Source organism: Protopterus annectens, chromosome 11.part0 (genome assembly GCF_019279795.1).
Source record: "Protopterus annectens isolate FY-2018-M chromosome 11.part0, PAN1.0, whole genome shotgun sequence".
Taxonomy (NCBI): Eukaryota; Metazoa; Chordata; order Ceratodontiformes; family Protopteridae; genus Protopterus; species Protopterus annectens.
Window position 1 is genome coordinate 1012464218 of NC_056745.1, and position 72089 is coordinate 1012536306.

Here is a 72089-nt window from a genome sequence, read left to right on the forward strand (position 1 = left end):
TTAATTCTCTTTCACAATATATTTTTTTGGGGTGAATTGAAGATTGCAACAGTTAACACATTCTGATTGATTACACGAGGGCGTCAGTTGGACTTATCATCCAAGTTCTTGTTGAAAGTATATTTAATGGACATATAAAGAGGAAAAAGTATAACCCCCTGTGTTACTGTTAATTGTGATGTTGTTGTCCTTACCTTTTGCTTAACTTCTTCCATGACCATCCGGCATATGGAGCATACCATCAACTGCACATGGTAAACCAAACATTTTTATGTCAGTAACTAAACAGAACAAGCTTGGATATGTGGCCAGCAAACCTAGGCGGTAAATAAAGGATACATTATCCCAAATAAACATTTGAAGGTGTTCCAGACATGAAAAACACTTTATTAAGACATCAGTTGGTTAAGTGCTTTCTTCCCTAAAATCCAGAACTTCTTCAGAACAATTTTAACAACCAGTATACCAAATAAATAACATAATAAAAACATGTGACTTGAAGCTTAGTTAAAAAAAATTGAACATTAAAGGTGCATTCACTTAAAATTAGAAAACCTTCCTAAGAACAATTTCAAGGAGTTAATAAATAAAACAAAATATCAAAATAGTTTAAAATATTTAAAACAGTCAGACACACAAAAAATTACAAATCTTGCTCTCTAGTTTTTAAAATGGGTACAACAGAAATTTGTTCATTCAAACCTGGTGGCATTGTTGCATTTAATTTTAATTACAACAAAAAAACAGGCTTAAATAGTGGGAAGTATACTTGCTGTGTTCAATTCAAGTCAGTCACAAAAGGTAACCAAATGTTCCACAAAAAGAAACGAAGCTGTAACCTACAAACCGCTTTACTTTGCGAACTCTTAATCCAATAAAAAAGAGTCAAAATCACCATAGAGTGTTCATTCAAACCTACTCATCCACTGGGCAATAGCTTGTAGAAAAAACACGCAGCCAGCATGTAAAAATAAATCCAAGCGTCCAGTAGAAACCACGTTTATTAAAATAATTAGAACACAGGGCTAGCGCTTTCAACGAATCTTCATCAGGCCACTAACAAACAAACATACTAGCATCCCTTTTATAGCAAAATGCTAGAGTCAACTACTGATGTCACATCCTGTTTGGACATACTGAAGTGACTTCAGTCAGTGATTCGTTGAAAGCGCTAGCCCTGTGTTCTAATTATTTTAATAAACGTGGTTTCTACTGGACGCTTGGATTTATTTTTACATGCTGGCTGCCCAGTGGATGAGTAGGTTCGAATGAACACTCTATGGTGATTTTGACTCTTTATGGATTAAGAGTTCATAAAGCGGTTTGTAGGTTACAGCTTCGTTTCTTTTTGTGGAACATTTGGTTACCTTTTGTGACTGACTTGAATTGAACACAGCAAGTATACTTCTCACTATTTAAGCCTGGTTTTTTGTTGTATTTTATAAGTCTTGTTTATTATCAGGCTAACAGAGTGTAGTGAGCATTATTCTTTGTTTTTAAACTACATTTAATTTTAATTGCCAATACAGATCACGTTTCTCTATTCGCAACTCCCACCAGTCTACCCTATGATTTGTAGGGATAATATCTAAAATCCTAAACTTAAATTTACATGATCCTACAAAATGTCTTGTGCATTTATAAAGTGCATTATTTGAGTTCTGTTTAAGAATGGCGTATTGGTATTCATATATTCTTTTTCTTAATTACCTCCCTGTTTTAACCACATAAAAAATTGACATTTATCACAAATTGTTATGTGAACTATTCCTTTAGTTGCACAATTATCATTTTTAATTGGATAAAAAAGGGAATATTTGTAGTTCCAAAACTGAACATTCCAAAATAAAAGAACACTGTTGACAAGCTCTGCACTTAGTTGTACCTTTAGAACTCAAGGCCACTGGTCGTATAGGGTGTTCAGAAAGAAACTTCAAATTCCTACTCATCTTAAAAACAAAACAAGGACTTTCACCTAGAGCCACTGACAAATCTGGGTTTGGTCTAAAAATCACCCAGTTCTTAGAAATAATTTCCTTAATTTCTCTTGAGCCAAAACTGAATGGAACTATCATATTATTTGCAAAAACCTCATCTCTAATTTCCCCCAGGGTAGACTGGACCTTGTCCAACTCATTCCCTAACAGTAGCTTGTATCTTGTACCCCATCCATTCAGTATTTCCTCAGTTACCCTACAAATCAAGTAATTCGGATACCCCCTTTTCTAAAACATCTAGACAATTTTAGCTATTTCAACCTTAAGGTTGTGGATATTGGAAAACATTCTGGCTGCTCAAACCATCTGCCCTTTAGAATATTCTTTTTAGTGTGTTGTGGATGATTACTCTGGTAATCAAGATAGCTATTTCAAAATGTTTCTTTCCTAAAAATCTTTGATCTAAAACACCTGTTACACTCATATTTGTATAAGGTAACATCTAAATAATCAATACTTTTATCTGAAAGTGTCCCCGTAAACATAAAGAACGGGGAGATATTATTCAAAAATTCCAAAAAAGAATCTATCGCTTGTGGTGTTTCCTTCTGTAGAATAAAGATATCATCCAGGTAATTAAAGTATGCCAAACATTTATCCCTAAACAGAGTTGAGAATGTATTTTGTCTCCCATGCATATATTAGCATAAATAGGGGCACAGCTTGTTCCCATTGCCACCTCTTCTATCTCTTTAAAGAATTCAGCTTCAATAGTAAATAAATTATCTAAAATGATCTCCATTACTTCCATAATAAAGTTCACCGTTGTAATATCAAGTGTAGTCAGAGTCCTAATAGCTTCAGAGAATAGTAATAAACCTTCCTGATGAGGTATGGAAATAAATATGTCAAATACATCTATAGTTGTAAAACTACAATTTGAATTAAACCATTCTTGTTTAATTTTAGAAAGAAAATCCCAAGAATCCTTTGAACAATGGTCTATAAAACTAATAGTGTTCTTCAAAATCGTGTCAGTAAACACCCCCAATGGATAAGTGGAGCTGTTATGTGCAGCCACTATAACATGGTGAGGTGGTTGGTAGATATTTTTGTGTACTTTTGAAATTCCAAAAGCTACTGGAATAAAGGGTTGGTCATTTTTTTTTTTTAATAGAACTAATCTTCAGAAATAGCGCCTTGCAATAGGGCATCTTCTAAAAATAACTGTATTTTCCTATACTATGAAAACTTCATCTCTAGATGCTGTCCTGTATTTGTTGGGGTCATTAAATATATTAAATATCTGTCCTATGTAATCAACTTTGTCCACTAAAACCACCCCACCACCTTTATCTGATTTCATGAATCTAAGGTTTTCATTGGATCTTAGTTGTTTTAATATTGATTTTTCTTGCATATTCAGGTTATGGTACTTACACTTGTAATTATTAGTTAACTTAAACATTTCTGAGGTGCAAAATCTTTCAAATATTTCAATAGTAGGATGCATTGGGGGGTAAATAAACTTGTTTTTCTAAATGTAATTTTATTGTTTAAATGGATGGGGTAACTAGGTGCTTGATTTTGAAATAAGACCTGTAAATTACATTTTCTTGTAAATAGTCTTAACTCAGTAGCAACATCCGTGAACTTCACATCAAAAGCAGGGATGAATTTAAATCCTTTTTTTAAAGAGATAAATGTGTTTCATTAATATTTAAATCTGTGTAATTAAAAATGTGGAAACCTTGAAGTGGCAGCATTTTACCATCAAAAGCAGAAGAAATGTTGTCATAGATAAAACTATTACCTAATATATTGACCAACTCTAATTCCTGTTCCTGTAATTGTTTTTCCTATTCTGAGTCCTCACTTTGTTCTGTGCCCCCCTTGGGGTGTGAGCCTGGGGTAAAAAATTATTATTCTGTTAGTTTCTATTCCAAATCCTTTCTGGTCTATGTAGTAGTGGGTACTGTTCATGATATTGTTGCCCCTTTTGAATATTCCCTTCCCTCTGATATTGTTCTACTTCATAATTGTCTACTGTCCCTTGAAAACCTCCTACCACCATTTTGTAATATGACGTTTTGTTTCATAGGGAGGAAAAGAATAGGCTTTTGGTACTGGATACACTGTCCTATTCAAGTATTCATTCTTGTCCCTATCTATTTTTTTTTCTTTTTCCATTCTAAATTTTGGTTCACCTGCTGTTCAACCGTATTCAAATACTTTCATTTCTGTATACATTAGACTCAAAAAGCAGGTCTTCCAAAATCTCATTGTTCAAAATGTTCACTTCCTGTAAATGCTTTTTAATGTTAGAGCTATTAGTTCTGATAACAAAATGTAACAACCCTAACTGTCAAACATGTCTAATAACTCATTAATTTCACTCTCATTAATTACAAGTCCATCGGGGAATTTAAACATTCATAAACTTTTGGGTACACATTTTCGTTTAATGCATTCCTTTAAGTAGAGCTTATCACATTGTAAGTTCCATACCTTTTGGAGTTTGTGTTCAAGTTCAAAATGCTTCTTTTGGCATGTTTTGGGTACTTGGTGTCTATGTTGTCTGCGTCCATTGTCCGGAAACATTAAATCCTTATTGAGCCAGTCTTGGAGGTTGAAATTATTAAGTCAATTGGAGTCCTGGACTGACTCATTTTACCTATCTTGTTGGGAAAAAAACAGAAAAAGGTATATTTTTAGAAAAATCCCCTTGATTCCAAACTCCATCCCTGGGAACTGTGGGATATCATCTCTCGTCCGGAGCAAGGAATTCTGGGTTTTGTAGTTTATTCAAAACAGAGTTTATCTCCGTAACCTGTTGGGTTAGAAGGGCTATTATTTGAATAAGATTTTGTTCTGAGTTTGTATTAGATTATTCATTTATACTATTCCAAACCAGAGCAGCAGTAGTCCCAAGGTGTAGAGAACATGCATTGGTGGAGTCTTCTATCTGCTATAATCTCTTTCCCAAGTGGACAAACCAAAAAATCTCCAGGTAATGATCCAAATAACACCAACTAGTTGCTGCCACAAAAACACCAAAAGACTAATAAAACCCAAACCAGTGCAACCAAGCTCAATGGGGACACATTCAGATAATACTGTTGGTTATTTAGATGTCACTTTATACAAAGATGAGTGTAACAGGTGTTTTGTATTAAATATTTTTAGGAAAGATACATTTTTAAATAGCTATCTTGATTACCAGAGTAGCCCTCCACAATACAGTAAATAGAATATTCTGAAAGGGTTGATGGTTCAAGTGGCCAGAATGTGTTCCAGTATCCACAATCTTAAGCATGAAATAGGTAATATTGCCCAGATGCTTTTGGAAATGGGGTATCCCAATGACTTGATTCATAGGGTAACTGAGGAAACACTGACTGTATGGGATACAAGATACAAGCCACTGTTAGGGAACGAGTTGGACAAGATCCAGTCTACCCTGGGGGAAATTAGAGATGAAGTTTTTACAAATGATACGGGGCTTCCATTCAGTTTGGGAAATTAAGAAAATTAGTTGTAAAAACTGTGTGATTTTTAAAACAAACCCAGATTTTTTATTGGATCTAGGTGAAAGTTCTCATTTTGCCTTTAAGATGGGTAGGAATTTGAAGTTTGTTTTTGAACACCCTATGCCACCAGCACCCTAGAATTCTAAAGGTGCGACTAAGTGCAGGGCTTGTCAACAGTGCTCTTTTATTTTGGAATGTTCAGTTTTGGAACTACAAAATATACCCTTTGTTATCCACTTAAAAATGCTAATTGTGCCACTAAAGGAAAAGTTTACATAGCAATTTGTGATAAATGTCAATTTTTTTATGTGTGTAAAACAGAGAGGTAATTAAGAAAAATAATATATGAACACCAGTAAGCCATTCTTCAAGAGAACTCAGATAATGCACTTTATAAACACATAAGAAGTTGTGTAGGGTCATGTAAATTTAAATTTAAGTTTTTAGACATTATCCCTAGAAATCATATGGGAGGCTGGTGGTAGCTGCAAATAGAGAGCCATGAGCTGGATTGTCAATTAAAATTAAATGCAACAATGCTGTCAGGTTTGAATGAACACATTTCTGTTGTACCCATTTTAAAAACTAGAGCACAAGATTTGTAATTTTTTTGTGTGTCTAAATGTTTTAAATATTTTAAACAATTTTGATATTTTGTTTTATTTATTAACTCCTTGAAATTGTTCTTAGGAAGGTTTTCTAATTTTTAGTGAATGCACCTTTAATGTTTAATTTGTTAACTAAGCTTCAAGTCACATGTTTTATTATGTTATTTATTTGGTATACTGGTTTTTAAAATTGTTCTGAAGAAGTCCCTGATTTTAGGGGTGAAAGCGCTTAAACAATTGATGTCTTAATGAAATGTTTTTTTGTGTCTGGGACACTTTTGGATGTTTATTTGGGATAATGTATCCTTTATTTGCCTCATTGGTTTGCTGGCCACATATCCAAGCTCATTCTGTTTAGTTACTGGTTTCTGTTGAGCTTGATTGCACTGGTTTGGATTTTAGTTTTATGTCAGTACTGAGGAGTAATTCAAAGAAATATTTTAGTGTGCGATGTTGATGTCAGGACTGTTGTATGTATTGCTCTACTGTCTAATAGCAGCACCACTGTTATTTTGTTAGCATATATTGGACTATAGTAGTGTATGTAATAATAGTCCCTGTGTCTGTTGCTAATTATCCCAGGTGATCATGACAGTGGAAGTGTGGGACTTTTACCACCTGATGTCAGAGTATCAGCACACTCTGATGAGGTTGGTGGCCAAACAGAGGCACAGTCAGGGTGGGTGAAGAGGTTAAATCTGGCACTGAGGTTGACATAGAGCCACCCCCTGAAATTCCATCAGACACAGCCAGTAGGCCTATGCCTACCCATTCCAGTGAGCCTTCAGATATTGGACAGATAGAGGGTGAAACAATTAATCATGAAAGTGTGGTTACTGCAGCTTCAGTGCCTGTTGACTCTGGCATTAGTCAAAGTGTGGTCAAGGTGCCCCTCAGGAGGGTTGTTAGGGTTGCTTGGTGGAGGCCTACTGTCCATTCTTCACCTGATCCAGGATTCTCTTCCCATGCCAATCACCATACATTTAGGGCCATCATGGAGGCACAGACAAGTTCCCATAGGTCCTCCAGAGAAATGCTTAGGGATGTAGATGTGGCACAGGTTGACATGCGTGACTGCCTCCACTCTATTGCTGATTCAATGGTTTGGAATAATGACACATTAGAATGAGTGGTGTCTGTGATGGAACATGTCCTGGGAAGAGGACGGCAACCTCATGGGTGTATGTCACCACATCATCATCTGCTATTAGCCAATGTTGCCATGCCTGATCACGCTCCCATAGTGGCAGTATTTCCACTGCTCCATCAGTGGTTGAGCTGTCCACACCCACATGTGGCAGGGCATGGTGTCATGGTTCTGGGTGTCCTCATGAAGGGAGCTCATCCAGCAGACATCAGTCATGTTCAGATAGCAGCAGTGCATCTGACCATGTGTGTGGATCTGCCAGTGCAACTCCTGGCAGAGCCAGTTCTCATGGTTGGTATGATAATGATGAACAGCCACCTCTATCATGCAAAGTTCACACCTGTCCAACATACCAAGATGTGGAGTTAGTACAGAGCTTGGCTGTGTTCATGCAATCACACACCATTTTCCCCTGGAGGACCCATACAGACACACACACAATAGTTACATGGTTCAGCCGTGAAGCTTAAAATTCATTTTGTTTCACTAGCCATTTGCTGCTTTATCCAAATGTCTCCCTGCTCTCTTTCTTACTCACACACACTCATCAACCTTTTGTGTCAGCCTAGGCTTCCTGCCCACCCCCCACAATACCCTCTGCAAGTAATGATAACTGTGTCATATCCCTGTTGTGCAACTTTTGAATTCAGGAATGCATACGCTTTGTGTCTGATGCTCATGGTGCATAGCTGACTTAGTGCTTAGTATATTTGCATTTGTGATGTTGTAAAGGTAATTGTACCATTGACTTATATTGGTTTTAGAAAGTTAGACAGTTGATAGCATCAACATTTTTAATAATTATCCAGTACAAATGCATGTTGCTAAACTGAGGGCATGCAGTAGCCATCAGTACTTTTGAGAGGTATGACTGTGTGAATCTTTGAGGCCTGTGGCCTACTACTTAATAATCTACACATGTAAGTCAAATAAGTCTCTGCTGTCACATGTGTACACACGATAAACTTGTAAAATCCACGAAAAGAACAAAGGTGAAGAGCAGGAACACGATGAGAGATAGCTTAAAATAAGTCAATGTTTTTATTAAATCCAAATAAAATGTAAGCGCTTTCGGCCAGAGCAATCTCCAGCCTTCATCAGACAAACAGCATAGGAGTGTATGACAAAACCTTATATATTATTGTAAGATTTACTGTACCAATCAACATAAAGTGCATTTCTTAATACATTGTTACCATAGGAACATTAAAGCGGAAATGCATTTACTGAAGAATTTTTTTTTAAAAATGTGTTATTTATATCCACTATACAAATGATAAAGCATTAAGCCCAATCTTGAACCATTACGTGGATGTACCATATACTAATCTATAAAAATTAAATACAATATACAAAAGCAGAAAAACAGATACTAATTACTCCTTTAAAAAATATATATACAAATTAAACTACTAAATGAGTTGATATTACCCCTGGGATAAGAATGAGAGAAAGCGGATTCCCTCCCAAGTGTACGTCCGTTAATCTATATTGTTACAACGGACCCATATCATACATAAGACTTAAGAAAGTCCATATTAAAATGACTAAATTACAATTCATTAGTTGTGTCATCGGTTATATGATAACCACTTGAGCACGCACTTTATGGACAAGTTGTCATTGATACCTGGTGTGAGGTGTGCCCTAGTCCGAACTTGCCACATGAGTTTGTCAATCTCTAGTTTAATTTGCCAAGAACCACCTCTAACTTCAGGCATCCTTTGATGCACAATAACAAAATTGAAAGTATGCCCTATGCATTCCATTGTGTGCTTGGCTAGTGCGTTATTAACGTCATGCCTACTTACAGCGTACATGTGTTCATATATCCTGGTCTTCAATTTGCGCTCCGTCTTACCAATGTAAAATGCTTTACATTGGTTGCAGAGAGCAACATAAACAACTGATTTGGATTCACAGTTGAAAAAATTATTCACCTTATAAGTTCTATTATTGATAGTGAATTGTGGTCCTACCTTAATGAACTTACATTGGGCACATGCACCACATTTGTGCATGCCATGTAGTCGGTTCGAAATAAACCTACTAGGTGGTCTTTCTAGGATAGCTTTAAGATTTTGACCTCTCCTGTAGGTTAGTTTGGGTCTTATACCCAAAATATTTGAAAGTGTGTTATCATGATTAATGACATCCCAATTTTTGTTAATAATTTCCTTGATTTTTTGAAAATCCAAGGAGAAAGTATGTATGAAAGACACAGTATAGTTGTCTTTTTTCAAACGGTCGTTGCTGGGTGGGCTTGATGTATTTGAAATTTCAGTGGTTCCAAAAGTCGCTTCTGCTGTAGTGCTGCTGGGAAGAAGGGGTATGAAGTAGCCTTCCCTACGTTTGTTAGATACTTCTAGTATAATGTTGTTAACTAAGCTTAAAGGATAACCCCTTGTCAAGAACATGTTCTTGAGTTTGTTGCATTCTGCACGAAAATCGTGGTCATCAGTTACCATGCGTGCTGCCCTTACTATCTGGCCCTTAATGACCGATCTTTTTTGATAGTACGGGTGGTTACTAGAAAAGTGCAACAAACTGTTTGAGTATGTCGGCTTTCTATAAACAATACTTTTTAGTCTACTCTTATGTATGTCCTTTACTAACATGACATCCAGGTAATTTATCTCGGTGTCTGCTACATTGAAGGTAAACTGTAGAAAATCGGTCATGCTAGTCATCCTTTCAATGAATAGTGGAATAAGCTCTTTCTGACCCTTCCAAATACAAAAAATGTCATCTTGGTACCTTGTGTACTAAGAGACATATTGCTGAAAAAAACTATCCTTGAATAGGTATTCGGCTTCCCAGAAAGCTAAAACAGCATTTGCGAATGAACCCCCGCAGGGTGAACCCATGGCGACACCTGATGTTTGAAGGTAGAAAGTGTTCTCAAACATAAAGAAGTTGTTAGTTAAAACCAACTCCAAAAGTGTCTCACTTAAATAAATGATGTTATCTTCTACCTTCTTAGCAACCATGAATTCCCTAACCCAACTAAGGCCAGTTTCCTGCGGTATGACCGTGTAAATATCTTTTATGTCTATAGTGAGAAACGTCATGTCCACACTATATTCCACCTTACTAATATCTTTCAGGAAGGACCAGGAATCCTTACAAATGTGTGCCTCCTGTTGTAAGAGAGGCTTGATAATACTATCTACATATCTAGCACATGCGTAAGTAGCTGAACCCCTCCCATCGATAATCGGCCTGAATGGTGGTGCATGTAATCGTTTATGTAGTTTCGGTGTACCAAAAAATGTTGGAATTTTTGGGGCTGGCATCTGTAAGTATTTGTATGTATTTAAGTCAATAACACCTTCCAGTAGGAGGCCATGCAAAGTGTTGTTAATCATTCTGTAAGCTTTCTTAAGTCTTATGTATGATATGGGTCCGTTGTAACAATATAGATTAACGGACGTACACTTGGGAGGGAATCCGCTTTCTCTCATTCTTATCCCAGGGGTAATATCAACTCATTTAGTAGTTTAATTTGTATATATATTTTTTAAAGGAGTAATTAGTATCTGTTTTTCTGCTTTTGTATATTGTATTTAATTTTTATAGATTAGTATATGGTACATCCACGTAATGGTTCAAGATTGGGCTTAATGCTTTATCATTTGTACAGTGGATATAAATAACACATTTTTAAAAAAATTTCTTCAGTAAATGCATTTCCGCTTTAATGTTCCTATGGTAACAATGTATTAAGAAATGCACTTTATGTTGATTGGTACAGTAAATCTTACAATAATATATAAGGTTTTGTCATACACTCCTATGCTGTTTGTCTGATGAAGGCTGGAGATTGCTCTGGCCGAAAGCGCTTACATTTTATTTGGATTTAATAAAATCATTGACTTATTTTAAGCTATCTCTCATCGTGTTCCTGCTCTTCACCTTTGTTCTTTTCGTGGATTTTACAAGTTTATCGTGTGTACACAGTGTTTGGAGATGTCGAGCGGATCCGGAGAAGCTTCACCAGTTCTATTCACGCAGCAGAATCGAGTGGAAGAAACAGCAGAAAGCCCTAATGGTAATTTAACAACCCTGGTGGAATTACTTTTGGGCAGGGTTGATGCATTAACTCAGAAGGTAGACGCGATGTCGGTTTCACCTTCACTGCAGAGAGGCGGAGTTTTTACCACGCCAATTGTACGGCAGCAAGGTAACAGTAGTGATTCTGGGATTCCTAACGCACAACAACCTCCTATATCGGAGGGGACGGTTCCTGTATCTACATCGGAAGAGCGTCTACCAACAACTGGGGCAGAATTACAGCGTCCTTTACTAGTAACGGCTGATTCGCAGCGTCCACTTTTGGGAGCTGCAACAACTCGATCAGGTATTTTTCCTGGTAACTCTGGCAACGTAGTAAACGATAATAACAACGAAGTTAATTTTAATAATCAAGGGTTTCCTACAATGGCAAATTTCCTTGTCAACAATAACTTTTTTAGTCAGGGGTTCAGCGTGCGCGCTGAGCCGCCCATTACTTCGGGGTTTGAAAGCAACGCCTTAAGTGAAAAAATTGAAGAGTTTGATAACAAGCTCTTCAAGTGCAAGAAGCTACAGTTAGAAGTGGCATACCTTAATGAATGTGTGAAGAACAAAATAGTCCCTAAAGGACTAAGCCAATGGCGTTTCCCGTCAGGCCTGGTGGAGAATTCCCTTTTCCACCAGGAATTGTTAGATCTATTCGACCGACAGGGTACGGAGTTCTTACAAGCCCTTATTGCCTTCTACTCTAGAGACATTGCATCTTTGTCATTGGAGTTAGAAGCGTTGGAAAAGTTTATCACAACTGATAGTGGTTTCTTTCGTTTTAAATATGATTATTGTCGCATTTTTCCTAGCATTGAGGCTAGTATGGAAAAATTATTGCTTGCAAAGAAAAAGAAACTCACTAGGGACTTAACTGACTATGCAAACAAATGTGCTTATCCTAGGCCTCCTCGGACAGTACAAGTATTACACAATGAAAGTAATAATCACATCAATCATGTTGGCACAAATAACCAGGGCAATAATGAAAACAACAGTTCTTCTGGGCAGAGACAAAATACCAGAAGAAGCCCAAGATTTAACAACAATAATGTAGGTGGCAATAACTTCGAGCAGAACAATGCACCAGTTAATACTCCTAGTGATGGTGTTGCTATAATTAATACTAACCAGTACGAGGGCCAGGATTTTCACCAGGCCAACAATACCAGAACCACCAATCGTATCAGAGCTCAGACAGTGAACAACGCGAGGAACAACAGACGGGGGAGGAAGAGATAATACAGCTCCCCAATTTCGGTTGTGAACCAAAGATCCTGGTCAGCTCTGATAGTGACTTTAAAGTATATAACTATACACTCATTGACATTCATCAAGACATAGTTAATTTTTTTTGCTAAGGACTTATCGTTTGTCCCTGGGCAGCATATGGACATAGGTAGAATGCTCATAGATTTAAAAATATATGTTAGAAAACTCAATCTTAGTTCTCTACTTGGTAATGAGAGTTCAACACTTGATACACTAAGGGTCTCTAGCACATACAACCCTCCACTTCACCCCATTCTGGCAGTTTTGAAAAAATATGTGAGATTGATCTTTGGGCAATCAAGAATCATGTCATTTATACAACCCAAAGACATTCTAACAACATTTCCATGCTGGAATGGGATTTTCTCCATTTATTGAGGGATTGTAACATACGCGTAATGAAACCTGACAAGGGGGACGGTGTGGTTTTGATGGACCATCATAAATACGTGGAATACATGATGGGGCATCTCAGTACACCTGTTTATAGAGAGGTAACTCTCAATGAAATATACGGTGCTTACAGAATGATTAACAACACTTTGCATGACCTCCTACTGGAAGGTGTTATTGACTTAAATACATACAAATACTTACAGATGCCAGCCCCAAAAATTCCAACATTTTTTGGTACACCGAAACTACATAAACGATTACATGCACCACCATTCAGGCCGATTATCGATGGGAGGGGTTCAGCTACTTACGCATGTGCTAGATATGTAGATAGTATTATCAAGCCTCTCTTACAACAGGAGGCACACATTTGTAAGGATTCCTGGTCCTTCCTGAAAGATATTAGTAAGGTGGAATATAGTGTGGACATGACGTTTCTCACTATAGACATAAAAGATCTTTACACGGTCATACCGCAGGAAACTGGCCTTAGTTGGGTTAGGGAATTCATGGTTGCTAAGAAGGTAGAAGATAACATCATTTATTTAAGTGAGACACTTTTGGAGTTGGTTTTAACTAACAACTTCTTTATGTTTGAGAACACTTTCTACCTTCAAACATCAGGTGTCGCCATGGGTTCACCCTGTGGGGGTTCATTCGCAAATGCTGTTTTAGCTTTCTGGGAAGCCGAATACCTATTCAAGGATAGTTTTTTTCAGCAATATGTCTCTTGGTACACAAGGTACCAAGATGACATTTTTTGTATTTGGAAGGGTCAGAAAGAGCTTATTCCACTATTCATTGAAAGGATGACTAGCATGACCGATTTTCTACAGTTTACCTTCAATGTAGCAGACACCGAGATAAATTACCTGGATGTCATGTTAGTAAAGGACATACATAAGAGTAGACTAAAAAGTATTATTTATAGAAAGCCGACATACTCAAACAGTTTGTTGCATTTTTCTAGTAACCACCCGTACTATCAAAAAAGATCGGTCATTAAGGGCCAGATAGTAAGGGCAGCACGCATGGTAACTGATGACCACGATTTTCGTGCAGAATGCAACAAACTCAAGAACATGTTCTTGACAAGGGGTTATCCTTTAAGCTTAGTTAACAACATTATACTAGAAGTATCTAACAAACGTAGGGAAGGCTACTTCATACTTCTTCTTCCCAGCAGCACTACAGCAGAAGCGACTTTTGGAACCACTGAAATTTCAAATACATCAAGCCCACCCAGCAACGACCGTTTGAAAAAAGACAACTATACTGTGTCTTTCATACATACTTTCTCCTTGGATTTTCAAAAAATCAAGGAAATTATTAACAAAAATTGGGATGTCATTAATCATGATAACACACTTTCAAATATTTTGGGTATAAGACCCAAACTAACCTACAGGAGAGGTCAAAATCTTAAAGCTATCCTAGAAAGACCACCTAGTAGGTTTATTTCGAACCGACTACATGGCATGCACAAATGTGGTGCATGTGCCCAATGTAAGTTCATTAAGGTAGGACCACAATTCACTATCAATAATAGAACTTATAAGGTGAATAATTTTTTCAACTGTGAATCCAAATCAGTTGTTTATGTTGCTCTCTGCAACCAATGTAAAGCATTTTACATTGGTAAGATGGAGCGCAAATTGAAGACCAGGATATATGAACACATGTACGCTGTAAGTAGGCATGACGTTAATAACGCACTAGCCAAGCACACAATGGAATGCATAGGGCATACTTTCAATTTTGTTATTGTGCATCAAAGGATGCCTGAAGTTAGAGGTGGTCCTTGGCAAATTTAACTAGAGATTGACGAACTCATGTGGCAAGTTCGGACTAGGGCACACCTCACACCAGGTATCAATGACAACTTGTCCATAAAGTGTGTGCTCAAGTGGTTATCACATAACCGATGACACAACTAATGAATTGTAATTTAGTCATTTTATTATGGACTTTCTTAAGTCTTATGTATGACATGGGTCCGTTGTAACAATATAGATTAACGGACGTACACTTGGGAGGGAATCCGCCTTCTCTCATTCTTATCCCAGGGGTAATATCAACTCATTTAGTAGTTTAATTTGTATATATATATTTTTAAAGGAGTAATTAGTATCTGTTTTTCTGCTTTTGTATATTGTATTTAATTTTTATAGATTAGTATATGGTACATCCACGTAATGGTTCAAGATTGGGCTTAATGCTTTATCATTTGTACAGTGGATATAAATAACACATTTTTAAAAAAATTTCTTCAGTAAATGCATTTCTGCTTTAATGTTCCTATGGTAACAATGTATTATGAAATGCACTTTATGTTGATTGGTACAGTAAATCTTACAATAATATATAAGGTTTTGTCATACACTCCTATGCTGTTTGTCTGATGAAGGCTGGAGATTGCTCTGGCCGAAAGCGCTTACATTTTATTTGGATTTAATAAAATCATTGACTTATTTTAAGCTATCTCTCATCGTGTTCCTGCTCTTCACCTTTGTTCTTCTCTGCTGTCACATGTTAAAGTTATTTCTTCACAAATCTCCTACCTTTTCCTTGTTTATACTACCAAGTAACAACATGCAGGGATATGACAGCCATTCATATTATTACACAATGCACTCCAGGTTCAACACTTAGCTTGTACATCTAGCAGTTGCAACAGTTTTAGTTCAGGGCTGACTCTGTCTGATGTTAGCAGTAAACAGACAGTCCATGGGTAGGTAAAGGTTGTAAGAGTTGCCTGACATCAGTGTTACTATATGTACATGTATAGTAGGAAGCTTTTAGGCCAATAGGTGGTGAGTGAGCATGCTATACATTGTCTATTAGCCAATGCAATGGCATATTGTGCATGCCTACATCTGCCTTCATTAACAGCAGTTGCTGCTTCCCCCTCTGATTCCTCAGCTGCATGTGGTAGTGGTGACCTTGTCATTGGTAGTTGAATGTGTGCCCTTGTTGATCCTGCTGAACCTGTTTTCTCATGATGATGTTGTGTAGCATGGCACATACTGTGATATTTCACTTCATGTCCATGGATTGTACAGCAGGGATCCCTCAGATGTATCTAGGCACCTGACCCTCAACTTCAGCAGCCCAAGCACATGCTATATGATATTTTTGTGTGAGTGTATGCCTCATTATGGTGTTCTTTGGCAGGTGTGCATGCATTTCTGATGGGTGTCATCAGCCACGGTTTCAGTGCATAACCTGCATCCCCCAGTAAATGACCCTATGGGATAGCTCCCCTAGTGAACATCTGATACAGCTGGGAGGAGCACCAAATAAGTGAGTCATTGTAACTGCCTGGCTTGCCAGCACACACATAGAAGATGATTCCCTTGGCATTACACATGACTTGGAAATTAATAGAGTGGAATCCCTTTCTATTAATGTAGAGCCTTCCCTGTTCCCCAGGTGGTACCATAATTTCTACATGTATGTAATCTATGGTACCCAGTACTTCAAAGTAGTGTGCTACAGGGCAAGAACTCTTACATATTTCTGGCCCTGCCCTCAAGAATATGGGGAAATATATGTGGTCACTGGCATGTTGTAGCATAGCATTCAGAAATTGATGGAGGATCTTGGATGCTGATGCCTGTGACATTGTAAACTCCTTTCCACGGAAACACAACATCAATGGGACCAGACGGTGTCCCGGGCTGTGTCCTACATGAACTCCAAGAAGAGCTAAACCCAAACATAAAACTACTGTTCAATCTCAGCCTTACTACAGGATATGTACCCAAAGAGTGGCGTACAGCAACAGTGGTCCCTCTCCAAAAGGTGGTGCCTCAACGGATCCTGGAAACTATCACCCAATAAGCCTGACTAGCTTGGTCTGCAAAGCTATGGAAAGGATCATCATGGACCTCATAAATAAAGATATTGGGGACCTACAGACACTGGATCCTACCCAGTTCGGCTTTGTTAAGGGTAGATCCTGCCTCTTAAACCTGGTCGATTTCTTTGAAACAGTCACCAAGGCTATTGACGAGGGGAAGGTGGTCCACACAGCCTACCTGGACCTTGCAAAGGCCTTTGATACAATACCCCACTCGGGCATTATAGATAAGCTCACCAGCTTAAATATAAACCCCTATGTCACTAGATGGGTTGCAAACTGGCTCAAGGACAGAACACACATGGTTAGAATTGCTGGAGTCATGTCAGACTCCAAACCAGTTACAAGTGGCATCCCACAAGGCTCAGTCCAGGGACCTCTCTTGTTCGGTATATATTTCTCGGAGGTACAGGCCAACATGGAAGGACTGTGGCTAACCAAGTTCGCAGATGACTGAAAACTGGGTGCCATAATCGACTCTCCAGCCGACACAAGCATCCTCCAAAAGGGCCTCATATAAATGGACAGCTGGTGCCAGAGCCATGGGCTCAAGCTAAACGCCAAAAAATGTATAGTCATCCCATTTGGCAAAAACAAAGTGCCCACAAATTACCACATAGGTGGTAATCCATTAAGTACAGAAGAATTAATTAGGGACCTGGGGACCCAAGTTGATAGCAATCTCTCATTTGACAACCACGTGGCCAAAGTGGTTAGAAAAACATTTTATATAGCCCACCTAATCATGAAGGGATTCACATCTAGATCAGGGGAGGTCATTGAGCCTCTTTACTCATCCCTCATCAGGCCCATAATTGAGTACAATGCCCCTTTTGGGATGTACCTTACCAGACACCTGCAGCAACTGGAAAGACCCCAAAAGTACCTCACCAAGAGGATCAAAGGGCTCAAACAGATGCCATATGCTGCCCAGTTAAAGAAACTCCAGCTCTACTCAGTGGCATACCGCCTGCTCAGAGGCGATCTGTGCCTGATGTATAAAGCCATGTCCAACCTGGAATTAATGGACATGCTGCACCTCAGAAAATCCAAATCCCATCGAGCTACGCATTCAAGAGACTTGAACCTCAGCACTGAAATAAATAGGACATGCTGGAGGGACAGATTCATAACCCAGAGGCTCCCTTCACTCTGGAATAAAATCCCAGTCCAGGTTAGGCAGAGTCCCTCATTGACTCTCTTCAAGAGGAACCTTGATGAGTGGATGGGAGATCGTAGGTTTACCCCGGGTATCACTTCTGTGTCACTGATAGACAGAGACACAGTATACTAACCTCGAAAAAGGGCATAGCAAAATTAATTTAAAATGGGTGGCGAAAGCCAAACACACTCTGGCTATGCTTATAAATGCCCTAGGGCAGATAGCCTAGTATGAACCTACGAATTTATGAACCTATAAGTAAAAAAAAAAAAAACTATAAACTAGGCATTATTGATTAGCCATAAGGTGAAAGAAACAGTCCAGTAGTATTGATTCCTAAGTCAGATGGTCCCATAAGATTTTGTATTGCCTTTTGTAAACCAAATGACATAGACAAATTGGACATTTATGTACTGCCCAGAATGGATGACCTCAATGAGATGCTAAGCAAAAATTTGTTTTTCACTACCCTACATTTATCCAGTGGGAAATGATAGATTTCACTCACTCAGCCGAAGAGAAGACAGTATTCCCCATCCATGAAGGTCCTTTTTATTTTATTATACTGTCTTACCATTTGGACTTCACTGAGCTCCTACAACTTTTAAAATGCTTATGCACAGTGTCCTGAAATCTCACAGCAAGTACTTTGTTGTATACCTTAATAACATAGTAATATATGTCGATGATGGAGGGTCATATTTATACAAAGAGCAACCTGTACAACTCTTTAAGACAGGCAAGACTTACACGTAATTCTGCCCAAAATAAGCTTTGTATATACGTAACCAGATACTTAGTGTATTTGACTGCAAAAGGGATAATTAGACCGCAAACAGGCAAAATTGATGCTGTTAAACCTGAAGTAGAACCGGTATTATCTGATAGGTGAAAGCATTTTAGAAATATCAAACTCAAAGTCATGCACAACTTTGTTCCTATAGTCAGTCCTCTGCCAAACATTGCAAAACATAAGGCACCTATTCAGATAAGGTGCACCACAGAAATAGATAAGACTTTTAACCATCTGAAAACTGTCTTATGATCACAGCTAGGCTTGGTGTCCTTGAATGTACTAAACATTTTGTTGTGTGCACCAATGCATTTGAAGTCAGGTTAGGAGCTGTGTTATGTCAGAAAGTGGTTGGTGAAGATCATCCAATCTGCTAGTAAGCAGAAAAGTAAGTATGCCTGAAACAAGATACAGTAACCTCTTTGTGATGTTACTTTTTAGGATGCAATGTTTACTCTGCTAACTGAATATGAACAATTATAGTGGTTGTACAAGCTACTGGATGTTAACATCAACTTAGGTACGTGGACTTTTGTCATTATAGATATTCCATTCTATTATCAGACATAGTGCTGGCAAGAACAGATATAATGCAGATGAGTTATGTCTGTCCTATAATCCATCCCATATAGAACTGTTGGTTTTCTGCTGGAAATGAGGTCATTATAGCAGAGTGGCTATTGAAGATGTTAGATTTGCTGTTTTGAGATGTTATGTATACATCACATACTATTATAGAAACTAGTGTTGATATTTGTAAAAAACACAATATGGTATTAAAGCATGTGACAGCATAGTTAATGTAGATCATCTGTGATATGGTTAAAAAAGGGCTGAAACCCTATAGCTTTAGAGACATTTGCCTCTTATAGCAAAAGAGATTTTAAACCCAAGAGTGGACACTTGAGAAACTGAGCAGAAGAAGGTGTGGAGTACTGGAGATCTACCTATGGATTTAAATATGGAACACAAGGACATTAGTTGTGGATTAATCCAACTAGTAGGAGCCAGACTATGGGTGCATATAAGGTGAACTGACCTGAGCCTCTAAGCCCAGGCTGTGAATTGTAATGAATCTTATATTGCATGTTAAGACTTTAAATGACCTTGCACCATACTTAGTTAGAAACAGTGTAAAGCAAAATAACTGTGCTCATTAAACCAATATTTAGTACTTATCCACAAATCTAAACATCTTATTTCTCTTAACCAACATATATAAATGCATGCTTGCTGAAATGTACCAAACATCCATGTTGTCTATCAGAACATGGAAGAAATGAAACTATGTCAGAATTATGCTAGAATGAGTCAATGATAAACTGAACTGAAGGAAATGCAGTTTGAAGGGTGACAGGCTAGCTATGTGAAAGACTGGTGATTGATTACTAAAGCTTTACTTGCTAGCTTTCATGGAACAACAAATTTCCTATAAAATGGGGATTTCCCCTTTAATCATTGTGGTGCAATCTCAAAGTTAGTTAATGAAATTAGTGTGTGTGTGTTTGTGTGTGTGTGTGTGTGTGTGTGTGTGTGTGTGTGTGTGTGTGTGTGTGTGTGTGTGTTACTTTTGCACTGTGAGTTTTTACTCCCAGTTAATTACATTTGGGATGTTGCACTCATTTGTGAACATACTTCAGTGAAGGAATTTCAAATGAGTATAGGATTTTTAAGGGATCCCACAAAGAATAGAACATACAATCTATTCAAATAGTCTTCTTGACTGGCTTAAAAAATATGCCATTGTTTTTGAAATGTTGCAAAGAAACACGTGTCTTTGGGGTCAAGTAGGGAGGATAAATTTACCCTGGTAGTCTATTAGAGTATGTAAGCAATACATTGAAGTGTTAAATCCCATTCAGGTACCATTTTTATAGCTGCTATCTTTCTTAAGGTAAATTATGGTTCTGAGAAGAAAGGTTTCTCCTTGGTGTCCACTGCCAGCTACTGGTTTGCCTAGACAATGTGACATAAGAAAGACAGCTGGAAAAATGTACTGAGCATGCCTGAAAGTCAGGAATGATGTTATCATGCTGATTTAGTTTCATTTTTAATTAGATAACTGAGACTGGACCAGTAAAAAACAAGACATAATACAATGATCTGAAAATACAGATATAAAGCTTTTATGCTAATACAACATTAATTACATATATTCGATTCTATATGATTAACCGTCTTGGTCTGATGAGTCATGGTATTCATTTGTTACAAGATATTCTTGCCTTAATGAATGTCTCTATGGACATTTTTTCTACAATAGAAGTGTTACACAATCTTGAAATGAATATTTTAATTTTACTATTTTCCACTAACCTACCATTATTAATAGTGCTAGTGATCCTATTTTCTTATGTTGATATGGATTTAAGCATATTAGAGAACTTAGCCACATATATACTAGCTGTCTTCCATTAGTTTTGAAGTACTGAGCATGGTACATGCAAGTCTATGATATAAGATTTGTTGAGTTATTTGAATATGTATGCTATAGAGTGGTATCACATGACAAGTGCACTGATTTTAATTATGTCAATGCACTTAGGCTTCTGAATGCATACAAAAGAATAAAAACATGCATCCTGAACTCATACACAAGAATAAAAAAGAGATATACATTTTCCAAACAAGGAACTTTGAAATCTTTACTTGCATTTGTTTTCTTTACAGGCTTTAAGCTTATGAATTAAGTAAGAGTCAATATCTTGATAAACCATCTATTATACAAGTTATCTAAACCTTTACTAAGAAATAAGCATAACTATCATTATTAGTAGTATTATAATCAGTCAACACAATAGGCATTTTTATTGTCAACCATATCTTCTGGTTATATTTAATAAACTAACACTTGTCAGAAGCTCCTGTAGCCACTAAATGGGAAGATAATTAGTCATGCTTGAGTATTTTGGAATCTATAGTTATCAAAGATAATAATATATTTATTTTTTAAGAAAGCAAAACTACATGTTTTCTATCTTGTCTTTAATGCAGTATCATTCTTCATTACAGCTAACAATGATTTTCAACTAGTTTACAATCTATTTTCTTATGTTTTTTTAGATTTTATAGCTACATCATTTTGACACCATTATTAGGGTCAGTGAACATCTTAGATTATGGTTGCACTAATCAGGTATATTGTATGATTTTTCACTTATATGCAAGCTACTATATTAGACTTTTCAGTTTATTTAAATGAAGTTTTTGTATATATAATGGTTTCCTGATCTTAACTTAAGTCATTTCAACTAGTTCAAAAAGCCAGTGAGATTGGATGTTGCTATCACTTTGTGACAGCTGGGCATAGGTTATTCTGTCTACATTACCCAAGAAAGGATTTTTCCTCGGCTCAGGCTACATATGGAGGACATGACAGAAAGTGTGAGGGACTGCTCAGCATAATAAAGTGTCAGAAACCTACTCTGACTATAAAGACATCTCTGACCATAAAGGCATTGGAAGTCAGCATGATATTAGTGTTAATTTTATTTCTTTAAAACAAGTGAGAGTTCTATCCTGATCAGAAGGGTGAGAATATTTCAAAAGCTTAGGAGTAAAAGAAGTGATACTGTATATTTGCAAGAAATGCAACCTTAGTGCAGGGTTTAGCACAAAATTAATGACAAATGTATGTAATAATCCCTGCAGAACATGATATAAGATGGTATAAAAAGGAGTAGTCATTGTATTTAAGAGAAAAATTGTCTTCTTCACAATTAGTGGAAATAGTAGAAGGGTCATCAGGACAGGGAGATGCAATTTTCATCAAAGGATGGTAACTATTCTATATACCACCAAAAGGGAGAACTGGGAGATTTGATTTTCACCACACTAACTGAAAAGTGAGAAAAAGAACCCTGTACAAACTAAATTAAGCTGTTTTACATGGGGACTTTAAATTGACCCATAGTACATCCCTGCATATGATGCACAAAAGAAGGGAACACTCTCTGAAGGTTTAATATGTTGTTTTATATTTGTTATATATTTTTAAATAAGTGAGAGTGGACAGATTATCTAGAAGTATAAACATCCAACTAAGAGACGGCACTCCATCGGAAAAATTGTCAAACAACAGTAACATTTATTTGACTCTGATGAAAGGCATACAGCTTAAAGAGATTTAATCAGCTGATATTCTAGAAACTATATCAAAGGCTGTATCATATCACACATATCCATCTGCTTTTAAAGTAGTCTCATCTTCACCTTAAAGGTCACTCTGACACAAAGCTTCACACCCCATCCATCTGCTTCTGTTTCTCCCTAGTCATCTCACCCCCCACTTTAGTTACACTTCCTCTCTTTGTCTCTTGCTTGGAGTAAAATAACCTAACAACAATTGTGACAATGTAAAGTATTACCATCTATGCCAGAGAGAACAGGACAGTGCATGTTTAACATATGCCAGCATAGTTAGCTGGAGTTTTGCAAATAATTTTGTGTCATTTGACTATCACACTGACTTTTACAGTTGCTTGTGCTAAAAATGCATTAACAGTGTAATTATAACTGATTAAATGTTTATGTTTAAACAAAGATTTCTGGAAGGGAAGAGTCGAGAGTTTTTTTTAATTGTTCTGTAGCTGTCAAATACTGCAACAGATCTCAGTAAAGCTGTGAATGTGTATTGTACCAGAGTCAGGTGATCAAATGCGATGCCATTTTATAACCAGCACTGAGAGGATGGAACTCACACAACAGCTTGTTTTGTTTTTTTTTTTTCTTTTGGAACCTGATATATAAAAGATATATGACAGTTATCACAGTCAGCTAGTTGAGTTAGTTGAGCTCAAATCAGTTAGTTGGAAGCTCATCACCTTGCCTTGTGCAAGTAAGAATCCTAGCATCTAATCTTGCCTTGATGTATTAAGTTAGCTAGGGAACAGTTATTCCTTAGATAGTCAAGAAATACAATGAGATCAGTTAAGTAGTGTTTTTTCTGCATCTTTTTCAATCTGTCCAAATGTGTTATTTTTATTTTTTTTGGGATTGAAACTCTGATGTTCATTGTACGTTGATATTTAGTATTCTCATGTTTTCTATATTATTATTTATTATTAAATATTTGTATACCTTTCATTGTGGCTGGTCTTTTAGAGAATATTTTTAATGTCTTGAGAGTACCTGTGCTTGTTTTATTGACACCTTGGCCACTGCAAAAAGTCTGGCTGCTTTGGTTACCCTCTACCATTTATGTTAGTATTGATTTTACTCAGTATAATTGGATACCCTCGTAAGAGCCTGGCAGTGGTTGACTGGCAGCAGTGAGTTTACATTATAGTCTGGGCAGAAGGGGTACAGCTAGTAAATCTGCACCAGCCTTTCCCCGGAGTGTGTGTGTGTGTGTGTGTGTGTGTGTGTGTGTGTGTGTGTGTGTGTGTGTGTGTGTGTGTGTGTGTGTGTGTGAAAATCAAATACCCAGGTGTGGGTGTGTAAGCTCTTGGAACTGGGACACATTGCTCCAAAATGAATCTTGTTTGGGATCTGGAGAAACAGAGTCCAGTTCCAGTGGATCATGTCCCCTGTGTGCTCTTGGGGAAAATTGTGCTTGATGCAGAGGGTTGCATTTGAAAATACTATGTAACTCCCTTCCTGTTTTTAGTGACTGTCTCTCACTGGTGATAGTATTGAGGACTGAGATTCCTTTCTTACTGTCCAGTAGTAAAGAGAGGCCATCACAGCAATTATTGACAGTGCTGCAGCTGCAGTGGCAGGATTTGTTGCATGATGGGTTTAATCAAATAGTGTTTAAGGTAATTGGAAGGCCTTTATGTCATGCCACCTGGAAACCAGGCCTGTGGTTCTAGTCAGTCATGTTTAAGTGTAAAATTTATTTGGTGTTTAAGTGTTAAATTCTCACTCAGGCTATAAACAACTTTTGTGATATGCTGGTTATCAGTTACACATTGGTCACTCCCACAAGCATGTCTAATGTCTTTTATTCAAGAAAGTGGCTAAGAGTCAGAGATTTTTGTCATCAGTAGGTACAAGTTTCTCTTCATAGGAGGTGTGAAGAGAAATCCACAGTTTGCAAAAGGTAACAATATAAGTGTAGAGAAGCAAACTGCCATTGTTAAAACAATTCAAAATAGACAAAGACAAAATACAGTGTTGAAGGAGATAATGAATGTAACAGTGTCAGACAAAGTAATTTGTAAAACAAAATTTAGTGCATAATTGTCTTAATCCTTTTTAATGTAAAGACTTTAGCTAGTTTTGGTCAAAGCAGCAAAATCTGTGTCATGTATAAGACTGCACCTGTATGAGTCTTTTGTTAAACAATGCAAATGTTAAAAAGGGCACACTCATCCCATATATAATGCAGTGCCTGTTTTTCACACAGAAAGAGAAGTTGTGAAATGTAAAGATCACCAGACAAGTTGCTGTCTTGGTAGCCAATTCTCTATCAATTAAGAGAAGTCCCCCTCCTCTCTGGTTCAAGACTGAGCTGTATTTACCAGATAAGGCAGGAGTACAGAACAACATAGTTTCAGTTCATAAGGGGGAGCAAGCATTTCACAGAATTTCCTCTTTGCCATTATCAAGCAGTGAACCATAAAATGTCTCAAAAAGGGGTTTTGTTCATATCCCTATACGGCTTTGGTCTTAGGTTATAACCAACATTTAAGATGGAAGGAGCTGAGGAAATGGAAACTGTGGAGGTTGAGAGACAGAGGGCTATATTTATTTACCATGGGTGACCTGGTCTTCTCAGATTGTTTGGAACTGGACTATTTTGCCTCTTTAAGGTCATAATATAATTTTCTGAACTGATTCCTGAAGGTCTTCAATTACAACAGGTAAATAATTTTCTTTAGGAATCTGACTAGGACCTACATACTGACCAGAGCAGATCTATAAACTGCACATTCTAAACTACAATACACCAACCACAGTTTCTCACTCTCTGAACCACACTTTTGGGAATGATCCCCAGCATCCTAAAAAGAAACATGATCATACCTAGCATTCAGAACAACACTGAAGGAACATTTCCAAGAAGTCACATTACCTCTTTTCTCAGCAATTCATTCTTCACCTAACTGAACAATTTGTTATACTTTTTACCAATTTACTTTAGCAATCACAGAATTAACCTGTCTAAATTCCTCTATCTCAGTGTTCTACCCTTTTCTGTTACCTACCTCAGGATACGTACCCAAGGAGTGGCGCACGGCGACTGTGGTCCCACTTCATAAGGGCGGTGCCTCCACCGACCCTGGAAATTACCACCCCATTAGCTTGACAAGCCTTATCTGCAAAGTCATGGAGAGGATCATAATGGAACTCATAAATAAAGACATAGGGAACTTGCAGACTTTCGATCCAACCCAGTTTGGCTTTGTCAAAGGCAGATCCTGCCTCTTAAACTTGGTTGACTTTTTCGAGACAGTCACCAAGGCCATTGATGAGGGAAAGGCAGTCCATACAGCCTACCTCGACCTGGCAAAGGCCTTTGACACAATACCCCACTCAGGTATCATCGAAAAACTCATCAGCTTGAATGTAAACCCATACATCACAAGATGGGTTGCAAACTGGCTAAGTGACAGAACCCACAGGGTCAGAGTTGCTGGAGCCATGTCAGACTCAAAGCCTGTCACTAGTGGTGTCCCACAGGGCTCAGTCCTGGGTCCACTCTTGTTCGGCATCTACTTTTCTGAAGTACAAGCAAACACAGGAGGGTTATGGCTGACAAGGTTTGCAGATGACTGCAAACTGGGCGCCATAGTCGAAAACACATCTGACACAGATATCCTTCAGAAGGGCCTCACAGAAACAGATAACTGGTGCCAGAGCCATGGCCTAAAGTTAAACACCAAGAAATGCATAGTCATACCTTTCGGGAAAAACAAGGTTACCCCTAGCTACCATATAGGTGGCAATCCACTGAGCACAGAAGTCATCAGGGATCTGGGGACCCAGGTTGACAGTAGCCTTTCGTTTGACACTCATGTTGCTAAAGTAGTTAGGAAAACCTTCTATATTGCCCACCTGATCATGAAGGGATTCACATCTAGATCAAGGGAGGTCATCATCCCCCTGTACTCATCACTCATTAGACCTATGATTGAGTACAATGCCCCGTTCGGAATGTATCTGACCTGACACCTGCTGCAGCTTGAAAGGCCCCAAAAGTTCCTCACCAAAAGGATAAAGGGTCTCAAAAATATGTCTTGTGCTGCCCGACTGAAAGAACTCCAGCTCTATTCAGTCTCATACCGCTTGCTCAGAGGTGACCTGTGCCTGACATATAAGGCCATGTCAAACCCAGATTTGATGAATATGCTTCACCTCAAAAAATCTAGATCCCTCAGAACCACAAGGGCAAGAGACTTAAACCTCGACACGGTTATAAATAGAACGTGCTGGAGGGACAGATTCATCACCCAGAGACTCCCTATGCTGTGGAACAAAATCCTGGTACATGTGAGGCAGAGCACCTTGATGGCCTTGTTCAAGAGGAATCTTGACCAATGGATGAGAGATCGCAGATATACCCCAGGGATTACTTCAGTGTCACTGCTTGACAGAGGCACAGCAAAATAATAGGCATAGTTTTTATTCAAACTAAAGGGGTGGCGAAAGCCACATAACTATGGGCTAGGCTTATAAATGCCCTTGGGCAGATAGCCTAGTATGAACCTATGAACCTATGAACCTACCATTCTCTATTCAACCTCATCTGCATGGATCTTCACTTTTATTCCCAGTGTATAGTTGCCCTTCTCATCTTCCCCTCCTTATTTTTTTCATTTTCCCTTTCTCTCCTCATTCAGCCCCCACCATCATCTTCTCCTCCTTCACTCAACACATTTTTTATTACCCTTACAGAAACTATCACTTCTGTACCTTCTTCTTCTTATATTCTGCTCGTCCTTCAATCAGTCGTCCAACACATTTCCATCACCCCTCCTCACTTATCTACTCACACTTTCATTTCCTTCCTACTCCTTCTTTCAACCTTTATTACTCTTACTTTTTGTCTCTATTCTGTAAATATTATTAATTGTGTAGCTTACTTTGTGTATTGATTACCTTGCTCCAAGTGTAAATGATTATTGAGTAGTAATATTACCTGGTTCTTATTCTCAAAGCAAATTTCATATCACTGTGACTGCAAAATATTACTCCGGTTCATTTCCGAACATGTCTCCACTATCTCCTAGCATATCATCTAACCATCTTTTCCATAGACTTCGCAGACCTACCTCTCCACTGCTATCCACTACAATACCAATACTTCTGGAGATTTGGAAATCTGTATCAATCTGTATCTACTGTAAATGCATTGCAGCCATCTGTCATTTTTCTTAAATGTTAAAAATATTCTCAGATATTCAGAACTGAACAAGTCACTATTTTAGTCCCATTAATGGCATGATTGTGCAATGTATTAGACTCCAGTAAATTAGATCTCACTGTACAGCTACAGTGGTACTAACCCACTAGCCTGCAGCAAGTACAGTGGTCTTACATGTGTGTGTGTGTGTGTGAATGTTTGCATGTATACGTGTGTATCTATATACATATGTGTGTGCATGTATGTATCTGTGCATGAGTGTGTATGCGTGTGTGAATGTCTGGTTGCATGTGTGAGTGATCATGGGTGTCATATATATGCATGTCAGTGTGTCTGAACATGCTTTTGCAAATGTATTGCATGGGCTGGTAGGGAAATACTAGTCTGATTAGGTCTAACATCATGGTGTTAAATTCAGAAACATAATAATGAGCCACTAATGAGATGTTGCTCATGGTAGCTTTGTCTCTGAATTACAGTTAATCACAGTTATGCTATTGGGCACTGTGGGGTTATCCACAGAGTGCTGACACCGATAATTTTTTTTTTAATCCTGATGACAAACCAAACAATGTGCTGATGTTAAATTGATGTATAATTACTACTTACATAAATTTAAATGTATAATTGCCAGTTGTCACTTTGACTGCTTGCTTTCTCAGTTTGTAAATGTGGGCTGAAACTGAAAGTGGTCCAAGTAGATTTGTGTTCTACCCCACTTAACAAAAAAAAATGAATGCTGATATACACACACACACACACACACACACACACACACACTTCTATATGTGTGTCTGTGTGTGTGTGTGTGTGTGTGTGTGTGTGTGTGTGTATATATATATATATATATATATATATATATATATTTGTAAGTTGTGAAATTATTTAATTGTTCCATTTTTTTATTATTTTTACTACTGTTTTTTTTCTGTTTGAGAGTACGGTTTCTGTTATTCTTCTTTTGTGGTTCACAATGACACTAGGTGTGCTCTATCCTAGGAAACAAATATGAATGAATGAATGAATGAGTGAATGAATGAATGAATGAATGAATGAATGAATGAATGAATGATTACTGTTTATGTGATGTTCTGGAATGGGAGAGTCATGTGACAGTTAGCATGTTGCAGCATCTGCAGAGGAACTAGTTATGTAAAAATTGGTTAAGGTCAAAGGATTCACAGAAATTGTTAGGATCCCGGTACACTTCCAAGCTTCGTCTTTCTTTTTTGACTGTCTCTTGTTGGCTGTATGGTCTCCAATGGTGGCTCAGATGGCTAGTGAACATGCAGATAAATGGGTAACTGCAACTAGTAGGTAGTAGTTTAAGGTGAGTATTGTTTGTTTATGCATTGCAGATTCTTGATAAATTTGCAGAGGTTTGCTCAGAAATGCCAGAAACATTTCATTCTGATTACTTTGGCAAACCCTTAAGTAGAGAAAGGCATGGGATCTTCTTGAACACAGTACATTACTCTTTAGGGAAGACATTAAGCCATGATATTGGATAATCGTAGGCCACTGTTTCAAGTGAGGTTAAAAGTGTCATGAGTAAAATCAGTCATTTAGTAAGGAGCTATGGTAATTCCCAAAACGGGTATTGCTTCCAACTGGAATGTTCTCTCTCCACTTAGCCACATCTTGATGTCTTTTGAATTACTATAACAGAAGGCATGCCATATTGATTTTGTTATGGTCTTGGTAAATCCTTAAAGAGAAATCCAGTAAACACTCATCTTTATTGAATTGCCACTCCACATGCAATGTTTAGAATTATTTATATTTTTTCTCAGTGCACATAAACAACTTTTATCTGGTAGTCCATTGTCAGGGAAACTTATTTATTTTTCTGTGAAGAAAAATGGATACTTATTTTGTATATAATTTCTAGCTTGTAAAGTATCAGGCATTTATGTGGAAAGGAAACATTTAATAAAGTTATGCTGGCAAATAAAATTTTCCATCAGCTTTTTATATGAACTCTTTCAGACTGAAGAGTAATCTAACCCTGCTACTTCCATCTCAGACCACCTCACCCATTTAAAGGCACTTTTATTTGGCAGACTGAATGCTACTATATGCCTGAACCATATACTGCCTTGCTGGATTGTTCTCCAGCCTCTACCACATTAGTTTCATGGGGGATTCAGAATGCTTCTTTCTTCAAGAAAGAATATGCCAGTATAGACCTTTCACTCCCACTCTTCTCTGCCATATTATCCGGTATAGAATTAAAGGTTAGTAATCAATCCCAGATCATTTGAGTCACAATCAAGGCTTTATCTCTCTATGCAACAAAGCCAACATCTATATATAATGCGTATTACTTTAAGGAACACCCTACCCAAGTGAAAATCATCTCATCTCATCTCACCTCAATGTATACTTTAATAAATGGTGTAAAATTATTCATGGGGAAATGTTGAAAAAAAGGGTTTCATGTCAATGGCACACTTGTGTTCTCTCAGCCACTGGTAGTTTAAGAAATCAAAGCTAACTTTGCTAATTACCCGTCTTGTTAATTACTTGTAAGGATCCATCTCGGGCAGTACAAAGATTGCACCATAAGACACAAGACTATGAAATAATTTCTGCATATTGGCAGTTAGCCTTGCTAGCCATTCTGGCAGTTAAGCACTTTGTTGTTGGCACCATGGTATTTCCTCTACAAATGGCTGAACGATCTCATGGCTGTGTTTGTATGCTTTTTTCATATGAAAAATTAACTTATCATCTTCGTACATGGCTGAGCCACTGATTCGGTGCTCAGTAGCCACTGTCAGTAATGATGTATAAATTTAGAGAACTTGCATCACTTATTTTTCCAGTTTCAAGTACTCAAGGTTTGATTCAGAGACAGTCCTATATTAGTGTGCACCTCAAATTGCATTAGCTTTTTACATTGCTTTTTGTTACTCGGGATCATTTGTAAATAAAAATGATTTGCAATTGAAGTTTGCTGTTTTGGAAATGCTTTGGTCTAGATCAATAGGAGTGAAATTTAACATTCTGTTATGTTTCTCCCACACAGCAGTACAATATATATATTTTTTTACTTTATTTTTCCTTAAAGTCATTAAAGGTTGCAGTTCCTGATGTCTGGGCAATAAAAATGAGTATTTGCAGAACGTTAAATAATTGTATGTCACATTAATGAAAGCGCAAAAACAACTTGCAATAAGTATTAATTTAAATAAATAATTTAATGTGCTTTCTTGAACACTGCAAAACATAAGAAAGCTCCTGATAACAGTATACATAGCTCAACAGACCCCATGGAACAGAGTGTGTCTCTATAATATACAAAAATGTGAAATGTAAAGATATTAATCTGAGTAAAATAATATTCTAGGAAATTCTGGAAAAATTAGGAGATAGTCTGACTGTTTCAAAGAAAATCTTTGGGCAATATGCCTCTTAAGCTGTTAAAGCACACTATGATAAAATTTCTATAAATGCTACAGTTCAGAGACATAATGACACAGAGTGATGTATTATTTGATTTAATAAATAAATAATTAAATGGAGAGAAATGCCCCTGGAACACACTGGTGGTGGTGTAAAGGACAGATCCAGAAGTTAGAAAAATAATAACATTATAACAATACAAGTAAATGAATTATTGACAATAATGTTGCCATTCAATATATCATCATTCCAAAGATTAGACAAAAGCCACAGTATCAGTCTCAGACGGGGGCTGAGAACATGAAAATAGTTGTCATACAATGTGAGGATATGCACAGCCAGTGGACAAAGTAAGTGGGAAGCATCTCTAGCCACGTTTTATGCTATCTGAAAAATATTTAGCACCTCTAAAATCTTAAGGGGTGATACATTATCATTATCCAAGGGGAAATCTACAATATAAAAACTGCTAGCTTCTAGCTACCTTCATCACTGGCACGCATCTACAACTGAAGAAAGCTGAGGTACAAAGATGATACTACAAATGAAGCTGTCTGTTTTTCTCCATAGAAAAGGGTTAGCATTAGACAGATATAGTCCAGGTTTATATATCAATGCAAACATAAGGTTATTTATTGGAATTACTGTGTAATGATAATCTCATTTATACTAGGTTGAAAAAAATGAACAGCACACTAGGTATGAATCTGTAGTACGTCTCGGCCATGTGGTTTGATAACCTTCAGAAACAGCATAAGCAGAACCCAAGTAATTACTTTGGTACACATTTGTTCTTCAGACTTGAAAAACAAGAACTATTATATAAAAGTATGATTTCAGTTTGGCAGCATGTCTTTCCTTTGGATCTTTTTAGTGTTATTTTACACATTTGTTGATTAGGCAACCCCACTGCACATAATTTTCCCCTTTCAAGAGTGACTGGGGAGCACTTTCTGGTTAACTGACTTGTTCAGAATCACAGATTAGATAAGTGAAGGGAGGATAAATCAAGCAGTGTACTCTAGGCACAGAAATCACCTCTTTAACTGATTAGAGGTTAAGTCCTTTGTACAAATTGCTGTTCTTCAACCAAATGTTTCAAGAAGACTAACGAGCTGAGCCTACAGAGGTTAACTGAATGATCGTATACACAGTGCTTTTTGTATTATGCATCCAGTCCTATGGGTGTTATAACCCCACTTTACTTGACCCTAATCAGACCATTGATAGAGTACAATGCTCCTTTCTGCTTGTATCTTACCAGACAGCAGCAACTAGAGAGACCACAGAGGTTTCTCACTAAGACAAAACAGGGCCTCCAAACCATGACCTAAGTGAATACACTGAAAGCCCTGTCACTGTACTCTGTATCATACAGGTTATTGAGAGGTGACTTGTGCCTAGCCTACGGGACAGCCTCTGACCCCAACCTGATGGAAATGCTACACATCTGCAAATCAAATGGCACTAGAGTCACTCACTTTAGGAATGTCAACCTTACCAGTGACATTAACAGAACATGCTGGAGAGACAGGTATGTCTCCCAGAGATTCCCACTGCTCTGGAATAAACCTTCAATTCATGTGAAGCAGAGCTCCCCAATGACTCTATTCAAGTGCAACCTGGACAAATGGATGGGTGACTGCAAATTCATCATGGAGATGGCACCCATGTCCCTCATGGACAGGAGTAGTTGGTGCTGATCTGTAAACTAGGCCTATCTAACCAAGGACAATTGGGGCAACCCAGGATTAACATAGCTAGGTTTATAAAGGATATAGGGCCTAGTAACTTCATATGAAACTATGAATCTATGACAAATGAACCTTATAGTTGAACAAAGCATTTTGTTTATCTACAGGGCAGGTATAACGTGAAACATTTGCACTGTAAGTAAGATTATCCACACTCATGTTTATTCAGTACTCATGAAATGTGAGGAAGCTTATCAATGGGAAGGTCAATGCAGACCATCCCTAGCCTCTATACTGTGCCTCATATGTGAATGCAGTAAGAATGATTGGTTTTTGCAACCAGCTTACATTAATGCCTTGTTGTTTATTCAGTCTGTGCTACAATATTTGATGTACTAGATTTTCTGCTATCACTCATTTCTTTCCTTTTATATTTATTTATTTTATATATGTGTGTATGTAACAATTTATTGCCTTTTGAATGATACAACACACAGAGGTCGCAACACCTGCACCTCCTTATTATATTATATCTGAATCCTTATCAAAACATTTTTTAGTCTTGCCCATCATAATCATTCAGCACTGAATCTTGCAGTACTTATATGGAGAACCAGTTACAGCAAGACATAAAAGTGTTTTTTTAATGAGTTACTCCAAAATTTCTTTGTCATCTCAGTTTGAAATGGATATGTTACTTTGCCTCTACATGGAATCTGGTTTTCTAAAGTGAAACACAAGGATTTACACTCATTTTAGTTTCTTATAATCTTGCAATAATAGTTAAAATATCTCATGCATCCTGCCTGAGCACATCTTTGGACATTCTATCAAGCATTATTATTTTATACAAAGATCAGCCTTAGACATTATTTTCTGACAGTATCATTCTTTTAGAAACCCTCAGCCTGTTCATCTGATTACCTGATATAATCTTTTCCAAGGTGTTGATTCAAGTCTTTTATTAATCTCTGTACTATGAATACTGAGCACAATAATTACTGGTACACATTTCTTTTTATTATCCATCTCCATCTGTTTTACTATCTCTTCTTTCATTTGTTTTAGCTTTTGCTTCATCTGTTTTTATTGGACCGAACAATGACTATTGCTCTTTTGAGTTTTGCTATTACTTGCCTTTGTTTATTAATTGCATATAGCTGCTTGCATTTATTCTGCAGTGAACTTGTACTTTATAAATTAGACCATTTTCTCCCCCTCCCCCCAATAATTGTAAAGACTGGAGTTATATTTAGCTTCTATTTTACAGTCCCTAAACAATGTTTGTTAGCTCCATGGTGGAGAGTTCAGAGAAGCCAAAGTGATATAAGAGACGTAAAAATGTTCAGTTCTAATTCCATTATACATGACTAAGACAAACATCAAAAATTGCTTACTACCACCAAAGTCATTTCACTTAAAACAAAGCTTTTATTAACTATACATTGAAAAGTCCATTGTCTCACAACAAAATAGCCTTCTGGGGTTAAAATAGTTAGAAACACATAAATCATAGTTAAAATACATTAGGAAGAGTCTCAGATGTTTCAACAATTGAGTTAGTAATCAATGGAATGACAATTGCATTTTGAAGAAGAAAAATCTTCCCTAAATCAATAGAGAAACACTTTCCATTTGACCTGCTAAGTCAAGCCTGAAGGTAGCTGCATCCCATATTTTATAATATATGCAATGATTCTTTATACCTGTGCTGTTCTTTGAGGTAAGCAACTCGTTCATTCTGACACATTCAGTAAAAAAGTAGATGATGGTATTCAAACAGGAACACACTAAGCAACAGTACCAAACTGCAAGCAGTAAAGGTAACTGCAGAATGAATGCATTGAATCCAGGAAACTAGAATGTGACTACAGAAATGTCTGAGTATGTAAATGAAAATGCGCATAATATACAGCTATAAAAAGAATACAGAATTAAGGCAAGGAAGACAAACATCATAGTTGTAGTATTAGGAGATGTGCTACTAAAGAGAAGAGATAAGTACTTGGAGGCAGGTAATAAATGCAACAGGATGTTTTCCTGGTCACCAGTAGCTGAGAGAAAAGATGTAGGACTGTTCTGGATAAACTAACCAAAAACACAAAGAAGTGGATCATAATTATGCAAGAAATATGTCTAGTATTTTAAACAAGCTAGATTGAATAAAGTAATTAAAAAATTGGAAGGCTGAGAGGACATCATTAAACCTTTTAGCTTTGTCAGTATTGCTTGTTTTGTATAGTGAATCATTAACTGTAAGGATATCGAGAACAAGCATAAATCCATAAGAAATATGCAAAAAAACTGAATTAGTTGCTTTAGCAGACATTGCATGATTTAACTCAAAAAGATTTTTCTAGTTCATAGGTTCATAGGTAGGTACTAGGCTATCAGCCCTGGGGCCTCTACAAGCCTATCCAAAAAGGTACCCTGGCTTTTGTCACCAAAGAAAATTATTTTCCTGTGCCACTGTCGAGCAGAGCCACAGAGGTGATCCCTGGGGGTGAATTTCCTATTTCCCATCCAATCATCAATATTTTAGTGATAAGTGTTTCAAATTTTACTTCTCATGTGCGGTCTTATGATAGCCTAAAACATATTTTCTTTCTGTAGTTTCTAGAATGCTCCTGGGAATGCATTCTTATCACCTCTGTATGATTCTGTGGAGGTAGCACAGCAATTGTCAAATGGTACAATTGAAGACAAGTGAATCCTATTGTGTAACCCCATTCCTTTCTCATGACAGCTTCTGATTAGTCCCTCCACATTGCTGCCAATTACTGAGTACAGTAGTCAGGGATTTTGGGGTCTTTAGGTAGAAAGCTGATGCCATCATCATCATCATCACCATCATCATCATCATCATCAGAATCATCATCATCATCATCATCATCATCATCATCATCATTCCAGAAAAAAGACAAAGTCCATTTGAGCCTCCCAGTAGAGCCAGAATGTTTGAAGCTTTATTTTATCTGAATGCTGATTCCAAGATTTAATTTAAGGTGCAAATGATTTTGAAGAAGTATACATGGAGAAGAGAAACCTTATCTGTCAGACCAGAGAGGCCCCTGTCCCACCATGCCCCAACAAAAGGCATCCCACGGTAAACCAATGACTCTTGATGGCAACTACTTCTCTAATTCTCCAGAGAACATATGTTCATGCATTTTAAGAGACTTCAGCTTGCAGTTCAGATCATATTTATCCTTAAAAAGAGTAGACAAATAGAATTTAATTTTCTCCCTATAGCAGGCATCTCCATTTCTAGCCTCAATCAAATGTCTAAAGGGTCATGCTCCTTGCAAATTTTCCAGCTCAAAATGCTTGTACAGCAGTCAAGAAGTATTTGCCAAAGGCATGGTCTAATTGCCAAGTTTCATATTAACAAGGTGGTACCCTGACTACCTCACTTTGATCTTACTTCTACATGTCAGACACCTATAAGTTTGTGGGACCAGCAGGTACAGCTGATCAAGTGCTGTTACCATGTTTTTTGTTTTGTTTTTTGAGGATGGGCAGGATTCAACCCAGTGATCTTTATTAGCCCATGAATGTAAGGAAACAATTTCTGAAGTATATATTCATTGTTACGAATACATATAACAGTTGCTTCTGACTATGGCTCAGTTAGTGATGTCAGTGTTGTAAGGAGATGTAAGAATGTGGTCATACAAGCTAAATTAAACTATACTCCCTCTTGTGCTGCAGTCTCCTTGATTTGTTCCCACCAAGTCAGCTTACTTTAAAGTGAAAAATCATATGGTATTTATTGTAGAAATCACACAACCATCTATATTGTATAACGCTTTATAGTTGTCATCATTGTAGTTGCTTTCCAATGTAACCTTTCCCAGAACTTGAGAAAATTTTTGCACGGGTTTTAAACTAATATTAAAAATAAGACAACTGTCCAATGTTACTGACTGTCAGTCAGGTCAGCTGCCCTCAGTTTTTTGTGATCCTCATGACAGTAAGTGTGAGCTTTTAGTTCAGTTTTGACTGAGTTGATATGCTTTGACTATCATTGTGTTTTAATTACTTCATTTTATCCCTGACATTTGTCATTCCTCATACCCACACTTAGAGCATGGATATTATGTGAGGCATGCTCCTGTATTTTCCTCAATTAAAATTACATACTGTAAGCACATTTTTGAAGTTGCTGTAGAAGAATGCAGAGTGCCTTTCTACACTGGTGCAGTAATTGTGCATATGGACTTTCTACAATCTACTTCATAATTTACTATTTATTTTTCTCTTCTATCACTTTCCAGTAAGTTACAGACAATAGTTCTATGGCATTATGTCCTGTGTTGATGTATTTATTTACTTTTTTACCTTGAGCAGTGTTATGGTCCCTTCAAGATATTGTTGTTGTGTACAAGCATGTACTGATTAGCTCCTGATGGTTCTGAATGGAAGCAGGAAAGACAGTTGTGTATTGTAGATGTTTATCATTCTCACTGCTGCAGTAGCCTATGGCTATATGGATTATATCCTGATAAGCATGCCACAGCCAGCTTAAAAAGCATACAAAATAAGGGGGATGGAGGGAGTGCCACTTCACTAGTGTGGAATTCAAACATAAACTGTTGTGGTAAATGAAACTTATACAACTGTACTTTCTATGTTTACATACCAGCAGTCACAGGAAGTATTTTCTTTTTTGTCAATTTTATTGTTCAGAAACTGCTTGAATAACAGGATGCATTTTGTAAGCTAACAATTACAGTATATTGTCCCCAGTCTCTCCCCCGGTATATAACTTTAGTCACTTGTTTCAGCTACACATTGTGCTGCAACCTCTGATGCCCTCACTTCAGACCCAGGTGCACTCAAGGAGATTCTATGTCCTGCTTTTTATGTAGGAAAAACAAATAGAATGCTTAAAGATCGTATTCTAGACCACCTAAGAGATATTAGTAATAATAAACCATCAAATGCTCTAGACAATCATGTTATGTCCAATGGCCGTTCTCATTCCTTTAAGTTCTTTGTTCTACAACACATTCATAGAAAACCCACAGGTGGTGACATTGAGAATATCACAGGGGGACATGAACAGAAGTGGATTTTGAAACTTAATGATGAAAAGTATCCTGGTTTGAATGCTACTACTTCCTTGGTCCCTTTTTTAAAGGCTAGACATCTCAAGCACTAAGATTAGCTAAGTTCTTTCAAAATTAGTCTAATGTATTTAACTATTAGTTTCCAAGTATTCTATTTAACTTTTTCCTGCCTAGTATTTTTCCATGTTTTATAATGATTTTATAAGTTTTTTAAGTGCTTTCTCATGTATAGTATTTGATTCTTTCTTGTACAATGTTTTTAAGCAATGCTTTTTTTAGTTTGAGCATGAGGCTTAATTGTTTTTCACTGCTACTTAATCACTGTGTGATTTTTCTTGATTAATTGGCATTTTAGAATATCTATTTAAACTTGTGCATTTTTTACTGTGGTATCTGATGAAGCAACTTCGGTTGTGAAAGCGCTTACCACTTTGTACTTTGCTGTGATTAAACGTTTTGCTGTGTGTTATCTTGGTGCATTTTTTACTTTTTACCTTTCATTTGGATTTATTTCTGCACCAAGGTTTTACCCAACATGGTTTCTTTGGTTTTCTGTTTTTGGTTTTGTTCGGTGAAGGGACACACAGCTCCATAGAAGATACTACAACTGAGCAGTCTGTGAGTGGACAACATCACCATTTCCTAAGGATTCTAGACATTCCTGTGAATCCATTGTTGAATACTGTTATACAAGCTGGTATGGATGAAACTTTTTCTAATCAACAACGTTTACCAGAATTTTTTCAGCAATATAAGAATCTAGAAAATATGATGTATAAATACAAGAGACTGCAATGGCAGAGGTTACATCTTCAAGCTTCATTGGAAGCCAAAATTATTCCATGAGGCTTAAGAATTCTGAATATGCCCACCTATGGTGATACATATCCAGTCCTGCTACGTAAATGGCAAGAATTAAATTTACAATTTAGTTCTCAATATATGGAACTTTTAATAGACTTTTTTCACCTATTGAAGCTGACTTAAAAGCACAGATTATTGATCTTGAAACAAAAATCACTGACAGTTTTTCTTGTGATATTACATTCAACAAAATGAGTCAACTACAGGATAATATAGTAGATTATGAGAAGAAACTACAGTCTGTTAAGTTATCTAAACTTAATAGAGATAAAACCGACTTTGCAAGAAACAATGTCTTTTCTTGGCCGAAAGAAGTTAAAACTACATCTGTTCAAAGTAATGGTCCCTTTAATGCAAATACTGCATCGCAGGGAAACACGACTGGCTCCTCTGGTCCTGTTTCCGGTTCTATGAATGATCGGGGAGTTATGGCGCCCGTATCTACAAATGCTACAGAAGTTGAGCCAGGTTTGCAAATTCCTGTTACTGCCACTTCGGCAGTTCCTACTACTACAGACGATCGGGGAGTTGTGGCACCCGTATCTACAAACGCTATGCAAGCAGAACCAGGTATGCAACCTTCTTTTACTGCTTTTAGCAGTTTGGAGACTTCCTTTACCACTGACAAGTTTATTAATGATGTGCGTCCCACTTACGCATCAGCAGTAATGCTTTCAACTTCAAATGCATCTGTAGTTAATAATACTCAAGGGCAAGAACTAAACAAGGAAACAAGTGTTTTTTTAGACAAGACAAAGAAGGGGGACTACTCTTTGAGAACAGCCCTGCCGTACAGAGCTCGGTTGAAGAGCTTTACACACAACGGCAAGATATTCAAGAGCCAGCACATGGATGTGATAGCTCATCAATCCAAAAAGAGACGCACGTAGTCTCAGACTTAGTTATAAATATTTCTTCTTTTGTGTTAAATAGTGAACAGCTTAGTGTTCTTAATAAAGGTTTATCCTTTATTCCTGCAAGGAGGGCCGACCCAGCAGAAATGTTGAAGGACTTAAGACTACTTGGCAGAAGTCTTTCTCTGAAGTGTTTGTTTCCTACAGATACTACTGCAGGTAATAAACGACATAATATATACAGAAAACCTAGTACCTTTGTTCCAGCTTTACCAACAGGTATTCAACGATTCATAGATGTATGTGAAATTGCTTTTAGAGAATTAAACAACTCAACTGATACTAGTATGTCATTTTATAACTTGACAGTAGATGAACACAGAGCCCTGCAAGAATTACAAAATATACATTCACTAGTCATTAAGCAGGCAGATAAAGGAGGCGGTATAGTGTTAATGGACAAGGATTTATATGTCACACAAATGGAGAAACTTTTACTTGATACACATACGTATCAATGCATTTCTAAGTCTACTGTTAACGCTATTATAGATAAAGTTTCTTTTTTAATTTTTGATTTACTAATCACAAATTTAATAGATGATTCACTTTTTAAGTATTTTAATGTGTATACACCTCTTGTTCCCAGGGTATATGGCCTACCTAAAATACACAAAAATTTGTTATCTCCACCCATGCGTCCTATTGTTTCAGGCACTGGGTGGTATACTGAACCTCTCTCTATTTATGTAGAGGGATGTTTACATGGTTTATTGGCAAACTGCCATACAATATTGAAGGATACAAAGATGTTTTTACAAAGGCTCTATGACAGAATGGAAAGTGTTGATGTTAATGAGAATTTTGTCCTTGTTACATTAGACATTGAATCCTTATTCACTAGTATACCTAACACCTGGGGTGTTGACAGCGCTAGGGATTTTCTTTATGTGAATAAGTGTTTCACCAACACTAAGATACAGTTGATGTGTAGTCCCTTAGAGATTATCCTAGAGAACAACATTGTTATGTTCCAGGAGCAATTATTTTTGCAGAAAGTTGGCTTGGCCATGGGCACTGCCTGTGCAAATAGCTACGCCAACTTGGCTTTGGTCAGCTGGGAAGAGCAAAATGTGTTGTCAAATAATAATCCATTCTTTGGACAAATACTTTGGTACGTCCGCTTTGTGGATGACGTGTTTATGCTGTGGAGAGGCTCTGGTATTGATTTGGCACAGTTTGTGGAATATTCATAGGTTCATAGGTTCATACTAGGCTATCTGCCCTAGGGCATTTATAAGCCTAGCCAGAGTTGTGTGGCTTTCACCACCCCTTAGGCTGAAGAATACTATACCCATTAGTTTGCCGTGCCTCTGTCCAGCAGTGATACAGAGATGATCCCCGGGATAAACCTACGATCTCCCATCCACTGGTCAAGATTCCTCTTGAACAGAGCCAGTGAGGTGCTCTGTCTCACATGGACCGGGATTCTGTTCCACAGCATAGGGAGTCTCTGGGTGATGAATCTGTCCCTCCAGCATGTCCTATTTATATCCATGTTGAGGTTTAAGTCTCTTGCTCTTGTGGCTCTGGTGGATTTGGATTTTTTGAGGTGGAGCATGTCCATTAATTCCGGGTTGGACATGGCCTTGTATGTCAGGCACAGGTCACCTCTGAGCAGACGGTATGCGACTGAATAGAGCTGGAGTTTCTTCAGTCGGGCAGCATATGGCATATTTTTGAGCCCCTTTATCCTTTTGGTGAGGAACTTTTGGGGTCTTTCCAATTGCTGCAGGTGTCGGGTAAGATACATTCCGAATGGGGCATTGTACTCAATCATTGGTCTGATAAGTGAAGAGTACAGGGGAACAATGACCTCCCTTGATCTGGATGTGAATCCCTTCATAATCAGGTGGGCAATGTAGAAGATCCTCCTAACCACTTTGGCAATGTGAGTGTCAAAAGAAAGGCTACTGTCAACTTGGGTCCCCAGGTCCCTGATAACCTCTTCTGTGATTAATGGATTGCCACTTATGTGGTAACTTGGGGTTACCTTGTTTTTACCAAAGGGTATGACTATACATTTTTTGGCGTTTAGCTTAAGGCCATGGCTCTGGCACTAGTTATCCATTTCTATGAGACCTCTCTGAAGGATATCTGTGTCTGATGGATTTTCAACTATGGCGCCCAGTTTGCAGTCATCTGCAAACTTTGTCAGCCACAATCCTCCTATGTTTGCCTGCACTTCTGAAAAGTAGATGCTGAACAAGAGGGGGCCCAGGACTGAGCCCTGTGGGACACAGCTTGTGACTGGCTTGGAGTCTGACATGGCAAAAGCAACTCTAACCCTGTGGGTTCTGTCCTTGAGCCAGTTTGCAACCCATCTTGTGACATATGGGTTTACATTTAAGCTAGTGAGGTTTTCTATGATACCCGAGTGGGGTATTGTGTTGAAAGCTTTTGCAAGGTCAAGGTAGGCTGTGTGAACTGCCTTACCCTCATCAATGGCCTTGTTGACTGTTTCAAAAAAGTCGACCAAGTTCAAGAGGCATGATCTGCCCTTGACAAAGCTGAATTGGGTAGGATCCAATGTCTGTAGGTCCCCTATGTCTTTATTTATGAGTTCCATTATGATCCTCTCCATAGCTTTGCAGACCAGGCTTGTTAAGCTTATGGGGCGGTAATTACCAGGGTCCGTAGAAGCACCGCCTTTGTGGAGTGGGACCACAGTTGCCGTACGCCACTCTTTGGGTATGTATCCTGTGGTAAGGCTAAGATTAAACAGCAGCCTTATGTGTGGGTTTAGTTCCTCACTGAGTTCATGTAGCACACAGCCGGGGACACCATCCGGTCCCATTAATGCTGTGTTTTTAGCTTTAGAGAGAGCAGCTCTCACCTGGGCATTTGAGATGATTGGGAGGCTACACTCTGCTGGGATAGATATTTCTCCTTTTGAGGGGGAGGGAGGGGAGAAATTTTCACTGAACCTGTCTGCCAGTATGTTTGCAACGTCTGTGGGTTCAGTGATTTTTGTATCATTTTGGACTAATTCTGAGCATATCTGGGAGTTTCCACCCAGATTTCTAACATAGCTAAAGAAGGCCTTATGATTGTCTTTTGAGTCCTTGGCAATTTTTCTCTCAAACTTGGCCTTGGATGATTTTATGAGTGATCATAGTTTTTTACTAGTATTGATTAGAGATGTCTTCCCTTTTAGGGATTTTGCTCTATCTTGTAGTAGCTTTCTCCTCTTGTTGTAAAGTTTGTTTATGGCTGGGGTCCACCAGATCGGGCGCTTGCCTTTGGTGGAAAGGGTCTTGATTTTATTTGGGATTGCTTGATCCATGCAATCCTGGAGGTGCTCGTAGAAAGCATTTGTAAGGGATTCAGCAGCGTGGGTTGTGGTTTCCAATGGCTCAAGGGCCTTGAAGGATACCACACCAGTCTTAAGAAGTGTGAAGTTGGCTTTTGAGAAGTTCTTCACTGTGGTCTTTTTTGTTGGGGGTGGGGGCGGGATGTGGATCTCCAGTGAGATTAGTTTATGGTCTGATCTCACCAATGAGGGATATACTTCCGGTGTGGAGCATTTTGTCCCCATGTTTGTGATGATCAGGTCTAGTATATTTTCACCTCTTGTGGGAATGGTGACAAGTTGTTCCATAGCATTTGAGTTTATGAACTCCAGGAATCTTTGGGCTAGGGTATTGGGGCTTGAGTAATGTTCCCAGTCTATGTTTGGGTAGTTGAAGTCACCCAATATGATGGCTTTTGGAGAGACATTTATACTCTCCAGTGTCTTCAGGAAGGCTGTGTGGGGTTCCTGAGTTTGAGAGGGTGGCCTGTAACATGCTACAAACTGTAGAGCAGTTTTGCCTATGGTTAATTGCACCTGAATGGTCTCTGATGCTTCGTGAGTTGCCACCAGCCTGGAGGTGTGGGTATCCTTGATGAATATGGATACACCCCCTCCTTTTGTGGTACGGTCCGGGTTTTGGGGCCAGAACGCATGATATGAGGTGAAACCTGATAGTGCCAGGGTGCTTTCAGGAGCCTTGAACCAGGTTTCAGTCACAGCACAGACATCGATGTTCTCCATACTGAGGAGGGCTTCGAGGGTGTGCATCTTGAGATTTAGACTTCTGGCATTGAGCAGCATTACCCTTAGTTTTTTTTCCATTATTGTTTTCTAGGACGGTGGGTTTAGAATTTGAGCCTTGTCTAAAAAAGGCACTATGGGGGTGGCAAGAGCCTTTGCCAATATCCAGAAACCCAGGGGTGACAGGTGCAAGCCGTCCCTTGTGAAGCAGCGTGGCTTGTCAAGCATGTCATTCCAGGCAGACAGACATTGGATCCCCTTAGAATGACACCAGAAATTAAGCCAATTATTAAAACTGATCATTTTGTCTCTGTATTGTGGCATCATACTGCTCAGGGTCAGGGTCATACCAGCCTGGGCTACATAATCTGAGAGCTCCTTTATGTCTCTTTTCATGTAGTCCAGGGAGGTACGTCTCAGGTCATTCACACTGGCATGGACAATGACTGAGTCATACTTGTACTTGCTGTGGAGTGACCTGAGTGCTTGTGTTATGTGGCAGATTCTAGCACCTGACAGGCAGCTTACTGTGACCCTCTCCTTGTTCAGTCTGGTGAGTGGGACATCAGTGTGTCTGACTATGGAGTCACCTATGACAAGTGTGTCTGGCATTGTGTTTGGCCTTAAGGGCTGTGACTGATTTGCACACTGACTTTGTGATCTATGTGTTGCTTGTGTTATGTCATGAGGTGGCAGTTGTTTGGGTGTCTGCTTTGGAGGCCTCTGCTGTTTTGGTAGATTTTTGATCAGTGCCTCTGAGTATGTCTTTGTGTGTTTATGTGTTTGATTTGTAGTTGTGATAGTTCTATGTGAGACTGGGTTTATGGTGTGTGTGGTTACCTTCTCCTCCTGTCTGGTTTTGCCAGTCCTGAGTTGAGAGAGCTCAGCCTCCAGTTTGGCTATATAGTTGCATCTCTCGCATGTATTTGTGTTTTGTGGGAGGAGGAGAGGGTTGTCTGTGTACATGAGGCAATTGTAACATTGCCTCAATATTCCCAGATTCACCAGCTGAGCAGGAAAGGACGCTAGCAACTGACCCTTTGACATGCTAGAAGAAATGAAAAAGTTTGTAACTGAGTCAGAAAGGACCTATAGGGAAGTGGGTACTCAAGGGGGTTTTAAGCTAGTGAAGTACTTTGTATAATATAGAAGTGCTTTACCTGACTAAAAAATGCTTTAGGAACAAGTGCTGAGCTTTACAGATAGAGAATAGACTGTTTATTCAACTACTGATTTTTTAAGGTTCACTTACCATAGTCCCAACACTGACATCAGTTTCCTTGATGTGCAGATTAGTAAATCTGTTTTAAATAGTCTTTGCAGCAATATTTATTTTAAACCCACTAGAAAAAATACTCTTTTGTACAAATCTAGTATGCACCCTAGACACATTTCTAGGAACGTGCTCAAGGGTCAGTTTTTTAGAACACTGCGACTGCATAGCAGAGATGAAGATGCAGTAGATGCCTTATCTAATTTAAAAACAGAATTTTTACATAGGGGATACTCACTTGCAGACATTGAACAGACTATCTCTAATGCCTGGAAGCTGAGAAGCACTAGATGTAAACCTTATTTTAATGCTGGTGATGCTGTTGACAATACAAGATATACTAACAGAACTAGTAATGATTTTAGAGTGGTGTTTCAGTTTTCCAGTAACATCAATCAATACTTAGATGTAGTCAAAAAGCATTGGTATTTGCTACAAGAAGTGCCTGGACTGGTAGACAAGGTCGGACATTCTCTTATTTTTAGTTTTAGAAATAATAAATCCCTTAAACAACATCTATGTCATGGTGAATTATCTAGAACTATTATTAGATCCAATGAGCATGGTACTTTTCCATGCAGGAATTGCAGTGCTTGTCAATTTATATATAGCAAAAATAAATATGTACATCCTACTAGGAAATTTTCTTTGTACACTAATCAATACACTGATTGCAGATCTACAGATGTGGTCTATTATTGTTTTTGTGTACAATGTCCTGCTTTTTATGTAGGAAAAACAAATAGAATGCTTAAAGATTGTATTCTAGACCACCTAAGAGATATTAGTAATAATAAACCATCAAATGCTCTAGCCAATCATGTTATGTCCAATGGCCGTTCTCATTCCTTTAAGTTCTTTGTTCTACAACATATTCATAGAAACCCCAGAGGTGGTGACATTGAGAATATCACAGGGGGACATGAACAGAAGTGGATTTTGAAACTTAATGCTGAAAAGTATCCTGGTTTGAATGCTACTACTTCCTTGGTCCCTTTTTTAAAGGCTAGACATCTCAAGCACTAAGATTAGCTAAGTTCTTTCAAAATATGTCTAATGTATTTAAGTATTAGTTTCCAAGTATTCTATTTAACTTTTTCCTGCCTAGTATTTTTCCATGTTTTATAATGATTTTATAAGTTTTTTAAGTGCTTTCTCATGTATAGTATTTGATTCTTTCTTGTACAATGTTTTTAAGCAATGTTTTTAAGCAATGCTTTTTTAGTTTGAGCATGAGGCTTTATTGTTTTTCACTGCTACTTAATCATTGTGTGATTTTTATTGATTAATCGGCATTTTAGAATCTCTATTTAAACCTGTGCATTTTTTACTGTGGTGTCTGATGAAGCAACTTCGGTTGTGAAAGCGCTTACCACTTTGTACTTTGCTGTGATTAAACATTTTGCTGTGTGTTATCTTGGTGCATTTTTTACTTTTTACCTTTCATTTGGATTTATTTCTGCACCAAGGTTTTACCCAACACGGTTTCTTTGGTTTTCAGATTCTATTCCGGTGGAAATTAGGGTATGTGTAAAATTAAGAATATGAGCTACTGGTGCATTCCAGATACCCACAAGGGCTATACTAGGGGTGTCACAGGCCTCAGCCTCCAGAATATTGCAGCAGTATCTTAATGCTGTGCTAGAATATACAAGGGATTACATCTATTTTCCTCACATCCCAGAGGAGAGAGCAAGAACAATGCAAGAATTTTATGCTGTAGCACAGGTCCCTGAAGTTCTGAGGGCCACAGACTGCACTCCCATAGAAATAAAAGCCCTGCCTGGTGAACAGGAAAGGACATACATCAACAGGAAGTGGTTCCACTCAGTCAACTGCCAGGTTGTCAGTAATGCCCAAGGGATCATCCACAGGGAGAGCAAAGACCATTACCACACATTCCTGGACCACAGGCAGGGCCAACACCTTCAGCACATATGCACAAGGATTCTGAAGGAGAACCTTTGGCTGCAGAGGGTGCTGGCAGACATAAGCATACATAATATGCCCTCAATCTGGCTAAGAGGCAAAGGATAGTAGACACACTCACCATATAAGAGGCAAAGGATAGCACACACACTCACCAGCTAAGGAATATACAAAGCAGGCTAAGCACATACAAAACAGTAAAACTGATGGCAGCCAATGCCCACAAACTTTACTTCCTCATATCATGGCTATGTACTGATAGCCTCAGAAAGACACAGCCTCAAAGGATATGAGTTATACCTGAAGTTATGTCAAGGTAAGTGTGGAACCGGTAGTATAAAAACAAATGTGTAGGAAGATAAAAATAACTTATATACCTGCATACTGTTAATCATAAATGTATTCAAGCAGAACCTGTATAAGGTGTCAAACAGTGGCATTATTACCTTATATGACTAATATGTGCAGTATACAGCTATGCATTGTTCACAATAACCTGCATCAAACTGGTCACTTACTCACTGTATATAAACCAGTCAACATGACAATTATATCAACAGATTCACAAGTAGAGTAAGAAGCATGAATGCAGTATCACTGATTTGAATGCATGGCTTACAATACAAACTGAATAATCATGTACAAAACATCCCAAATTTTCTTATGTAGTACAGATGCATAAAATAAACATTGTGAGAAAAACTCACTTAGCTATCCACTCTGTTCATCAGAAGTATATGCAACCACAAGTCAAAACAAAATGAACAAAGGGCATGGCGCAGTCATCATCATTTGCACAGGGTCAGGGTGAGGTGCAGGACAACAAGCCTGAAACCAAAGTAGTGAATGTGGGCAAGTAAGAAACACAGAACATTTCTCACGGCCAGTAGCAGGAGATGTATCACAATCATCATTAAGGTTTGCTTAGCCTGAGCATGTGTGAGTTGGTATGGGCACTTTTTATGAAGTGTGTGTGTGTGTGTGTGTGTGTGTGTGTGTGTGTGTGTGTGTGTGTGTGTGTGTGTATGTGTGTGTGTGTCTCTGCATGAACACAATCAAGCTCTGTGCTAGTATTATGTCTTGGAATGATGGACAGGTCTGAACCATGCATGGTAAAGTTGTACATTCAAGGTCATCACTTCTGACCATGAGAACTACCTCTGCAAGGAGTTACACTGCCACTTCCATGTCCCTGGTTTGAAGTGGGGGTACTACCTGAATGTGATCAATGTCTGCTGGATGAGCTCCCTTCATGACTCTATATAGGACCTGCAACTCTGTGGCCAATCACTTCTGGAAGTGGACACCTCAATCATTGAAGGAACAGAGGAAGTAGTGCCACTATGGGAGCTGTATCTGGAATGGCCACATTGGCTAACATCAGAGGATGTTGTGGCTTTATGGATACATGGATGCTGCCCCCCCCCCCACAGAAGATGTTCCCTTCACAGACACTGTTCAATTTAGTATCTCAGTCATCCTATACAAGGAGTCCCCCACAAGGTTGTGGTAGTCACGCACTTCAAAATGTGCCACATTTAGGATTTTCACTATCTCTTTTGATGCTCTGGTAGAATGCGCCTGTGCCTCTATGATGGCCCTATACATATGTCTTCTGGCACATAATGACACACCAGTATCAGGAGGAGGGTGGACAGTTTGCCTCCACTGAGCACTTCTAGCAACTTTCTTGTGTGATGCCACATCCCCATGATGGCTATGGGCAGATTCAACCAGATCTGCAACCAGAACAACTACACTACCCCAATCAACTGTGTCACCCTCAGCCTGTGCTATATCTGGGGGCTGAGTGGAATGGGTATGTGTAGGCATATTTACTGTGTAAAAAATATGGTCAGAGGATATGTGAGCCAGAACTTGTGTCAGACTGAACCTCTATACCCCATGACTGTGCATCTATATCGCCACTATCATCATCAGAGAATACCAATACTCTGACATCAGGTGGTACAAATTCTACACTAAAACTGTCAATATCACTTGTAATAATAAGCAACAAACACAAGAATGCTAGAAACAGGGACTAGAAATTATCCAAACTTTGTTCTAAATGCTCATATTAAACAATTTCAGGTGCTAAAAGAATGCAAAAATTACTCTTCTCTCAGACTTCTATCTAACTAATTGGTATTATTAAGCAAAGAAACGTTGTGCTTACCATGTGCAGGTGGTGTAGCAGATGGAAATTCTGATGACCCTGGCAAAGAAGAAGGCAGTGGAAAGAAGACTAATAAGCATCACAATGCAAATGACACAAAGACAAGAGATTAATGCTCTGCATATCTTCCAATTAAGAAGTATCTCAGAATCAATCAGGCTAACTCTCTACTCCACAATCTCTGTTGGACTGTGCCTTTTCTAAGCAACATATCTTGATGTTTCCAGATATACCAGAAATATATAAGAATTAACACATAAAGTAGTCTAGAATGGCAAACAATACCTTATATATAGCATATCTGAATGTTATTCTTGGGACACATCAGCACCAGCATCAGACTTTGTGTGAACCTTCTTCTGAGATGTTGGATTTTCTGATAATCGACAGGATCTCCTCAGCTTAAATGAGTAGTGGTTTGGGAGTAGGCCCACCACCATAGCCATTTGTTCATGTGCAACCACAGCTGCCCTTGGGGGTCGCTTTAATCATATCAGTGGCATGGTGCCACACCTGATTATAGTTTCTGGCTTGGCCACTCACTGCATTTATGTCAGCGACCACCTGCTATCACATGCTTTTTTTCTGATAGACATATCACCTCTGCTTCTGTCAAGCAGGAACTATCCATAGTGGCATACAACTTAAATGATGATCTCATTCTCTCTGCATCACTGAATGCTGGCTTGCATGTAACAGATGGTCTGGGTGCCATAATACTGTATGACATGTATAATAAACTGAGAGGCCTCCACCTAGCTAGATAGAGTTTTGTAAATAATTCTATGTCATTGTAAATATTAATATGATCCACAGGCATGTTTGACAAATGTAAGAAAACTGTGTTATGTGTTGAGCTTCAAACATTTAACCACAGTGCACCCTGCTGGAAGAAGGCTGATAAGTAAAGAATTTTACGACTGTATGATCTCAAGCTAGGAGACAGGATGTCTGCAGCTGGAAATTCTTTCTATTGTCATAAGACAGAGATAATTACTAGGTTTCACACATAAAGTGTATTTTATTGCTGTGGTTTCCTGGCAGCTGCAGATCACAAAGAAATGCTAAAATTTAAGTGCTGTGAGCCTGGGAAACTTCAGTAGATGTGACAAGAATGATGTAATCTGAAATGACTCAGCAGTAATGTGTATTATCAATTTAAGACTATATCAGACAGAAAGAGATAACATTTTGTATTTTGTTCTGAAGCTGACAACAGCTCACCAGCATTTGCTTTGCTCTGTAAGTAAGACCCATATCTTAGTATTTCTCTTAGAGATAGATAGGAATATAGCCAGATTAATCTAGCTATTTTATATATGTGTCAGACTTTCCTGCAATGTTGTTTTAAAATATTTCCTGTGATTTGGGAACACTCTGTTTTCACTGTATTGAATTAATGAGTATTGTATTGTGTTTTCATTATTTATTATTAAATATTTTTAAACCTTTTAGCTGTGGCTGTTTTATGTAGAGATAATTTAAGCTCTTAGCACACTTGCATGTATTTGGTGATACTGAATAAGCCACTACAATAGCCCTGCTGGTTGTCACAGTTACTATTTGGATAACAGAAACATTACACAGTAGAATTGGTCATGCTTTGGAAAGGGCTTTATTGCTAGTTGATAAGTAGTGGTTGGAGGTAGTAATTTCTACTTTATAGTCTGGCCAGAAGGGGGCATAGCTAGTGAACCTGTGCCAGCCTTCCCCAGGAGTGTCTGTATGTTTGTATATAAATCATATCTCAAAGAGAGTGTGTGTGTGTGTGTGTGTGTGTGTGTGTGTGTGTGTGTGTGTGTGTGTGTGTGTGTGTGTGTGTGTGTGTGTGTGTGTGTGTGTCAGCTACTTGGGCAGGGACATGAAGCACTATTTGGACAGAGAGGGTGCTGGAAGTTTTGGCTTGACCACTTGGCTGAGATCTGAATCTTATAGCTGTGCCAGTGGGGAGTCTTACTGTGGATCTGGAGAGAAAAGGAGAAACCAGCCACAGACTGACTGTGATCTCTGTGTGCTGTTAAGGAAAATTGTACTTTACTGTGTGTGTACTTGTTATGCTCCCAACGTGGATGCCCCTCAGTGGTGCTAGTGGTGAGGATTGAGGCTCCTTGATTACTTGGCCAGTGCATGAGTGTCACAACATGAAACAGAAAAAATACATTATTCTCCTTAAATGAAATCTGTGTACCCATCAGCAACACAAAACAATTGACCTCACAATGCGCATTTAGGACTACATACAAGGTAGCCCCCTTCTCCCCCAAAATAAATTGCAGTACATTACCATTACATCAATTCTGTTAATATTTTTATAATGAGGACAGCAGTTGTGTAACTGATTACTAGATGGCAGTATTATCAACACATAGGCAAGAACTTTATGTAATGTTGCTTAGGTTATATGATATATAGCAATATATGTGAAGTATAATGTTTGTCATGTTAATTATAGTTTGATTACTTTTAGATGAATGTAAATTTGTCTCTGTCAAAATTGATAATTCGTTAAAGGGGTTTGAAAAAAAGGCAAGAATTCAAAGTAGAAATTCCAATCAATTTACATTTGTCTGTCCACTGTTGTGGAGGTCACTATGGGAAATGTAAGAAGCCTAACATATATACACCCCCTGAAGTTAATAATAAACACAATTTACTTGTCTGCAGCAACTTGTGAAATTCCAAGAGCAAATGGTAATATAGTACTGTGATGTAACCATAACATTCATTAATAAACTTTGAAAGCATAGCAAGGACTGACATACCCGCACTATGACAACAGTGATTGAAAAAATGCATACAGTTAAACCAAAATTGTATTGCATACTGAAATACATTCCAAATATGAAAATGTAAACAGTTTATGAAGAGGACAGCATAGATTAAGAAACAAAATATACAGCAATTTGCAGAAAAATTTCCTGTGGTTAAATATCAGTAATTGTCTGTATCAAAACCGTCTCCACTTCTGCAAGTTCTCTAGCATTGCCATTACATTTATATAGTGTAGATTCAGCTCTCTGAGTACTGTGAAGATGCGATTGAGGCAATAAATCATTAGCATTCCTGAATACCAAAATTCTCACTTGGTGTAGGGGAGGTTAACATAATATACGTAGCTACACAATTTCATGCACACACCCTAGGACTGCATGGAGGACCAGTGCTAATTATTAGCTGTTAATGGCTTACAAGTGTTAATGATTACTTCTGAGTACAGCAACAAACAAGATTCTTCTCCCTGAAGTAGGTGTTTCATGCAGACTAGACTTAAATAAAAGTGTGGAAGTATCTTGTGAGCTATGAGAACAATCTTAACAAAATTTGCTATTCTTTTAATAATAACACACTCTCCGTCCTCTAATTAAAAATTGTTCTGCAATGCTAATCAGCTATATTACATACTGAAACAAACATGCAAAGAAATGTACATGACATTGCAGTTCTGTTAGTTAAGCTGGGAGAAAGGAGAGAAGCTCAATAAATAAAGAGGAAAAAGAGCTACAGTGTTGCCAACCTTACATTAATATTAGGTGATCTATTAGCCTAAATATGTCAAAATCATATTCCTCTATACATGTTCAAGCAAATGCGAAAGTAAATATCTTTCTTCTCTTGTTGACTTGTAATTTGATGGTCTGCAAAGTCTGATCGCTATGGAATGTACATTTTCTGATTCCTACTCTAAGCCTTTGTTGGTGGCAAAGAGGGATGAGAAGTGCAATTGAGTGTGTGTTGTTACTGCGCTGCACTAGAGTGCTCAAATCTGAATTTTTCATAGAATTAATGCACATTACTTGAGCATATAATCAGGCTGTAAGACAGGCAAAGTAAGAAAAATAACAATCCTGCATTTTCAGTATTATTCCCTGATGTATGATACTATTTATTTATTTTTTCTTTTATTGTATTCATCATTTGCATGCATTTTGGCAAAGTGGCAGCATTATGTGTCAGTGAATGAGAGTCCACTGCCCAAGGTATAAAATGAGAAATTGAATTTGTAATACCATCATTAGGGCATTTTGGAGTGGCAGAGGTTCACTTTGATAAACACGCTGAATAGAAGTAAGCGAAGAAATCCTATATCTCACATAAATATCACTGTAGCACAAGGTGTAAATGCATTGAGCTAAAAAAGAGGACAGATTAGGGAGGGTTTGAATCCAGCTTGCAAATATTTATTTATTTTTTTAATGGATATGGAATAACTGTAGAATAAATGTTGTACATGAAATGCATACAATGAAGCATTTGACTAATGTTCCATATCTTACCTGCAGTTGCAAAGGTGTTGCTATTGTCTACTCACCATTTCAATAGTAGCAAGGGATGTTGTAACATATGCCAAGTTTTAAAGTATTATAAAAGGATTCACATGAGTACTATAGACAGATATGTCCCATATACTGCATAAGCTCTCAGAATCACACCTCCTCACACAGGGACTACTTTTTAATGGCATATTTTGTGTCCTAAATATTCTATATGGACTATCAAGCATGACCACCTTTCATTGTCTGCATGTCCCCTTTCTAACCCATTGACACTACATAACATGCTGATGATGTGTAGCCCATATGCTGCTTGTAATGTCTGAAGCAGATGTGAAAATGCTGCATTTTATGCAGGGGGCAAGCCCCCCTGCAGCCCCCACACCCACTGCTAATTATATATATTAATTCTGAGACTACACTAAAGTAAGAGAAAGGGTACATGTCCTAATCCCCACTGTAGTGCTATAGCCACTCAAAATGCCAAATTCACAAGACCGAATGTACACTATATTACATACTGAAACAAACATGGGGTCCAGGAAAGTAAATAATGTGGGAAGAAATAGCCAGGGAATTGTTATGGCTAGGCTTGTATAGGCCCTAGGGCTGATAGCCTAGTACTAACCTATGAACCTATGAACCTATGAACCTATGAACTAGCATTCTCGCTTGTGAGTTTGGCATTTTCTTGTTCACTAATATGTACTTTTGAAAACAGACTTTTGCACATCTGAGCATCACACAAGTGGACCTCGACATTGTAAAGGTAAACCTATATATATGTTATTTATTTTCTTTATTTATTTATTGACACTTGATCAGGAAAGTCCACTGGGTCAGAAAAACATTTTCAGTGGAGACCTGGGGACAAAAGCTCCATTCACAAATCAAAAGAAATATTTTAAGACAATTTACACAAAGGAAAATAATCAAAAGCATTTTTTACACACATTTTCTAGGGATTAAAAATACATAGATTATAAAGTTATACAAGTCTATCACAAACACATATTTCTAGAAATTAGTAGTACATAGACTATAAAGTTATAGAATTCTACTACATATGCAAATTTCTAATGATTAGTAATACATAAAGTATAAAGTTTTATACAATCTGGTTGGTGTATTATAAACACTTTCATGCATATCAATATGTGGCTAAATTTGGCTCAATAGTAAAATTAAGAGAGAAAATAAAACCAACCCTTAACAGATATGAAGTAAAATCAGATTCAGAGGTTTTTAAACATTTCTTGAAATTGATAAGTCATACTACTAGTATGGATTTCTTAGACTTGGTTTACAGTGGTCTATAGTTTTGTGCACAGGGGCAAACTAGTTTATTGAGGAAGTGATTTTTAAATTGAGTTCGATTTTTTTAATGAATCCAGTTGTGTAATAGAGGGGAGTAGGGCATTCCACATTTTAGATATGGAGTGGACGTATAGGCACTGTCTGGCCCTTTTATTAGGTTTAGAAATCTTTAGTGGCTGTTTGGTAGTGGAACACAGATTTCTGGTGGGGATATAGAATTCTAGGATAGAATGAAGTGATGGACAGTTTTCTGGGTTATATATTAATTTATGAGCCAGAGTTATTTGGGTGTAATAAAGGTAGTAGAGGAATTAAAGCCATTTCAATTCTTAATGGCCTGACAGTGGTGTGTTTGGTTTGTAAGTCCAGATGGAAATCTTGCAATTCTATAATAACATGATTGCAATTTATTACATAGAGATGCATGGAGGTTAATAAAAATGGGGGAACCATAGAGGAGGGAAGGGAGTAGGAGGGTATTTGCCATTTTTATTCTTGTGGGTATATCCATGTAGAGCTTATATCTGTAGAATCTGTCTAGTTTAAAATGTATTTTTTTTATTGTGCTTAGAATATGTTGCTAAAAAAAGGATAGTTTATCTTCAATGGTAATGCCGAGTAATGTTGCTGACTTTACCACTTCAATTTCAGTCCTATTATGGGAATACAGTAGACTCCCTCTTATCCGGCCTCTCTTTAACTGGACTCCTCTTTAACCAGCCATGAAATTTCTACCATAGCCCTAGCAAATGACAACAGAGAAGAACAGCACTTCTACGTCATCTAGGCTAAATAATGACAGACATTTGAGTTTTAGACTTCATATTCTTTTGAAAAATGCATACTAACACAAATCATGTTATTTTAGCTGATTTATAATCTATAAATGCTATTTTGTGTGCTTTTTTCTTATTAATCAGACATTCTTTAATCCAGCCTAAGGTCTGGTCCCAGCGAGACTGGATAAGAGGGAATCTACTGTAAATCTTAAAGACGTGTGGAGATGGTTTAGAAGAAAATAATAGTAGTTTAGATTCTGGGGGATTTAGTAGAAGTTATGCTTTATTTAGCCAATTTTCTATGGTTGTAAAGGCCTTTTGTGTTATTTTTAGGAGATCTGAGAAGTTATTTGAGGAGGATATAATAGCAGAATCATCAGTATATTGGATAAGTGAACTTTGAAGGGAGACGGAGCAAAAATTAATTATAATCACATTAAAAAGCAAAGAACCAGGAATAGATGCCTGAGGAACATCTGTTTTTGCTAATTATGTATCCAGATTGTCTGTTTTGCAATTTGACCGATTCTTGTCTGTTATTTGGATAGTTGGAGAACCAGATAAGGCTATGGTGGGACCATCCTAAGGCTAAAAGTTGTTGTATTAGTTTAATATGTGATACTGTGTCAAAGGCTTTGGACAATTCTAATAAAACTACTGTTGTTAACAGACCAGTGTCTAGAGCCTTTTTCACAGCATCAGTAAAGAAAAGTAGGACTGTAGTAGTACCGTTTGCAGGATGGAGACCATGTTGGGTAGGAGCAAGGAGTCTGTTTTCACAGAGGTGTTTTAGTAGTTGACTTTATATACACTTTTTGAGTATTTTAGATAAAGGAGAGAGAGAATGGAAATGGGTCGATAATTAGCTGTCATTTGTATTTTGACCTTTGTGCAATGGTGTTATGATGGATTTTTTTCTAAATTTGAGGGACTAAAGACTCTGAGGTGGATCTTTTATTTAGAAAACTAATGGGGTAGGCTATTGCATTGGTAGGAGTTTGGGTATTTGGAGGGGAGGTCATCAGCAGATAAGGAGCAAGCTCTTAGTATATTCAGCAATTTAAGTACTACATAGGTGGGCACTGGTTTTAGGGAGGATTTTGAAAATTGTTAGGATATTTATTAGTGATATAATTATGGAGTGAGGGTAGTATGTTGGAGTCTTTAAGAGATGAGTTTGAGGTGATTGTCTTGTTGTTGAAGGATTTATTGTTTTTGTATGGAGGTTCCTTGACAAGTTTAATAATGTTATCTATGAAGTGGGAGTTGAAAATGTGGGCTATTTCTTGTGGGTCTTTGTCAGGGAAAGGTGATGGGTTTTGAGTTGTCCCAGGATTCAGGAGAGAAGAAACTGCTTTCCAGAATTTTTGGGGTTTCTTTTTGAGTTAGATAGTTGTTGTGAAAAGTTTTTTTTTTTTTTTTTTTTTTTTTTAACTAGTTTCTTAGCTTTATTATGAAGTTTTTGGAAATTAGTTTCATTAGCTTGATTTATTTCATTTTATGCCATTCTTTCCAAGCTTGGTTTCTTGATCAGAGCATTTGTTTAGTTTATTCTGTAAGCCAGAGAGCATGAGTAAGTTTTCTCCTTTTATATCGAAGGGGAGCTAAAGTATTTAGTGTATTAAGGAAGATCTTATTAAAATGGTTTACTGCTTCATCTAACAGTAAGATTTTTAGCAGAGTCCAATAATGAGTGTTTAGGGTGGTGTTGAAAGTTGTTTGTTTGAAGTTAGCTAGGTTTTTGGATGCTCTATAAGAGTGGGATTTTGGTTCTATGTGTAAGGACAGGTAGATGCTCACTTAGAATGTTAGGCAGGGTACCAGTGTTGGAATATTTGTGTGGATCTGAGACAAGAATTCAATCTAAGTTGGATTCCTCTTGGTTATTTAGTATTCGTGTGGTGCATGTGACCAGCGTGTGTGGAGGTAAATACAATTAGCTGGGGACTCTGAAGTAAAATTTTGCCAGTTAGAATGATGGTTTAATTGGTTACATTTTGGGTTGTCCAAGATAAAAAATCTTCAAAAGAAGGGATAGTTTGCCTGGGGGAATATATATTGCTGCTATAGATAAGTTTTTACTATTGTTTAATTGTAATGATGTTAGCAGAATTTCTTTTTTTTAATAATTTTTATTGATTTTCTAAACTTAAAAAAGTATACAAACTGAGTGCAGAGAAATAAAAAAAATGTTTACATATGTCCACAACAATAGGATAATAAACAAAGCCATTAATATTTTTCTAAAAATCACATGGTTTTTGCCAGTATTTTCTATGATGAGTGATATCTGATGTCTTTATTTTTAAGGTTGAAAGTTCTTTCTTACATACACTTTTAGCTTAGCTAAGATAACAAAATCATTAAAGATAAAGCGGTTTTACACTTCCAGATTTTAGTAACTATTGTTCTAGCTATTGATAAAACCAAACAAAGGAGAGGCAGCTGTGATATAGGGACAACATCTGGCACTGGAATAAGTTTAAAACTTAAATGGCTAGTATTATGATATAATAATTAAACTATACTGTCGGGCTGAATAGTAACTTTAAGTGGAGTTGTAATATGAGTCAAAGCACCCAGGTCCATACCAACATGAGAAAGACACCCTCAAAAGGAGTCCCAAGACACGCCTGAGCCCGCAAATCATAAGGATGTCCACCAAAACACATCTTTCTCATCTTCTGAAGCTCACCAGATAGAATATGCTATATATGTCCAGAACTGACATTGTTCCATAGATATTAAGTAGGAAAGAATTCTTGTTCATATTGAATCTCCTTCACTTCTGACTGTTCAAGTGACATCATGTTTACACATGATTATTCAATGTCATCTCTGTTGCTATTTAGGAATTCTAGACCACTTCCTTCAACCATTCAAAGGAATGCTTAGATCATTGCTAATTTAGCATCTCTATTTGTGTCTCAGTGAATGCCCCCACATCCCACTGACCCAGGATGGAACTAAGGCCCCCCTAAAGATGCCTATCCAGCCAGCACAAACCAGAGTACCACCACCCACATCACTAAGACCTCTATTAATTTCATAACACTTGAGAGCTTTGATATATAAATTATGTCTATGAAAGAAAAGATCCTAGTATCCATGTTATTTGGAACTTCATTTAAAACTATAAGGTTTGTAACACAGTTTTAAAATCAAAATGGTCAAAACAAATGAAATTATCAATACTTCATACATGCAGAAGAAAAGAAGAATTATGTTGTTTTCCTTTTATCTGCGTATAATTATCAAACTCTAGAGTGATGGCTCGATTTAAATGTTTAGTGACTATTTGTACAATAACAAATTTGTGTTAAAATACTTCTAGGCATTATTTTCATTTGTCCCACACCACATATGTCCACCTTTTTATATGTCAGTTGTTGAACAAACTGGTCTTGAAAGGTGGATGTAATTCTATTTTAACTTTGTATTGCAGACGTAAAGTCTGTATGAACCACAAATAGATAAATGGTATTCACATTTACTTCCAGCATATGTAGTGTCTTTCAGCTTTTCCCAGTTAGGGGCCGCCACAGTGGAACTCCGGTCCACTAATAATTGGCAGTAGATTTTTACGTGCAGAATTGCCGGCCCTGATGCACAACCTTCAACGAAGGAAAGCCCATTCATGCATGTCTCCACACAGAAGACGCTCTAGCTGAGAATCGCACAGGACAACATATTACTGTGAGGCGACAACACTACCACAGCATACATCCAGCATATAAAATTAAAAAAAAAAAAAACAAGTAGCATGAGTGATATCTAACACCATATATACTCTTATTCTGTACCATGTTACCTTTGATAGCCATAAAATTAGTAAAAACCTATGAGCATAATACATGGAACTTATCCCTTCAACTTTTACATGACAATGATAGGCTCTTAGCTCTCATAACGTCATGTCAACTACTGTATACTAATAAGTAAGATGCCCTTAAGTTTAAACCAACTCATGAACTCACCCTATAGAGATCTCCTGGCATATTACAAAAGTAGATTGCTAGACTTTTCTTCTGCACAGATACTACTGCTACCTGATTGCATTATAACCAGATTTCAAACCTAGCTCTACCAGCTAATAATCATCCAGCACCTTAACCTCTACACTATCAGACGAGGACTATATACTACTAACATATAGTACATCTGTTGTTGCCTAGTAAGCTGCCTATATATCTTAGATCTTAATTAATAAAATATAAGAGATTTTTTTCCTAGAAATGTTTTACATTCAGCATGTTGCTGGTGACTAATATGTTTCTCCAAAAACTGTCCACTTGATGAACCAGTAGAACAGTCAAATAGTCATACTATGTGAAAATGGAAAATCAAGAGCAAATAAATTCATAGTCATTGGATAATATCAGACCAATTAAGCAAATGTGCAAGCACATAAATAATCCACCAAATTCTAGAAATCCATACACCATCATGCTAGAAACTCAGTAAATGCAGTGGTTTCGCCATTGTCTTTTGGACACTGTAGACATTTAGTACTTAAAAACAAAAAAGAGAGAAGTAACAACACTCTGTTTAAACAGAGTACTATGTCAAACCTCAAGTTTGATCTGGTTATTGTGGATCCCCTAAACAGTGATAGAGAAACAGGAATGATTTCCAATAATAATGGTTTAAGAATAGGTGCAAAAGCACAGGGAATAGCAGTCTTTTAAGATAAGCCTCTTAACATTCCCATAAGGACCTAAAATATTTAGTCTCTTTTGCATTTCATATATGCTAGTTATCTGTTTGCTCCTGTGTAACTATGTCTTGCTGAATTATTTAACTGCTTAAAAGCAGGCAAACAAAGCAAATAAAGGGTTTGCTCTCTGTGCTTCAAACAAGGCAATGGCACATGGATATCAAAAGATTACTAACAGTACTAATTTTAGTTATTTTGTACTAGGCATAGTAAAAACTCAGTACTCTGGGTTCAAGGTGCACATATACTCAAGCTGCCTTGAATCAAAACTCTTGAGGTGTCTGATCCATTTACTCTTCAGCCTTGATTCTATACTTGTGTGATACACAGTTTTCCCTGTATATGTACACCTCAATCTCTTTGAATATGCATGGGTGAGTGGATACTTCTGCAGTAATGTTCATAGGTTCATAGGTTCATACTAGGCTATCTGCCCAAGGGCATTTATAAGCCTAGCCCATAGTTATGTGGCTTTCGCCACCCCTTTAGTTTGAATAAAAACTATGCCTATCATTTTTCTGTGCCTCTGTCAAGCAGTGACACTGAAGTAATCCCTGGGGTATATCTGCGATCTCCCATCCATTGGTCAAGATTCCTCTTGAACAAGGCCAGCGAGGTGCTCTGCCTCACATGTACCGGGATTTTGTTCCACAGCATAGGGAGTCTCTGGGTGATGAATCTGTCGCGCCAGCATGTTCTATTTATAACCGTGTCAAGGTTTAAGTCTCCCGCCCTTGTGGTTCTGAGGGATCTAGATTTTTTGAGGTGAAGCATATTCATCAAATCTGGGTTTGACATGGCCTTATATGTCAGGCACAGGTCACCTCTGAGCAAGCGGTATGAGACTGAATAGAGCTGGAGTTCTTTCAGTCGGGCAGCATAAGACATATTTTTGAGACCCTTTATCCTTTTGGTGAGGAACTTTTGGGGCCTTTCAAGCTGCAGCAGGTGTCTGGTCAGATACATTCCGAGGGCATTGTACTCAATCATAGGTCTAATGAGTGATGAGTACAGGGGACGATGACCTCCCTTGATCTAGATGTGAATCCCTTCATGATCAGGTGGGCGATATAGAAGGTTTTCCTAACTACTTTAGCAACATGAGTGTCAAACAAAGGCTACTGTCAACTCAACTTGGGTCCCCAGATCCCTGATGACTTTTCTGTGCTCAGTGGATTGCCACCTATATGGTAGCTAGGGGTAACCTTGTTTTTCCCGAGGGTGACTATGCATTTTTGGCGTTTAACTTCAGGCCATGGCTCTGGCACCAGTTATCCGTTTCTGTGAGGCCCTTCTGGAGGATATCTGTGTCAGATGTGGTTTGCAGTCATCTGCAAACTTTGTCAGCCATAACCCTCCTGTGTTTGCTTGTACTTCAGAAAAGTAGATGCCGAACAAGAGTGGACCCAGGACTGAGCCCTGTGGGACACCACTTGTGACAGGCTTTGAGTCTGACATGGCTCCAGCAACTCTGACCCTGTGGGTTCTGTCACTTAGCCAGTTTGCAACCCATCTTGTGATGTATGGGTTTACATTCAAGCTGATGAGTTTTTCGATGATACCTGAGTAGGCCTTTGCCAGGTCGAGGTAGGCTGTATGGACTGCCTTTCCCTCATCAATGGCCTTGGTGACTGTCTCGAAAAAGTCAACCAAGTTTAAGAGGCAGGATCTGCCTTTGACAAAGCCAAACTGGGTTGGATCCAAAGTCTGCAAGTTCCCTATGTCTTTATTTATGAGTTCCATTATGATCCTCTCCATGGCTTTGCAGATAAGGCTTGTCAAGCTAATGGGGCGGTAATTTCCAGGGTCTGTGGAGGCATATGAAGTGGGACCACAGTGTATGTATCCTGAGGTGAGGCTAAGATTAAACAGCTGTCCTAACTGTGGGTTTAATTCCTCATTGAGTTCATGAAGCACACAGCCGGGGACAACATACGGTCCCATGGATGCTGTGTTTTTTGCCTTAGTGAGGGCAGTTCTCACCTGGGCGTTGGAGATGTTTGGGGGGCTACAATCCTCTGGAATAGTTATCTCTGCTTTGGGGGGGGAGGGGGGGGAGAAGTTTGCACTGAACCTGTCAGCCAGTATGTTAGCAATGTGTGTAGGTTCAGTAATTTTCACATCATTTTGAACTAATTCTGAGCATATCTGGGAGTTTCCTCCTAGGTTTCTAACATAGCTAAAGAAGGCCTTATGATTGTCTTTAGAGTCCTTGGTGATTTTTCTCTCAAAATTTGCCTTGGATGATTTTATGAGAGCTCTTAGTTTTTACTTATAATGATCAAAGGTGTCTTACCTTTCAAGGATTTTGCTCTATCTTGTAGTAGCTTCCTCCTTTTGTTGTAGAGCTTGTTTATGGCTGGGGTCCACCAGACTGGACGCTTGCCTTTGGTACAGAGAGTCTTAGTTTTGTTTGGGATTGCCTGATCCATGCAGTCCTGTAGGTGCTGGTAGAAGACATTTGTAAGTGATTCAGCGGTTTGAGTAATGTTTACCACTGGCTCAGGGGCCCTAAAGGAGACCACACTAGTTTTTAGAAGTGTGAAATCGGCTTTTGAGAAGTTTTTCACTGTGGTCTTTTTTGTTTCAGGTGGGGGCGGGATGAGGACCTCCAGCGAGATTAGTTTATGATCTGATCTCACCAGTGAGGGGTATACTTCGGTGTTGAACATTTTGATCCCATGTTCGTGATGATGAGATCAAGTATGTTTTCTCCTCTTGTGGGGATGGTGACTAGTTGTTCCATGGCATTTGAGTTTATGAACTCCAGGAATCTTTGGGTTAGAGTGTTCGGGCTTGAGTAGTGTTCCCAGTCTATATTAGGGTAGTTGAAGTCACCTAGTATGATGGTGTTTGGAGATACATTTATCCCTCCAATGTTTTCAGGAAGGCCATGTGAGGTTCCTGAGTTTGAGAGGGTGGCCTGTAACATGCTACAAATTGCAGAGCAGTCTTGCCTATGGTTAATTGCACCTGGATGGTCTCCGATGCATCGTCACCAACCTTGAGGTGTGGGTGTCCTTTATGAATATGGACACCCTCCTTTCTTGGTGTTGTCCGGATTTTGGGGCCATGATATGAGGTGAAACCTGTTAGTGCTGGGGTGCTCTCAGGAGCCTTGAACCAGGTTTCTGTCACAGCACAGACATCAATGTTCTCCATATTGAGAAGGGCCTCGAAAAGTGCATCTTGAGATTGAGACTTCTGGCATTGAGCAGCATTACCCTTAGTTTTTCCTTTTGGTGTTCTAGGGTGGTAGGTTTAGAATTTGAGCCTTGCCTAAAAAGGCACTATGGGGGTGGCTTGCCAATATCCGAAGCCCAGGGTGACAGGTGCAAGCCAGCGTGGCTTGTCCAGCATGTCATCCCAGGCAGACAGACATTGATCCCCTTTGAATGACACCAGAATTTAAGCCAATTATTAAAGCTGATCATCTTATCACTGTATTGTGGCATCATTCTAAGTGAAGGTAGGATACTGCACAAGGTCAGGGTCATACCTGCCTGGGCTACATAATCAGAGAGCTCCTCAATGTCCCTTTTCATGTAGTCCAAGGAGGTACATCTCAGGTCGTTGACACCAGCGTGGACAATGACTGAGTCATACTTGTACCTGCTGTTGAGAGACCTGAGTGCTTGCGTTATGTGGCGGATTCTAGCGCCCGACAGGCAGCTTACTGTGACCTTCTCCTTACTCACTCTGGTGAGCGAGACGTCAGTGTGTCTGACTATGGAATCACCAATGACAAGTGTGTCTGGCATTTTGTTTGGCCTTAAGGGCTGTGACTGTTTGACACTCTGACTGTGTGGTCTATGTGTTGCATGTGTTGGGTCGTGAGGTGGTAGTTGTTTGGGTGTCTGCTTTGGTGGCCTCTGCTGTTTTGGTAAATTTTTGATCAGAGCCTCTGAGTATGTCTTTGTGTGAGTATGTGTATGATTTGAAGTTGTGATGGTACCATGTGTGACTGGGTATGTATTGTGTGTGGTTACCTTCTCCTCCTGTCTGGTCTTGCCAGTCCTGTGTTGAGAGAGCTCAGCCTCCAGTTTGGCCGTATAGTTGCATCTCGCATGTATTTGTGTTTTGTGGGAGAAGGAGAGGATTGTCTGGTACATGAGGCAATTGTAACATTGCCTCAATATTCCCAGGTTCACCAGTTGAGCTGGAGAGGACACTAGCAACTGATCCTCGACATACTAGAAGTAGTAGATAAAGAGACTTTCAAAGGACTCCGGGAAGTGGGTTTTAGGCTGGTGGGGTACTATCTATAATAAGAGTGCTTTATCAAGGTGCAAGTACTGTAGGAGTAAGTGCTAGGCTTTACAGATAGAGAATAGTCTACTTGGGAATCAAGTAGAGATGAACTTTTCAGTTATAGGATATGCTGGTTAGATTAGCAGTACAGCTCGAGGAAGGTAGTTCTAAGGGAAAATTTGAAGAGTGGAATTTAGATGGCCCTAATAGTTTAACCTTGTTTAACCGCTGCTCTTGTGTGCAAATAGTGAAACTCACTCTAAATCACGCTAAACTGCCATAGCGCGGGTTTTATAGCAGGGCTGAAGGGAGCTAGGAATTGGCCCAAAACGACCAATGGACTACTAGTTTCTGGCTGAAACTTCACCAAATCGGACAAAACAGTGCTTCCCACTCCCACTGGTAAGCAAAGAAACTCCCTCCTTCCTAATAAGGCAATGGATCAGTAACAGGAACTAAAAACAAAGCCCAGGGATCAGCAACTCTGAAACTGGACTACTCTAGTTCAGTAAGGCAGGAAAACAAGAGATTTTTTTGTTTTATTACAGAGATAAGGAAAAAAACAGACAGTAAATGCTATAAATGCTGTAAATCGGCTAAGCGCACTTTGTGTGTAGCCTACAGAAACAATTTGCAACAATTAGTAACTTAAAGTGCAATAAACAGTGTAAAATGCAGAAATCACTTAAAGTAGCAGTAAAACAGGCGAAATGCAGTCGCTAGCTTAATAACAGTGGAAAGCCACAAAAATACTTATATCTGGTAGAAAGTCACTCTTTTAGCTCTCTGCTGCTTGGATCACTCTGCAGGCCACCACGAGGATCTGTGCTGAGTTGGTACAAGCTGGAAAACGCGTGTTTTATAGCAGGGGCTGAAAGGAGCTAGGAATTGGCCCAAACGACCAATGGACTACTAGTTTCTGGCTGAAACTTCACCAATTCGGACAAAAAGGCTGCTCAGTGCTTCCCACTCCCACTGGTAAGCAAAGAAACTTCCCTCCTTCCTAATAAGGCAATGGATCAGTAACAGGAACTAAAAACAAAGCCCAGGGATCAGCAACTCTGAAACTGGACTACTCTAGTTCAGTAAGGTGGGAAAACAAGAGTTTTTTTACAGAGACAAGGAAAAAACAGACAGTAAATGCTATAAATGCTTTTAAGCTAGCACACTTGAGTGTGTTAGCCTACAGGTAAAATTAAGCAACAAATAACTTTTTAAGAGTGCAAAAGAGTTAATCAACACAAAAATAGTTTAAATAGAATGCAGAGCTGTATAAACAGGCTAAGATGCAGTCGCTAAGCAGTAAATATTCAAAAGCCAGAAAAAATACTTAAATCAGTTATAGCAAATACAGTTATAACAAATGCTCTGAAATATACTGTATATTTCCAATATGTTTGAGAAGGACAGTCAGAACACAAGAAGGTTCAGGCGAAAAGAAAAAAAAGTTTTGTTTTACTTTTGAAAAGGGAAAAAGGAGGAACAGAAGGCCTTATCAAATGTTCTCTCTGTATAAAGAAGAATGGGCTAATGACACTAGACTGGGAGGTGTGTCACAGTAGGGGCGGGCAACTGCAAAGTCACCAAGTATAAGAGCAAGACACCAACAGGGAGGGAGGGTGGTACAAAATAGCCTAAGAAAGCACTACAGAGTCAAATGAAAGTTTTAAACAGATAAGGATTTATGAAGATTCTGAATAGACAAAGTGCTTTATATATATTAAATTATAAAAACAGTAATCTGTAAAAATAATCAAAAGATACTTATATTTTGTAGCTCAGTTGCAGTCAAACAACTTCTCCAGCCTGCACTGTGTGCAAAGACAGAGACCCTACCAAAGTTAGGGCAAGACCAGAACAACAACTTTTTTTACAAGAACACAAAAGAACCAGCCCCCACTAGCCATGAGATAATTACACAGAGTAAATGTTTCAGTTTATACAATAGCCTAAGACAGCAAAGCACTACAGAGTCAAATGAAAGTTTTTAAACAGATAAGGATTTCTGAAGATTCTGAATAGACAAAGTGCTTTATACATATTAAATTATAAAAACAGTAATCTGTAAAATAATCAAAAGATACTTGTATTTTGTAGCTCAGTTGTCAAACAACTTCTCCAGCCTGCACTGTGTGCAAAGACAGAGACCCTACCAAAGTTAGGGCAAGACCAGAACAACAACTTTTTTTTTACAAGAACACAAAAGAACCAGCCCCCACTAGCCAAGAGATAATTACACAGAGTAAATGTTTCAGTTTATACAATAGCCTAAGACAGCAAAGCACTACAGAGTCAAATGAAAGTTTTTAAACAGATAAGGATTTGTGAAGATTCTGAATAGACAAAGTGCTTTATATATATTAAATTATAAAAGCAGTAATCTGTAAAAATAATCAAAAGATGCTTATATTTTGTAGCTCAGTTGTGGTCAAACAACTTCTCCAGCCAATTTAAGACTATCTCAGACAGAAAGAGATAGCATTTTGTATTTTGTTCTGAAGCTGACAACAGCTCACCAGCATTTGCTTTGCTCTGTAAGACCCAGATCTTGGTATTTCTCTTAGAGATAGATAGGAATATAGCCAGATTAAGCTAGCTGTTTTCTATATTTATGTCAGTCTGTCCTACAATGTCGTTTTAAAGTATTTCCTGTGATTTGTGAACACTCTGTTTTGACTGTATTGAATCAATGAGTATTGTATTGTGTTTTCATTGTTTATTATTAAATATTTTTAAACCTTTTAACTGTGGCTGTTTTATGTAGAGATAATTTAAGCTCTTAGTGCACTTGCATGTATTTGGTGATACTGTATAAGCCACTACAATAGCCCTGCTGGTTGTCACAGTTACTATTTGGATAACAGTAACATAATTACACAGTAGAATTGGTCACACTTTGGCAAGGGCCTTATTAGTAGTTGATAAGTAATGGTTGGAGGTATGATTTCTACCTCATAGTCTGGCCAGAAGGGGGCATAACTAGTGAACCTGTACCAGCCTTCCCCAGGAGTGTCTGTGTGTTTGTATATAAATCATATCTCAAAGTGTGTGTGTGTGTGTGTGTGTGTGTGTGTGTGTGTGTGTGTGTGTGTGTGTGTGTGTGTGTGTGTGTGTGTCAGCTACTTGGGCAGGGACATGAAGCACTGGTTGGACAGAGAGGGTGCTGGAAGTTTTGGCTTGACCACTTGGCTGAGATCTGAATCTTATAGCTGTGCCAGTGGGGAGTCTTATTGGGGATCTGGAGAGAAAAGGAGAAACCAGCCACATACTGACTGTGATATCTGTGTGCTTTTAAGGAAAATTGTACTTTACTGTTTGTGTACTTGTTATGCTCCCAATGTGGATGCCCCTCAGTGGTGCTAATGGTGAGGATTGAGGCTCCTTGATTACTTGGTCAGTGCATGAGTGTCACAACATTAAACAGAAAAAATACATTATTCTCCTTAAATGAAATCTGTGTACCCATCAGCAACACAAAACAATTGAACTCACAATGCACATTTAGGACTACATACAAGGTAGCCCCCTTCTCCCCCAAAATCAATTGTAATACATTACCATTACATCAATTTTGTTAATATTTTTATAATGAGGACAGCAGCTGTGTAACTGACTACTAGATGGCAGTATTATCAACACATAGGCAAGAACTTTATGTAATGTTGCTTAGGTTATATGATATATAGCAATATATGTGAAGTATAATGTTTGTCATGTTAATTATAGTTTGATTACTTTTAGATGAATGCAAATTTGTCTCTGTCAAAACTGATAATTCGTTAAAGGGGTTTGAAAAAAAGGCAAGAATTCAAAATGGAAATACCAATCAATTTTCATTTGTCTGTCCACTGTTGTGGAGGTCACTATGGGACATCTTTGAAGCCTAACATATATACACCCCCTGAAGTTAATAATAAACACAATTTACTTGTCTGCAGCAACTTGTGAAATTCCAAGAGCAAATTCTAACATAGTAATGTGATGTAACCATAACATTCATTAATAAACTTTGAAAGCATAGCAAGGACTGACATACCCGCAGTATGACAACAGTGAATGAAAAAATGCATACAGTTAAACCAAAATTGTATTGCATACTGAAATACATTCCAAGTATGAAAATGTAAACAGTGTATGAAGAGGACAGCATAGATTAAGAAACAAAATATACAGCAATTTGCAGAAAAATTTCCTGTGGTTAAATACCAGTAATTGTCTGTATCAAAACTGTCTCCACTTCTGCAAGCTCTCTAGCTGCGCCATTACATTTATATAGTGTAGATTCAGCTCTCTGAGTACTGTGAAGATGTGATTGAGACATTAAATCATTAGCATTCCTGAATACCAAAATTCTCATTGGTGTAGGGGAGGTTAACATAATATACGTAGCTACACAATTTCATGCACACACCCTAGGACTGCATGGAGGACCAATGCTAATTATTAGCTTTTAATGGCTTACAAGTGTTAATGATTACTTCTGAGTACTGCAACAAACAAGACTCTTCTCCCTGAAGTAGGTGTTTCATGCAGACTAGACTTAAATAAAAGTGTGGAAGTATCTTGTGAGCTATGAGAACAATCTTAACAAAATTTGCTATTCTTTTAATAATAACACACTCTCCGTCCTCTAATTAAAAATTGTTCTGCAATGCTAATCAGCTATATTACATACTGAAACAAACATGCAAAGAAATGTACATGACATTGCAGTTCTGTTAGTTAAGCTGGGAGAAAAGAGAAAAGCTCAATACATAAAGAGGAAAAAGAGCTACAGTGTTGCCAACCTTACATTAATATTAGGTGATCTATTAGCCTAAATATGTCAAAATCATATTCCTCTATACATGTTCAAGCAAATGCGAAAGTAAATATCTTTCTTCTCTCGTGGACTTGTAATTTGATGGTCTACAAAGTCTGATCGCTATGGAATGTACATTTTCTGATTCCTACCCTAAGCTTTTGTTGGTGGCAAAGAGGGATGAGAAGTGCAACTGAGTGTGTGTTGTTACTGCGCTGCACTAGAGTGCTCAAATCCGGATTTTTGATATAATTAATGCACATTACTTGAGCATATAATCGGGCTGTAAGACAGGCAAAGTAAGAAAAATAACAATCCTGCATTTTCAGTATTATTCCCTGATGTGTGATACTATTTATTCATTTTTTCTTTTATTGTTTTCATCATTTGCATGCATTTTGGCAAAGTGGCAGCATTATGTGTCAGTGAATGAGAGTCCACTGCCCAAGGTATAAAATGAGAAATTGAATTTGTAATACCATCATTAGTACATTTTGGAGTGGCAGAGGTTCACTTTGATAAACACGCTGAACAGAAGTAAGTGAAGAAATCCTATATCTCACATAAGTATCACTGTAGCACATGGTGTAAATGCATTGAGCTAAAAAAGAGGACAGATTAGGCAGGGTTTGAATCCAGCTTGCAAATATTTATTTACTTTTTTAATGGATATGGAATAACTGTAGAATAACAAAGTGCTGTACATGAAATGCATACACTGAAGTATCTGAATAATGTTCCATATCTTACCTGCAGTTGCAAAGGTGTTGCTGTTGTCTACTCACCTGTTGTCCTTATTAATTTCAATAGTAGCAAGGGATGTTGTAACATATGTCAAGTTTTAAAGTATTATAAAAGGATTCACATGAGTACTATAGACAGATATGTCCCATATACTGCATAAGCTCACAGAATCACACCTCCTCACACAGGGACTACTTTTTAATGGCATATTTTGTGTCCTAACTAATTCTATGTGGACTGTCAAGCATGACCACCTTTCATTGTCTGCATGTCCCCTTTCTGAGCCATTGACACTACATAACATGCTGATGTTGTGTAGCCCATATGCTGCTTGTAATGTCTGAAGCAGATGTGAAAATGCTGCATTTTATGCAGGGGGCAAGCCCCCCTGCAGCCCCCACACCCACTGCTAATTATATATATTAATTCTGAGACTACACTAAAGTAAGAGAAAGGGTACATGTCCTAATCCCCACTGTAGTGCCATAGCCACTCAAAATGCCAAATTCACAAGACCGAATGTACACTAGCATTCTCTCTTGTGAGTTTGGCATTTTGAGGTTCACTAATACGTACTTTTGAAAACAGATTTTCACACATCTGAGCATCACACAAGTGGACCTCGCATTGTAAAGGTAAACCTATATATATGTTATTTATTTTCTTTATTTATTTATTGACACTTGTTGATCAGGAAAGTCCACTTGGTCAGAAAACCATTTTCAGTGGAGATCTGGGGACAAAAGCTCCATTTACAAATCAAAATAAATGTTTAAGACAATTTACACAAAGGACAATAATCAAAAACATTTTTTTACACACATTTTCTATGGATTAAAAATACATAGATTATAAAGTTATATAAGTCTATCACATACATGTATTTCTAGAAATTAGTAGTACATAGACTATAAAGTTATAGAATTCTACTACATATGCAAATTTGTAATGATTAGTAATACATAAAATATAAAGTTTTATACAATCTGGTTGGTGTGTTATAAACATTTTGATGCATATCAATATGTGTATAAATTTGGCCCAATAGTGAAATTAAGAGATAAAATAAAACCAACCCTTAACAGATATGAAGTAAAATCAGATTCAGAGGTTTTTGAACATTTCTTGAAATTGATAAGTCATACTACTAGTATGGATTTCTTAGACTTGGTTTACAGTGGTCTATAGTTTTGTGCACAGGGGCAAACTAGTTTATTGAGGAAGTGATTTTTAAATTGAGTTTGATTTTTTTAAAGAATCCAGTTGTGTAATAGAGGGGGGATAGGGCATTCCACAGTTTAGATATGGAGTGGGAGTATAGGCACTGTCTGGCCCTTTTATTAGGTTTAGAAATGTTTAGTGGCTGTTTGGTAGTGGAACACAGATTTCTGGTGGGGATATAGAATTCTAGGATAGAATGAAGTGATGGACAGTTTTCTGGGTTATATATTAATTTATGAGCCAGAGTTATTTGGGTGTAATAAAGGTAGTGGGGGAATTCAAGCCATTTCAGTTCTTAATGGCCTGACAGTGGTGTGTTTGATTTGGAAGTCCAGATGGAAATCTTGCAATTCGATAGTAACATGATTGCAATTTATTACATAGAGATGCATGGAGGTTAGTAAAAATGGGGGAACCATAGAGGAGGGAAGGGAGTAGGAGGGTATTTGCCATTTTTATTTTTGTGGGTATATCCACGTAGAGCTTATATCTGTAGAATCTGTCTAGTTTAAAATGTATTTTCTTTATTGTGCTTAGAATATT